Raw genomic sequence first — 72,089 nt, 5'->3', positions numbered from 1 at the left:
TCAACAGAGGATGCTTCTAGAGAGATGCTTAAAGCCCAATCACAAACGTGCAAACACGTCTGTCTCTGTCTGTCTGTCTCTCAGCCTGGTGTTGATGAAAATACACTTTATCCACACTCCCATTCTGGTTGAGGGCCTGAGTAATGCAGAAGCATTTCCAGAATTTTTAAATGTATGAAGCACTGATTGATAAGACATTAAACCCACCTCATAAAGTGCATCAGATCTGCAGAACTGGAAACACAGAGACATACAGACAATGTCAGTCTGATGTCGACCAGTACCACTCTTCAAAGTGATACAGATTGGCAGCACAACAGAAAACTCTCACTCAGCCAGTTAATGGTTAAAGGGAGAAAAATACAATTTAGGCCAACAAGTACTTCCAAATATGGACAGTCATCAATTGACTGACCAAATTATTAATTGCTTCAGAGGATGTTAGTGTTAGATGTTACATTACTGCAGTGCCCAGCAGCAACTGACAAAGACTCGTGTATACACAAAATGTAAAAAGAAAACTGAGATTAAATACAGTAAAATTCAAATTCTTGGCAAAGGTAAGTATTGAACCAACATTAATCCCTCAATCACACAGGTTTAGCGAACATTGAACTGGTTTATCCTACACCCTGACTGAAAAAAACACAACTGAACATAGAAAGAGAATGGCTTCCATATACTCGACTCTTCACTGCACACCAAGCAAAACTGGCACTATAGGTATTCAAAGGCTGATAACTGCAGAACTAATCTCAAATTGGCATTTACACTGAGACACTGGCAGCAAGTGGATGAGGTTCAGAATCCTAAACAGTTATTGGAAACTAGTATGAAGAACAGATGAAGAATAGAATGTCCCAGCACAGACACAACAGGCTGAATGGCCATACCAATTCTGTGAATGAGTCATAAATCACAAAATGCATAAGAGTTTAAGGCCCAATCACAACACCCTAAGAACTGCTATCACAGATTGAATCACAGTCGCAGAGAACTTGTTTTTTTCTAATTCAGTCATGGGATGGGGGCATCAGTGGCTAGGCCAACATTTGTTGCCCATCCCTAACTACCCATGCAGTACTTAGGTGTCAACCACATTGATGTGTGTCTGCAGTCACATGTAGGCCAGACAAGGTAAGGTTGGCAGTTTCCTTCCTTCAAGCACATTCGTGAACCAGATGAGTTTTTCTGGCAATCAACAATAGATTCATGGACATCATTAGATTCTTAGAATATTATTGGCTGTCAGAGAATTGACAATTTTGATATATATGAGTTGAAAGTGACTGGAACTCATTGAGAACTTCACTCTCACAGTCACACAGCAGAAACTGTCATATATAGATCAGTTCCTAAATTCACACATGGACACAGCAGAAACTGACATGTATACATCAAGTCCTAAACTCTCGTATGGACACAACTGAAACTGACAGTCATCGATTGATATCTGCTCTCACAATATTCACATTGCAGAAACTGAAAGGGAGAGAACAATAATCATGCACACACATATGACAGGTACAGGTTGATAACTAGACTAACAGATTTGCATAGCAAAACCTGACAGGTACAGTATAATAAATGAATTTACATATTTATAAACAAGAAGCTGGTAGACACAAATTAGTAACTGCACTCTCAGATGCACAGAGCAGAATCTGACAGGGACAGGTTGGTTAATAACTCACATATGCAGGTGGTCATAAATTTCGGAGGAAAATTGATAACTACACTCATATTCACAAAGCAGAAACTGACAGGAATAGATTGATTATGCTCCCAATTTCAAATTACCTAAATTGACGTGTATACTTTGATAACAACACTCACATATTCACAGAGAAGAAACTGACAGGCAGAGATTGATAACAAAACAAAAACTAGTGGAAACTTCACAGGTCTGGCAGCATTTCAGGTCTCGTGACCAGTCCTCAGGACTGATAGTGGCAAGGAAAATGCGCAACATGTGCTTACCTCTATGTTGGAGAAACTGAACGCGGAGTGAGTGTCCACTTTGCAGAACACCTACGTTCTATCCAGACAAAAAGACCCTGAGCTTCCAATTGCCTGTCACTTCAACACACCACCCTCTTCCCTGGACAACATTTCTGTCTCAGGCTCGCTACAGTGCTCTAGTGAAGCTCAGTGCATGCTTGAAGAACAGCATCTCATTTTCTGCTTGGGAACTCTACGGCCTTCTGGACTCAGTATTGAGTTCTTCAACTTTAGGGCTTCAGCTCTGCCATGTCATTACCCAAAACCCCACATATCCGGCCTTGTTAACATATAGTCTGTTGTTATACACCACCAATTGTGAGCCACTAACAGGCCCTATTAATAGGCTATTCACCCTCTTAGTCTGACAGTTATCCGCTCCTTTGTCTGTTTTACTGTTCTTCTCTTTCTTTGGACTCTATCTCCATCCATCTTTTACTTGTCACCCTTCCACCCACCCTATATTCTGTATAAAAACTAATATTTTCCTAGCTACCACCAGAAAATACAGAAGTTTGAATACACCACCCAATAAACTCAAGAACAGCTTCTCTGCTGTTATCAGACTTTTGAATGTACTGCTCATATTTTAAGTTGGAAGTGGGTACTGCAGATGCTGGAGATTAGAGTCACAATTAGAGTGGTGCTGGAAAAGCACAGCAGGATAGGCAGCGTCCAAGGAGCAGAAAAATTGACGTTTTGGGCATTCCTGATAAAAGGCTTTTGTCCGAAACGTCGATTTTCCTGCTCCTCGGATACTGCCTGACCTGCTGTGCTTTCCCAGCACCACTCTAATCTCATTCAAATTTTAACATTAATCTCTCTCTCTTTGCAGCTTTAGTACTGTATTACAGATTCTGTTCTATTACCCTGATGCATTTTGTATGATATTATCTGCCTGTAAAGCACACAAAACAATACTTTCCGTTTTTTTCTGTGCATGTGAGAATAATAAATCAGATCAAATGAAATGGATAACTACACTATCAGAGAGCAGAATCTGAGAAGTACAGGTTGATAACTACAGTCACACAAAGATGAATAAATACATTCAAACACTGACATTACAGAGCCTGAGAGGGAAAGATTGATAACTAAACTCTCACATTTGCAAAGCTGAAACTGATAGCGACAGGTGAAAACTCAGTTCACACGTTCACATAGTAGAAACTGGAAGGATTGACAATTACACAAACATATTCACCAAGCAGAAACTGACAGCTACAGATTGACAACTATATTTATGTATTCACACAGCAGGGTCAGAAAGATACAGATTGACAGTTACACTCACTTTGACAAAGAAGAAAATGACAGATAGAGAATGATAACTGCGTTCCCACATTCACATCGCTGAAACTGACACCTACTGTTTGATTAATACACCCACATTCACAGAGCAGAAGCTGATGGGTACTGATCAATAACTGTATTCACATCTTGACAGGGAAGAAACTGACATGGACAGATTGGTATCTACACTGTCACATTGACATAGTAGAAACAGATTGACAATGACACTCTGGAGTCAAATAGCAAAACCTGAAAGATACTGTTTGATAATTGCACTCACATATTGATATAGAATAAACTTACAGGTAGAGCTCAATATCTACATTCTCACAGAATAAACTGATGGGAACAAATTGATAACTGCATTTAATATTCGTACAGTGGAAACTGACAGGTAGAGACTAATATCAAAACTCACATTCTCATAGCTGAGACTGACAGGTTCAGGTTGATAACTACACTCTTAGATACACAGCAGAAACTGTTCGGGACAGATTGGTAAGTAACACAGGCATTTGCTGGGCAGAAACTGACAGGTATATACATTGATAACTAAACTTGCAAATCCACATCAGAGAAACACATAGGGACTGATTCTATTTATTGAAAATATATGACATATATTTATCAACCAGTCCTTGGTAATTTCCTCCATGTGGATACATGAGTTCAGTTATCAACCTGCACCTGTCAGTTTATGCTATGTGAATGTATGAGTGTAGTTATCAGTCATTCCCTATTTGTCTCTGTGATGAGAAAATGTAAATATATTTACCAGAGAGTGACAGGGACAGATTCATAACTGCATTCACTTGCATATTTGCATAGATTATATGGATTGATAATTACAGTTTGATAATTACACTCAGATATTCACAGAGCAGCATTTAACAGGTACATGTTGATAATTGTCTTCACGCACTCACTGAGCAGGAACTGACAGCTATGGATAGATAAGGAAACTTTCATATCCAGACACTTCCTAACATCAGATTATCCCATTTGTAGAGGTGTTGTTTGTATTTGTTTCTCACTAAATTGGTAAGTTTCTTTGATACAATCACTAAAGAGCAGCTCAGGCCAAGAGGAGAATCAGTCCTGTGGCCCTGTTGTAATTGCTGTCTTGAAGGAAAAACAGCCTAATGGTTATTAAATTATTACATTGTCTGTAAATCAACATTAAGTCAACGTCTCTTCTTTGTTCCTCCAGACAATTACTTGAAAGACCAAGACAGTGTTATAAGTCCTTGGCACGAAGCCAAGTGTGATCAGTTTATTCTAACAAACAGCAGGTATGTTACTTCAGTCATACTGAAGAACATCCTTTCCATAGAGTAGGTTGAATTAGACACATAATTTCCAGAGAGAAATTTTCAAATCAAGAGTCAACTACCTCGGAGGAATTACAAATTTTTTTCTCTCTCTCCATTCTTCATGTAAATCACCCCATTTGCCAATAATTGTTATAATTCACAGCCAGAGAGTTATAAAGATGTAGAGCACAGAAAGAGACCTTTCGGTCTGACTCATCCATACCAACCAGATATTGGAAACTAATCATGTACCATTTGCCAGCACTAGTGCCGTTTATCAGCACTTGGCCTATATCCCTCTAAACCATTCCTATTCTTGTAGCATCTACAAGCCTTTTAAATGTTGAAATTGTTCCACCCTCCACCACGTCCTCTGATAGCTCATTCCATACACACCTGCATGAAAATGTTTCCGCTTAGATCCTTTTTAAATCTTTCCCCTCTCACCGGACACTTATGCCCTCTACTCAGGAAAAATCAGCATTGTGGGAGAGGACGCATCGCGCATGCTCTGTTTTTGTAATGATTCCCAGAAACAGAAGAGGAGGAACATACTACAGCAGGACTTCAGAGAACTAGGAAGAAGGCTGAAAAGCAGGATATCCAGAGTGGTTATCTCCAGTTTGCTTCCAGTTCCTCGGGCTGGAGAGGCCAGGAACAGGGAAATAATGGACTTGAATGTGTGGCTGGGCAACTGGTGCAGGAAGCAAGAATTTAATTTCTTGGATCACTGGGGTATGTTTTGTGGTAAACATAAATTATACAAAAAAGATGGTTTGCACCTTAATAGTTTGGGGACCAGTATTCTGGCAGGCAGGTTTGCTACTGCAACACAGCTGCGTTTAAACTAAATAGCAGGGGGGAGGGGACAAACTGGAAGTTTAAGAAGGAAATTGAAGGGAAAATTAGAACAAGGGAAGTCAAGAAAGACAACGGTATCAATGAAGCAGAAGACTCAAAAAGGGATCATGCCGTAAGATTGAGTGAAATAGGGGTTGATAGGAAGGGTGAGGGCACTAACAAATTAAAAATACTATATATGAATGCATGAAGTATTAGAAATAAGATGGATGAGCTTGAGGCCCTTTTGGAAATTGGTAGCTACGATATTGTGGGGATAACTGAGACATGGCTTCAAGTAGACAGGGCCTGGGAAATGAATATTCAAGGCTATACGTGCTATCGTAAGGACAGACTGATGGGCAGAGGGAGTGGGGTGGCCCTGTTGGTAAAGGATGATATTCAGTCCCTTGCACGGGGTGACCTAGAATCAAGGGATGTAGAGTCAGTATGGATAGAGCTGAGAAATTCTAAGGGTAGAAAGACCCTCTTGGGAGTTATCTACAGGCCCCCAAACAGTAGTATGGATGTAGGGTGTAAGTTGAATAAGGAGCTGAAATTGGCCTGTCGCAAAGATGCTACTACAGTTGTTATGGGGGATTTCAACATGCAGGTCGACTGGGAGAATCAGGATGGTATTGGACCTAAAGAAAGAGACTTTGTGCCTCTGAGATGGATTCTTAGAACAGCTGGTGCAGGAGCCTACAAGGGAGAAGGCAATTCTGGATCTGGTGTTGTGCAACGAACCAAAATTGATCGGGGACCTCAAAATGAAGGAGCCATTAGGAGGTAGTGACCGTAATACAATAAGCTTCAATCTGCAATTTGAAAGGGAGAGGGTACAATTGGTAGTGACAATATTTCAGTTGAATAAAGGGAACTATGGAGCTTTGAGGGAGGAGCTGTCCAAAGTTCAATGGTGCAATACCTTAACAGGGATGACAGTGGAGGAACAATGGCAGATATTTCTGAGCATAATGCAGAAGATGCAGGATCAGTTCATTCCAAAAAGGAAAAAGACCCTATGAGGAGGCAGGGGTGGCCATGGATGACGAGGGAAGTTAAGAAACATATAAAGTCAAAAGAGAAAAAGTATAACATAGCAAAGATGAGTGGGAAAACGAAGGACTGGCAAGCTTTTAAAGAACAACAAAGGATTACTAAGAAGGAAATACACAGAGAAAAAATGAGGTACGAAGGTAAACTGGCCAAAAAAAAGGAGGATAGTAAAAGCTTTTTTAGGTATGTAAAAGGGGAAAAAATGGCTAAGACTAAAATTGGGTCCTTGAAGACCGAAACAGGGGAATATATTATGGGGAACAAAGAAATGACAGAAGAGTTGAATTGGGAGTTCAGATCTGTGTTCACTAGGGAAGACACAAGCAATCTCCCTGAGGTATCAGTGGCTGAAGGACCTGAACTGAAGGGATTTTATATTTGCCAGGAATTGGTGTTGGAGAGACTGTTGGGTCTGAAGGTTGATAAGTCCCTGGGGCCTGATGGTCGACATCCCAGGGTACTGAAGGAGGTGGCTCTAGAAATTGTGGATGCATTGGTGATTATTTTCCAGAGTTCGATAGATTCAGGATCAGTTCCTGTGGATTGGAGGGTGGCTAATGTTGTACCACTTTTTAAGAAAGGTAGGAGAGAGAAAGCAGGAAATTATAAACCAGTTAGTCTGAACTCAGTAGTGGGAAAGATGCTGGAGTCAATTATAAAGGATGAAATTATGACACATCTGGATAGCAGTAACAGGATAGGTCAGAGTCAGCATGGATTTATGAAGGGGAAATCATGCTTGACTAATCTTTTTGGAATTTTTTGAGGATGTAACTCTGAAGATGGACAAGGGAGATCCAGTAGATATAGTGTACCTGGACTTTCAGAAAACCTTTGATAAAGTCCCACATAGGAGATTCGTGAGCAGAATTAGGATGCATGTTATTGGGAGCAAAACACTGATTTGGATTGAAAATTGGTTGGTTGACAGGAAACAAAGAGTAGTGATAAATGGCTCCCTTTTGGAATGGCAGGCAGTGACCAGTGGGGTACCGCAGGGATCAGTGCTGGGACCACAGCATTTTACAATATATATTAATGATATAGAAGATGATATTAATAGAAACATTAGCAAATTTGCTGATGATACAAAGCTGGGTGGCAGGGTGAAATGTGAGGAGGATGTTAGGAGATTACAGGGTGACCTGGAAAGGTTAGGTGAGAGGACATATGCATGGCAGATGAAGTTTAATGTGGATAAATGTATGGTTATCCACTTTGGTGGCAAGAACAGGAAGGCAGATTACTACCTAAATGGAGTCAAGTTAGGTAAAGGGGCAGTACAAAGAGATCTGGGTGTTCTTGTACTCCAGTCAATGAAGGCAAGCATGCAGGTAAGCAGGTCGTGAAGGAAGCTAATAGCATGCTGGCCTTCATAACGGGGGGATTGAGTATAGAAGCAAAGAGGTTCTTCTGCAGCTGTACAGGGCCCTGGTGAGACCACACCTGGAATATTGTGTGCAGTTCTGGTCTCCAAATTTGAGGAAAGACATTCTGGCTATTGAGGGAGTGCAGCATAGGTTCACAAGGTCAATTCCTGGAATGGCAGGACTATCTTATGTTAAAAGATTGGAGTGACTGGGCTTGTATACCCTTGAGTTTAGAAGACTGAGAGGGGATCTGATTGAGACATATAAGATTATTAAAGGATTGGACATTCTGGAGGCAGGAAACATGTTTCCGCTGATGGGTAAGTCCCAAACCAGAGGACACAGCTTAAAAATAAGAGGTAGGCCATTTAGGACAGAGATGAGGTGAAACTTCTTCACTCAGAGAGTGGTGGGTGTGTGGACTGCTCTGCCCCAGAAGGCAGTGGAGGCCCAATCTCTAGATTTGTTTAAGAAAGAGTCAGATCGAGCTCTCAAGGATAGTGGGTTCAAGGGTTATGGAGATAAGGCAGGAATATACTGGATTGAGGATGATCAGCCATGATCATAATGAATGGTGGTGCAGACTCGAAGGGCAGACTGGACTACTCCTGCACCTATTGTCTACTGTCTATTAAACAAACATCAATTGGTCATTTCCCCAATTCCCTTTTCTCCTAGTTTGACCAAAGGAACCGGGGCTATGGGAGAAAGAGCAGGAAATGTTTCAAACTGGGACATTGCCCCTTTATGAAGATCCAATGGTGTTCATTCCCGGGTCATGTTAATAACTCCTCCCTCCGGCTCTCTCACAATCTGATCGGGAGTGGAGAAGCTGACGGCCACTCGGCCCATCCCCAGTGCTCCCCCATTCGATAACATCACGTCTGATCAAATGTTAACTGTGGTATTTAATCTTGCTGGCCCCTCATCCACAAATATTAACTCCTTGCCCAAAGTAACATACACTGAGATGGAATAAGTGGAACATTCTTACGCAGGCAGAAAATAACTGATGGAGAGAGTCTTGCATCACAGTGTCAGTGCTTATTTCTGGGTCAGGAGGCCCGTGCAAAAGTCAGACCAGGTGTGCAACAACATCTCTGGGACACGATTTAGTTTGTAGTGGATGATACATTTTAGTGTTAGGTATGCTGCAGACAGAAACCTTGTAATGTATTGTATGCCACAACGAGAGACCCCAGATGTTTTTGTTTATTCACTACTGGAACGTGGATGTCGTTGGGTGAGCCTACCATTTATTCTCCATCCCTTTGAGAAAGCGGTGTTGAGCCACCTTCTGGAACAGCCGTTGTCCATGTGCTGCCCACAATGCCATGAACACAGAGGAGTTCCAGGGTCTTGATCCAGTGATAGTGAGAGAAAGCGTTTTTATTTCCAAGTCAGCATGGTGAGTGCCTTGGACAGGAACTTGTCCAATATCAAGGCGTTGTTCCCTGACATCAGCTGCCTTTATCCTTTTAGATGGAAGTCGTCGCGATCTGGAAGGTCCTCCTTTTACAAATTACAAAACTCAAATCTCTTTGTCAGCGGCACAGACAGATGTCTCTCCGGCCGACAGCGAGAAATCAGAATAGCTTGTTGCCTCCCTGGTGATAGGATCAAGGATATCTCGGAGAGAGTGCACGATATTCACAAAGGGGAGTACACATTGGAACTAACTACGTAGGAAGAGAAAGGGTTGAGATTCCGAAGGAAGAATAAGGAAGAGAGAAATTAGTAAGGAGGTCCACTCCAGTAGTAATATTTAGATTACTCTTGCTGTTACGAGCGAGTGAGGGAAGGAATAGGATGATAGAGCAGAGGAATGCCCAACTCAGGAGCTGGTGCAGGGGAGAGGCGTTCCCATTGTTGGATCATGGAATCTCTTCTGGGGATGAAATGACCGGTATAAAAAAGAAGCATTACACCTGAATTGGAAGGGATCTAATATACTGGTAGGGACATTTCCTTGAGCTGCTGGGGAGGGATTAAACTGGTAAGGTGTGGGGGTGGGGGGAGGTCAGTGAGAACCAGGGAGATAGTGAACAAAGAGATCAATCTGAGACTGGTAATCGGTAAGTCAAACACCCAGGGCAGACAGGAAAATAGCAGACTCTGAGATAGGATTGATCACTTAAACTGCATTTATTTCAATGCAAGAGGCCTAACAGGGAAGGAGGATGAGCTCAGGGCATAGTAAGGTAAATGGGATTGGAATTGGAATATCATAGCAATTTCAGAGACATGGTTTGGGGATGACACAACTGGCAGCTTAATGTTCCAGGAATCAAATGTTACAGGAAGGATGGGAGGGAAGGGTCAGCAAGAGAAAATGGGGAGTGACACAGAGACATAGACATAGAAAAGTACAGCACAGAACAGGCCCTTAGGCCCACAATGGTGTGCCGAGACTTAATCCCAATGTAAAATATAGCAACTTAACCTGCACACCCCTCAACTCACTGCTATCCATGCGCATGTCCAGCAGTCGCTTAAATGTCCCCAATGACTTTGCTTCCACCATTTCAGCTGGCAACACTGTCCATGCATTCACAAATCTCTGCATACATGTTTGGTAAGAGACATGATCACACCTTTACTTAGGGAGGATTTCCCTGGGCTTATATCCATGGAAATTATTTGGGTGGAACTAAGAAATAAGAAAGGGATTGGACTGCAGACACCCAACAGTCAACAGGAAATTGAGAAACAAATTTGTCAGGAGATCTTAGATCTGCAGGAATAATGGTGTAGTTATGGTGAGGAATTTTGACATTCCAAACATGGATTAAGGCTGCCATATTTTTAATGGTTTAGACAGAGAGGAATTTCTTAAGTGTGTACAAGAAAATTTTCTGATTCATTATGTGAATGTACCTTCTAGACAAGGTGCAAAACTTGATCTACTCTTGTGATATAATGATGTGTCAGTGGAGGAGCACTTTGGGGTCAGGGACCATAATTTTATTAGTTTTAAAACTGATGGAAAAGGTTGGACCAGATCTAAAAGTAAAATTTCTAATTTGGAGGAAGGCCAATTTTGAAAGTATTGTGCAAGAACTTTCAAGTGTTGAATGAGGGCACAGATGTTTACAGGCAAAGGGATGGCTGGAAAATGGGAAGCCTTCAAAAATGAGAAAACAAAGGCTCAGAAACAGTACGTTCCTGTTAAAGTGAAAGGCATGACTGGTAGGTGAAGGAAATGTTGCATGAGAAAAGAAGTTGAGGTTTTGGTCCAAATAAGAAGGAAGCATATGTTAGTTAAATACAGCAGAGGTTGAGTGAATCCTTCGAAGAGTATTAAGGCAGTAGGGATATACTTAAGAAGAAAATCAGGAGGGCAAAAAAGGGACATAAGATAGCTTTGGCAAATAGTATTAATGAGAAGACAAATACATTGTATAAATACATGAAGGTCAAAAGGGTAACCAGGAAAAGAATAGGGCTCAGCAAAGATTAGCAAGGCAGCCTATGTGTGAAACAACAGGAAATGGAAGATACTAAGCGAGTGCTTACTGAGGAGAAGGAAATGGAAGATATATAACATGGGGAAACATGGTGACATCTTGAAAATGTCTATAATACAGAGGAGGTGCTGCTGGATGTTTTTAAACAGGAATGGTGGATAAAGCACCAGCACCCAATCAGGTGTACCCTGGAACATGGTGATAAGCTAGGGAAGTGATTGTTGGGCACCCTGCTGAGTTATTTGTATCATCCATAGTCACAGGTGAAGTGCAAAAAGACTGAAGGTTGGCCAACGAGGAGGTAAGAAAGGTGGTAAGGCAAAGCCAGTGAACTATTGAACAGTGAGCGTAACATCGACAGTAGGCAAACAGTTGAAGGGATTCTGAAAGACAGGATTTACATCTTTTTGAAAGGCCAGGATTGATTAGGGGTAGTCATCATAGCTTTCTGTGTGGGAAGTCATGTATCATTAACTCGACTGAGGTTTTTTGAATTGGTAAGGAAGGGGACTGATGAGGGCAAAGTGGTGGATGTGATCTATATGGCCTTCAGTAAGGCGTTTGACAAGGTTTCCCATGGGAAATTGGTTAGCAAGATTGGATCACATGGAATAGACAGAGAACTAGCCATTTGGATTCAGAACTTGTTCAAAGGTAGAAGACAGAGGATGGTGGTGGAGGGATGCTTTTCAGACTGGAGGCCTGTGACAAGTGATGTGCTACAAGGATGACTGCAGGGTCCATTGCTTTTCATCATTTATATAAATGATTTTAATTAAAAAATGACAGAACACCAGGTTATATTCCAACAGTTTTATTTGGAAGTATAAACTTTCGGAGTGCTGCTCCTCCATTAGTTGTCCATATTTAGAAAACTTGTACTTCCAAGTAAACCTGTTGGACTATAACCTGGTGGAGTGTCATTTTTAACTTTGCACACCCCAGTCCAGCACCGGCACCTCCACATTATTATGAATGATTTGGATGTGAGGTTGCAGGTATTGTTAGTAAGTTTGCAGATTACAGAAAACTTGGAGGTGTACTAAACAGCAAAGAAGGCTACCTCAGAATACAGCAGGATCTCGATCAGGTGGGCCACTGGACCCAGGAGTGGCACATTGAGTTCAATTTAAATCAATATGAGGTGCTGCAATTTGGAAAGACAATTCAGGGCAGGACCTTCACACTGCATATTAAGGTCCTGTGGAGTGTTGCTGAACAATGAGACCTTGGAATGCAGGTTCATTATTCCTTGGAAGTGGAGTTATAGTTAGATAAGATAGCAAAGAAACATTTGATATGTTTTCCTTTACTGGTCTGACCTTTGACTATGTGACTTAGGAGAACATGTTTTGGGTGTACAGAACATTGTTTATGCCACATTTGGAGTATTAGGTGCAATTTTGATCTCTCTCCTATAGAAAGGATGTTGTGAAACTTGAAACGGCTATTCAAGATTTTTTTTGGTCCAAAGAAGAGGCCTACAATTTAGGAAGAAATATAGCCACAGATGTAAAGGCTGCAATCAGATCCAAATTCAGCAAATGGACAGGGAAAAGAGATTTGACTAACAAAGAGCAAATGAAAAAACAGTAATATTGCAGAAGCCATTAAAAACAAAAGCAACTATTAAAGCACCAGTAAATATACAAAGAGAGAAATGAACATAAATCGGTTGGTAAAGAGGACATAAAACAGGGGAGGAAGTGAGGACTGCAGATGCTGGAGATCAGAGCTTAAAAATGTGTTGCTGGGAAAGCGCAGCAGGTCAGGCAACATCAAAGGAGAAGGAAAAACGACGTTTCGGTCATAATGCCCAAAACGTCGATTCTCCTTCTCCTTTGATGCTGCCTGACCTGCTGCGCTTTTCCAGGAAAACATTTTTAAGCATAAAACAGAGGAGTTCAACATGGGGAACGAAAAATGTCTCAAAAATCACTAACATACCGTTGTTCTCTGTTCAGAAATGTTCACACAACTAACCGAGTAGTTAATGTTGGGGTGTCCAGTGAGAGGGAAAAACTGAACCAAATCAGTATTATTTGGGAAATGATGTTGGGACAGTGGATAGGATTGAGCGTTCTGAAACAGCAGGTCTTGATCATCTATGTCCCAGAGTATTTAATGTAGTGGGCTGAGTAATTGTGGATGCAGTGGCGGTCATGTTCCAAGATTCTATAGGCTCTGCAATAATTTACATAGACGGGGCTAGCTAGACTAATCAATCCAACAGAAAATGGAGGTAGGTATAAAATTGGGAACTATAGACCAGTCAGCCTGTCGGGAAAAATCAAAATGAAAGCTTCAATTGTGAAGGATTTGACAAAACAATATTCAGGATCTGCTAGACTCAGCATGGACGTGAAGGGCCTGTTCCAGTGCATACTGTTCTGTCTTCTAAGCTTGATAAACGGACTGGCCATCTTTAAGGATGTAAACAGTAGAGCTGATGAGAGTGTAACAGTTACTGAGGAGAAAAACTACAACTAACTCCCTGGACACCGCAGCAAAGGCTGAAAGGAGGAGACATTCTATCCTTCCACATTTACATTTGGTGATATTTCTGGCGTGTGACTGTGTGAATGTGAATACTGTGTCAGAGAGACTGTCGGAAAAGGGCGGTCGGTTAATCTAACGTCACTGTGTTTTTGTGTTCTCCAATATTATATTTCCAAGTCTTATGTAAGTCAAAAAGATTTTCAATTCAAGTTATCCCCCTGCTCCCCTTCTAAACCCCAAAGCTAGATTTGAAGGCAATATATTTGTTAGTTTCAAGATTTCGGTCTAAAAGTAGCGACAATGTCACCGTTCAGCTCAGTCAGCGCCATCAGCGCAGCAGCAAAATGCATTTAACTCGACAACGGAGCCGTCTATTCGAGTGAAAACTTCAGCCGTAAACCTTACCGTGTCAGGGTGAGGAGCGATCGGAATTTCGGAGGAATCGGAGAGTTTATGCTGTTAGAGAAACACAGAGAGGTAGCAGGAACAGGGAGCTGACAGCAGGTTGTCCCTGCTGTCAGCGGGATCGATGTGGGAAAGCGAAATGCACAGATCAAGATGAGTATCAGGAGGTGCCTGGCGAACGGCTCCCTTGTTCTGGTCAAGGGCCAGGGCGTCTCCGGCTCCTTCAAACTCCCAAAGAATCCAGTCAAGGCAAAAGCGGGAAAGAAGGCGGGAACATCAGCGGCCGCCAAGAAACCAGCCGTGAAGAAATCACCAGCCAAGAAGCTGACAGCAAAGAAATCTCAGGTCAAGAAAGCGACAGTCAAGAAATCCCCAGGTCAAGAAAGCGACTGTCAAGAAATCCCCAGCCAAGAAAGCGAGCGGCAAGAAGACGGCACCGCCAAAGAAAGCGGTGAGCAAAGCAGCACCAAAGAAAGGGACTCCCGTGAAGAAGGTGAAAAAGGCCAAGGGCCCTAAAGCCCCGAAACCCCTCAGCAAACCGGCTAAAGGCAAGGCCAAGCCCAAAGCGAAAGTGACCAAGACAGCAGCAAAGAAATGAACCAGTCAGTGTAATATATAACCATCTGAACCCAAAGGCTCTTATCAGAGCCACCCACATCTCTCAGGGAAGAGCTGAGACCGAATCCAATGTTCCCCGTCCCGGCGCCTGAGATATTAATTGATCTGAATCACTCAAATACACACTCATGCCATGGTTTACGAGAGCGGAGACCTGTGAATCGGGAAGGTATATAGAGAGTTATTGATCTCCATCTGGTTATTTCACTTTGCGACTTATAACCCTACCGAGTCACGAATGTGACACATTTTAGTATTTGTATTTCATTGACCAATTCAGGATTGTTACTTTGTTTAGTTTTGATTCTGAGACCCTGCGGATGTTTTCATGGCGCGTTCCTTCCATCTGCCTGTTACAGACAGTCCACGTAGCAGTTCCACATTGTCTTCGGGCTAATTACAATCTGAGGGTAATAAAAAATAACAGATAAAGTGAGATTCTGTCCTTTTATCGTTGTACACGGCATTAGTTTTTAAGATGTTTAAATTGGCGGGGTTGTTTAGATTGATTCACGGCCGGTACAAGTTCGGTTGTTCAGTTTGTCTGGGTTGTTTTAAACCCCGCCTTTCCTCCCGCCTGTTACAGACAAATCAGACAATGATCCTGTCTCCTGTCCCCGCCGACAGCTAACTAGGTTTTAAAGAATTACTATAAAATATTAAATTTTACCTTAGTTCCAGACGGATGATGTTTTGCGTTTTAATGGTTAATTTAATTTCAGTGTTTGTGAGGGTGAATTCGGCGGGAATTTTCAAACTGACCAACTGTCATTTCACGTTATCCAATCAGCCTCCAAGAATTTTTTTCCTGCCTTTTCAGTACCTTCCGGAGCTGTTTCTCTGTGGGTTGAGGGACAGGGCTGTATCCAATCCCAGCTCTAGGGCGGGCTCTCCGTTCCCTTAAACAGGCAGCACCGCAGCAGCGTCAGCATTGACAGCAGCAGCCTGTGTGTGTGTTATAGAGAGTTGTAGAGAATGGCCCGAACCAAGCAGACAGCGCGCAAATCCACCGGAGGGAAAGCTCCCCGCAAGCAGCTGGCGACCAAAGCGGCCCGCAAGAGCGCTCCGGCCACGGGCGGAGTGAAGAAGCCTCATCGCTACAGGCCCGGCACGGTGGCTCTGCGGGAGATCCGCCGCTACCAGAAATCCACCGAGCTGCTGATCCGCAAACTGCCCTTCCAGCGGCTGGTGCGAGAGATCGCTCAGGACTTCAAGACCGACCTGCGCTTCCAGAGCTCGGCGGTGATGGCCCTGCAGGAGGCCAGCGAGGCTTACCTGGTGGGACTGTTTGAGGACACCAACCTGTGCGCCATCCACGCCAAGCGGGTCACCATCATGCCCAAAGACATCCAGCTGGCCCGCCGGATCCGCGGGGAGCGCGCCTAAACAGAGCCTGGCCGTCCCTGCACATTCATCCCGATAGACAGAGAGAGAGAAACACAACGGCTCTTTTCAGAGCCACTAAACCATCCAGAGAGAGTAGAAAACGGTAGGGTACCCTATAGCACGACATTAACCTGTTCTTTTCCGCACGAAGTCAATTCTGTTATTAAATATACTTTGAATCTAGCCTTGCCGGGGGGAGTTAGTTGGAAGACACACGGCTTTCAGCGGCAATTATTCGAACGTTGCGATGAACGTTATGCAATTTTTATACAATATATTAGGTAGGGGAGAAGTAATTCCGGATGAAACCTCTTCTCATTGTCTCCCTTGTTGTTCCCACCAGCTGTAACTATATGATCATTGCTGAGAAAGCCGACGGGAAGAAATGACACCAAATCATCAACCGTTTTCTTTTAAATTTGAAAATCCCATCGCGATATCGCTCAGAGAAGGTCGTTTTCCAGAAAACACTGCATTCGACCTTACTCGTTAGTTTGCTTTTCGTTTAAAGTAATACAATTCACACGATCTTTCTTTCGGTTTATGAGTCCAGAAGCTGTTTAAAGGATTCGAGATTCTCTTCGGAGGGAAGGTTCAGACTCGATGAGCCGAATGCCCTCATTCCGTCTTGTCAGGATTTCATGACCGTTCTTGGCCGTGAGCGCATTAATAACGAACACCGCCTTTAGGTATTATTTTAATATCGTGCTCCCTTATTGCAAAAGCTCCACATGAACTATTCCAGTCCGGCAACTGTTCTGGCTTGATCTCGGTTCATTTCGAAGGCTTCTAGCCGACAGCAGAAAGCCTCATTTACATCATTCAATCATCATTACCACCCAACAGAGCCCTCGTGGAGTTTTGGAAACCGAAAAGAAAAATCAGTGTGTAATGTATCAACCGGTGGGTCTGTAAGAAAAGGGGCACTTCTTTTGTTTCCCACTGGTGAAACTCAGGGCTCACATCCCAACCGGAGCTTGTAGGTCCTGGAATAATCAAATATTAGAGAGTAACTTGAGCAAATAGCAGCAAAGAGAAAAAAAATGCACTGGTGTTTAATATGCTCCTTGGAGGCAGGGACAAGAGAGGGCACGTTCTCTTGAAGCAAGCGCCAAATCGTCAACAACTTTCCCATTTGAAAAGCCCGCCAATTTGCAAGCAACAGAGTATGTTTTGCATGGAAAAAGAGGACGTTATTCAGAGGAGGATCCATCAATACTTGTTAATTGAGCATCGGAAGCTGAGGGGTGATTTTTACAGCTGCTTATAAAATCCTGAGGGGCGTTGATAGGATGAAAAGCCAAGGTCTTTTTCCTTGGGTGCGAGGGGCATAGATGGCATAGGTTTAAGGTGAGGGGGGCAAAGATTTTTAAAATAACCAGAGGAGCAACTTTTCATGCAGAGGGTGATGTGCATATGGAATAAGTTTCCAGAGGAAGTGATGAAGGTGGGAACAATTACAACATTTAAAAGGAGCCTGGAACAGTACATGAACAGGAAGGATTGAAAGGGATACATGCCAAATTTAGAATCCAGAGAAGGTACATTCCTGTTAGGGTGAAAGGAAAGGCTGGTAGGTGTAAGGAATGCTCGATGACTAAAGATATTAAAGGTTTGGTTAAGAAAAAGAAGGAAGCATATGTAAGGTATAGACAGGTTAGATCGAGTGAATCCTTAGGAAAGTATAAAGGCAGTAGGGATATACTGAAGAGGGAAATCAGGAGGGCATAAAGGGGACATGAGATAGCTTTGGCAAACAGAATTAAGGACAATCCAAAGGGTTTTTACAAATACATCAAAGAAAAAAGAGTAACTCGGGAGAGATAGGGTCCCTCAGAGATCAGCAAGGCGACCTTTGTGTGGAGCTGCCAAAAATGGGGGAGACATTAATCGAGTATTTTCATTAATATTTACTGTGGAAAAAGACACAGAAGGTATAGAATATAGGGAAATAGATGGTGACATCTTGAAAATTACCCATATTACAGAGTAGGAAGTGCTGGATGACATGAAATGCATAAAGGTGGATAAATCCCCATGACCTGATCAGGTGTACCCTAGAACTCTGTGGGAAGCTAGAGAAGTGATTGCTGGGCCTCTTGCTGAGATATTAGTGTCATTGATAGTCACAGGTGAGGTGCCGGAAGACTGGAGGTTGGCTAATGTGGTGCTATTGTTTAAGAAGGATGGTAAGGACAAGCCGGGGAACTATAGACCAGTGAGCCTGACGTCGGTGGTGGGCAAGTTGCTGGAGGGAATCCTGAGGGGCTGGATTCACATGTATTTGGAAAGGAAGGACTGATTAGGGATAGTCAACATGGCTTTGTGTGTGGGAAATAATGTCTCACAAACTTGATTGAGTTTTTTGAAGAAGTAACAAAGAGGTTTAATGAAGGCAGAATTGTAGATATGGTCTATGTGGACTTCAGTAAGGCATTTGACAAGATTCCCCATGGAAGACTGGTGACCAAGGTTAGATCTCTTGGAATACAAGGAGAACTAGCCATTTGGGTACAGAACTGGCTCAAAGGTAGAAGACAGAGGGTGATGGTGGAGGGTTGCTTTTCAGAGTGGAGGCCTGTGACCAGTGGAGTGCCACAAGGATTGGGTTTCTGGGGTTCCTAGGCGGAAGATAAGGCGCTCTTCCTCCAGCTGTTGTGTTGCTATGGTCTGACGATGCAGTCCCTGTACACCTCCATCCCCCATCACGAAGGACTCAAAGCCCTCCGCTTCTTCCTTTCACACTGTACCAACCAGTACCCTTCCACTGACACCCTCCTTCGACTGACTAAACTGGTCCTCACTCTGAACAACTTCTCTTTCCAATCCTTCCACTTCCTCCAAACCAAAGGAGTAGCCATGGGCACCCACATGGGACCCAGCTATGCCTGCCTGCCGTAGGATATGTGGAACAGTCCATCTTCCACAGCTACATTGACACCACCCCCCACCTTTTCCTCTGCTACATTGATGCTCCCATGATGAAGTTGAACAGTTCATCCACTTTACCAAAACCTTCCACCCTGGCCACAAATTTAGCTGGACTGTCTCAGACTCCTCCCTCCCGTTCCTAGACCTTTCCATTTCTATCTCAGGTGACCGAATCAACACAGACATTTACTATAAACTGAACGACTCCCACAGCTACCTAGACTACACCTCCTCCCACCCTTCCCCCTGTAAAAACGCCATCCCATATTCCCAATTCCTTTGTCTCTGCCACATCTGCTCCCAGGAGGACCAGTTCCAAAACTGCGCAACCCAGATGGTCTCCTTCTTCAAAGATCGCAATTTCCTCCCCAGACATGATCGACGATGCCCTCCACTGCATCTCCTCCACTTCCCGCTCCTCCGCCCTTGAGCCCGGCCCCCCCCCAATCGCCACCAGGACAGAACCCCACTGGTCCTCACCTACCACCCCACCAACCTCCACATACATTGTATCATCCGTTGTCATTTCTGCCACCTCCAAACAGAACCTGGGATATATTTCCCTCCCCTCCCCTATCCGAAAAGACCACTCCCTCCGTGACTACCTCATCAGGTGCACACCCCTACCAACCCAACCTCCACTCCTGGCACCTTCCCCTGCAACTGTAAGAAATGCAAAACATGCGCCCACACCTCCCCCCTTACTTCCCTCCAAGGCCCCAAGGGATCCTTCCATATCTGCTACAAATTCACTTGCACCTCCACACACATCATTTACTGCATCCACTGCACCCAATGTGGCCTCCTCTATATTGGGGAGACAGGCTGCCTACTTGCGGAATGTTTCAGAGAACACCTCTGGGACGCCCGGACTAACCAATCCCACCACCCAGTGGCTCAACACTTCAACTCCCCCTCCCATTCCACCGAGGACATGCAGGTCCTTGGACTCCTCCATCGCCAGACCATAGCAACACGATGGCTGGAGGAAGAGCGCCTCATCTTCCGCCTAGGAATGCTCCAACCACAAGGGATGAACTCCGATTTCTCCAGTTTCCTCGTTTCCCCTCCTCCCACCTTGTCTCAGTCCCAACCCTCGATCTCAGCACTGCCTTCTGAACCTGCAATCTTCTTTCTGACCTCTCCGCCCCCACCCACACTCCGGCCTATCACCCTCACCTTGACCTCCTTCCACCTATCGCATTTCCAACTCCCCTCCCCCGTCCTTCCACCGTACCTTTTATCTTAGCCTGCTGGACACACTTTCCTCGTTCCTGAAGAAGGGCTCATGCCTGAAACGTCGATTCTCCTGCTCCTTGAATGCTGCCTGACCCGCTGCGCTTTTTCAGCAACACATTTTCAGCTCTCATCTCCAGCATCTGTAGTCCTCACTTTCTCCTCGTACAGATTGATGACTAAACTCACATGTTGAAATAACAGGAACTGAAAGGTACAGACTGATAGCAACATGCTTATTCTCATAACTCATACTGCCAGATATTGGTTGAGATGTACACTCTCATTCACATAGCAAAAACTGGCAGGTATAGTTTAATTACTTCCTTGGATATATGGAGGATAGACTGACAGGGACAGATTACACGAGTCACATAACAGAAAATCACGGTTACAATTTGTTAACAACACTTCCACTTTCACTTAACATAAACTCTCAGGTACAGTTTGATAAGTACACTTTATTTCACACAGAATCTGATAGGTAGAGATTGAAAACTCTATCTCAATATGACTCACATATTGGCTTGGCAGAAACAGATAGGCTTAGATTCAAACCTATGCTCACATATTCACATTGATGAAACTGACTGCTAAACTTCCATATATACAGAGAGAATTTTCTGACAAGTATAATTTGATAAAGACGCGCAAATATTCATAGGGCATAATGTATTGATCCCAACACTGTCTCACCAAGCTGAAACTGACAGTGAAATATGATAAATACACTCACATATTCACATTGTTTTGGAGATGCCGGTGTTGGACTCGGGTGTACAAAGTTAAAAATCACACAACACCAGGTTATAGTCCAACAGGTTTAATTGGAAGCACACTAGCTTTCGGAGCGATGCTCCTTCATCAAGTGATTGTCTGATGAAGGAGCGTCGCTCCGAAAGCTAGTGTGCTTCTAATTAAACCTATTGGACTATAACCTGGTGTTGTGTGATTTTTAACTATATTCACATTACAGAGACTAACAGGAAGACCTGCTTCTGAATTTCTCATATTCACATAGCAGAATTGGTCAGGGATAGACTGACAATTTCACACACCTATTCAGCCAGAAAAACCTACAGGTATGGATTGGTATCTACGTTTACAGATGCACATACAGTCTGACAGGGACAGATCAAAACTAAACTTTCAGAAAAACTCAAAACAGAATATGACAGATACAGAATGATTAATGCATTTACACATTCACAAATCCAAAAGTGACAGTTACAGATTAATAACTAAACACTCTGATTCAGAGAACAGAAACTAATGAGGAAAGGTTGATCAATTCGCTTTCACATTGCAAAGACAGACAACAATAGATTGACACATAAGCCACAGATACAGAGCAGAAACTGTTCAGTACAGATTGATAAATACACACGTGCACGGACATAGCAGAAAGTGACATGGCCACATTGATAACTACAGTCACACATTCTCATTGCAACAACTGACAGCAACACATTGATTGACAATCACTTGCTCATTTCACAAAGCTGACAGGTAGAGACTGAAAATGACAGTCATATTCACACAGCAGAATCTGACAGGCACAAATTGATAACACACATTGATGGAAACTGACAGGTATATGTCAATAAATGCATTCACCTACTAAATAAACCACAACCTCACAGGGACAGGTTATTACTGAGATTCTCAGATTAACAGAGCAAAAACTGACAGGAATAGGCTGGTCAATAAACTCACACGTTCACATTGTGGATACTGACAAATACATATTAATAGCTGTCCTTTGATATTTACAAGTAGAGACAAATAACTCCATTCAAATATTCATACAGAAGAAACCGACCAGTACAAATTGATGGATACGTAAATCTATTTATGAAACAGACTGACACGAACAAATTGAGAAATACATTCAGGTTGCACAAATGGACAGTGCTCTCAGCTGCAGGGTTATGGCCTGGGTGCAGGAAGGTGGAATTAGAATGGCCGTCTGGTGTCTTTGGGTTGGAATGGACATGATAGGACAAATGGACCTCTTATGTGCAATGGCATTTCAATGGATCTATAGTTCTATGTTAATCTGTCCCTGTGAGTCACTGCTATGTGAATATATAAGTAATTTCAGAAAGGCTTAGAAGGGCAAAATGTGAAAGTGTGGTTGTCATTGACAAAGTAAGAATTGACATGAATAGTTCAAAAATGAAACTGATTCCCAGCCCTTCTTGCATTGGATAGCCCCATTCATGGAGCTGTACAGTTATTGGTTAGTTTCTGGACCTCACTCAATTGGTATTGAATTAACAAAAAGAAAAATCACCAGACATGGAGCAGGGATAGAATCAGACATGTAGTTCTGTTTGGATTCCTGTCTTTAAAAACAATATCCTAATGATTATTAACAGTTAAAGATGGTCAAACTTGACTGATGGTGAGTTAGAGGAGATTTCTGTTCTGTCTTCCTCCAGGCAAATACTGGAAGGGCAAAGACAATGTAATATTCCCTCGGTACGAAGCCAAGTGTAACCAGCTGCTTCTAACATACAGCAGGTATGTTACCGTTGTCAGAGCAACGAACATCCTTTCCACAGTCAGAGCAGATTGGATTGAGCTCACTTTGAGAGAGAGATGTTCAAACAACAGAGAAAATATGTGTTTTTTTTTGCTCACACAAATGCACACGTGTCCAGTTTGAACAAATGTCACCATTCACAGCTCATTGATATTTGCACAATTTTCAAAGTGGAAAGTCTGAATTCTTGCCCGAAAATATACACTCAAGAACTGAAACAAATCTGTCTCAAATTCTTAAAGTACAGATTTGAGATGGGCCAGGGAATCCCTTGTGGACTCAGACGTATAAAGCCTCTCTCTTTTGGTTCGTCCTGGAGATAGTACTCTTTGGAAGTCTGGAATAAAAACCTCTTACAGACAGATTAGTTTAATTTTAGTTGTCCTCTTTATTCACTAATAGCATCACTGTTATAACATAACACTGATACCTATAAGCTAAACTAACTAGGTTCTAATAACCTAGGAGAATACGGTACCAGCTCTTCAAATGCCCCAGCAGGCTTCTCTGATGTACTGATACAAAGTGGCCTCCGTTATACAAAAATTTATGAAAACATTGCATGTCCTTAATTAGACAGATAACAGTGAAAGACAATAATTTGTAAGGAAGAAAAGTTAATTGAAAGGTCTGTGCACGCTTGACAACTCACTCTTATAGGCCCTAAGCCATTCATCAGGTGGGAAAAACATACCCAGCCTGCTAGCGAGATAAGCTCCGATCATAAAAATATACCAGTCTGAGTAATTGGAGAGTCCATAAGGTAACCTTGCGCAGCTCACATGTCTAATACAATTGTATTACGAAATGGCTTCTTAACAAGGAGGGCAAACCATTGATCATAAAATGGCTTCCTGACAGATTGTGTCAGAGTCTCTTCAATGTTACACCATTTAGGACAGAGATGAGGAGAAACTTCTTCACCCAGAGAGTGGTGGCTGTGTAGATTGCTCTGTCCCACAGGGCAGTGGAGGCCCAGTCTCTGGATTAATTCAAGAAAGATTTGGATAGAGCTCTCAAGGATAGTGGAATCAAGGGTTATGGAGATAAGGCAGGAACAAGATACTGATTAAGGATGATTAGCCATGATCATATTGAATGGTGGTGCAGGCTCGAAGGGCAGAATGGCCTACTCCTGCACCTATTGTCTATTGTTAGGTTTAGAATAATTTTAAGCAGGGAACAGATTCCTGTTTTTTATCTTGAACACAAAATCATTCTGTACCTGGGGCTGAAATGTTACTGCAAGGTTGTATCTAAAATGATTAATTAGTCTCAAGTTAAACATCCCTTCTTTTCAAGATTGTGATTCAAATTCAAATAAGACATAAGATCTGATTAGTTAGAATTGACAGAGAGGTCTGCAAGATCAGCAAGTAAGTTAGGGCTTCATCAATATTATCTTTTACAGAGTTTGTATTTAGTAACTGGTATTGGCTACTCAATACCATGTTAAAGTCCCAAAGTGCAATTAAAATCAATCCATAGCAGATAAGCACTAAGAGTTAATTTTCTACTGACACCAACAGCCTCAGCACTAAAATCATCTCTCTTTGTAGTGTCCTTTTGAACTCTCAAGTCAGCAAAGTTTTTATTTCTCTGTGTGCCCCACTTGCAAGAGGTAAGAAGAATCCATTAAAGTTGGCAGCATCTATTCGTTAATTACAAAGTTTTTGATCGTACCGAGTTTCGTTTCAGGGTCAGAATCATGGGCAGCACAGTGGTTAGCACTGCTACTTCACAGCGCCAGAGACCCCGGTTCAATTTCCACCTCAGGCGACTGACTGTGGAGTTTATACATTCTTCCCGTGTCTACGTGGCTTTCCTCTGGGTGCTCTGGTTTCCTCCCACTGTCCAAAGATGTGCAAGTCAGGTGAATTGACCATGCTAAATTACTCATAGTGTTAGGTGTAGGGAAATTGGTATGGGTTGGTGTGGACTTGTTGGGCCAAAGGGCCTGTTTCCACACTGTAAGTAATCTAAAAACAAATCAAACACGGTCATTAATTTTTCAAGGGATCGGCTGTGAATGTTATCACTTGGTGTCCTGCTCACACAGATTCACTAATGCTAAGACAAATGTTCTTAATTGTCTTATTACTTGGTGAGCTCAGGTGTCCCTATCTTTAAGGTCAGAACCTTTTTCAGAGCTTTCCTGCCTGTCTGTTTTCTAGTGCAGTAAATGTATTCTATAATTCGGCATTACATTTTAGTCTAAATGTTTAAAGTCAAGTTTGAAGGTTATTGACTTTCTCAAAATCACCCTCATAACAAGTATCTCATAACAAATCACATCCTCACAGAGAATCTTAGTAACTGCCAGAGAGTTACGTCCCTTTGACAAACAGAAACTGACAAGCAAACATTGATACGTTTGTTCACCCGTTGGCATTGCAGAGACAGGCAAAATGACATTGATGACAACACACAATTGACAGGGCAGTTACCAACACACACAAAAACACACACATCCCCTCCACCTAGCGGGCACTGTCATGGATAGATTCATGACACTCAGATATTCACGTGACACAAAGTGACACACTTTTCACTGCACATACCAATAGGAATGGTTTGCCAACTACACTTCCATATTCAGATATCAGAAAGTATCAGACACTGATGGATAATTGTGTTCAAATTTTCATCAGTTAGAAACTGATATTTCAGATCAATACTCAGTCTCAACTACTGTCAGGTACAGACTGAAGGTGACACTTACATTTGCAGAGATAAAAGAAAATCTGACAGGTACATAACGATAACTAAAATTACATTCAGATGTCAGAAATTGACACGGACAGATTAGTAAACTGACAGGTACACTTTGATAATTATTCACAGAACAAAATCTGTCAGCCATATATTGACACTCACACTGTCCTAGAAAGATTAACAAGTGAACTCTCATGTTCACAATGCAGAACCTGACAGGAGCAAATTAGAGTCATAGAGATGTACAGCATGGAAACAGACCCTTCGGTCAAAACCCGTCCATGCAGACCAGATATCCCAACCCACCTGCCAGTACTGGCCAATATCCCTCCAAACCCTTCCTATTTATATACCCATCCAAATGCCTTTTAAATGTTGCAATTGTATCAGCCTCCACCATTTCCTCTGGCTGCTCATTCCATACACATACCACCCTCTGTGTGAAAAAGTCGCCCCTTAGGTCTTTATATCTTTCCCCTCTCACCCTAAACCTATGCCCTCTAGTTCTGGACTCCCGGCCCCAGGGAAAAGACTTTGTCTACATGTCTTATCTATGCCCCTCATGATTTTGTAAACCTCTATAAGGTCACCCCTTAACCTCTGATGCTCCAGGGAAAACAGCCGCAGCCTGTTCAGCCTATCCCTATAGCTCAAATTCTCCAACCCTGGCAACATCCTTATAAATCTTTTCTGGGCCCTTTCAAGATTCATAGCATCATTCCGATAGAAAGGAGACCACAATTGCACACAATATTCTAGCAATGGCCTAACCAATGTCCTGTGCAGCTGCAACATGACCTCCCAACTCCTGTACTCAATACTGTGACCAATAGAAGAGAGCATACCAAACCCCTTCTTCACTATCCTATCTACCTGCGACTCCACTTTCAAGGAGTTATGAACCTGCACTCCAAGGTCTCTTGGTTCAGCAACACTCCATTGGACCTTACCATTAAATGTATAAGATTTGCTTTTCCAAAATGCAGTACCTCCCCTTTATCTGAATTAAATGCCACCTGCCACTTCTCAGCCCATTGGCCCATCTGTTCAAGATCCTGTTGTAATCTGAGGTAACATTCTTCACTGTCCACTACACCTCCAATGTTGGTGTCATCTGCAAACTTACTAACGGTATCTCTTATGCTGACATCCAAATCATTTATGTAAATGAAAAAAAGTAGCACCGATCCTTTTGGCACTCCACTGGTCACAGGCCTCCAGTCTGAAAAACAACTCTCCAACAATACCCTCTGTCTTCTACCTTTGAGCCAGTTTTGCATCCACACGACTCGTTCTCCCTGTATTCCTTGTGATCTAACCTTGCTAACCAATCTCCCATTGGGAACCTTGTCGAACGCCTTACTGAAGTCCATATAGATCACATCTACCGCTCTGTCCTCATCAATCCTCTTTGTTACTTATTCAAAAAACTCAATCAAGTTTGTTACACATGATTTCCCACACACAAAAAACCATGTTGACTATCCCTAATCAGGATTCCCTTCAACAACTTGCACACCACCAACGTCAGGCTCACTGGTCTATAGTTCCCTGGCTTGTCCTTACCACCCTTCTTAAACAGTGGCACCACGTTAGCCAACCTCCAGTCTTCCGGCACCTCACCTGTGACTATTGATGATACAAATATCTCAGCAAGAGGCCCAGCACTCACTTCTCTTGCTTTCCACAGAGTTCTAGGGTACACCTGATCAGGTCCTGGGTATTTATCCACCTTTATGCGTTTCAAGATATCCAGCACTTTTTTCAATGTAATCTGGACATGTTTCAAGATGTCACCATCTATTTCCCTACATTCTATATCTTCCATGTCCTTTTCCACATTAAATACTGATGCGAATACTCATTTATTATCCTCCCCCATTTTCTGCGGCTCTACACAAAAGCTGACTTGCAGATCTTTGAGGGGCCCTATTCTCTCCCTAGTTACCCTTTTGTCCTTAATATATTTGTAAAAACCCTTTGGATTCTCCTTACTCCTATTTCCCAAAGCTATCTCATGTCCCCTTTTTGCCCTCCTGATTTCCCTCATAAGTATACTCCTACTGCCTTTATACTCTTCAAAGGATTTACTTGATCTATCCTGTGTTACCTTACATATGCTTCCTTCTTTTTCTTAACCAAACCCTCAATTTCTTTAGTCATCCAGCATTCCCTATACCTACCAGCCTTTCTTTCACCCAAACAGGAATATACTTTCTCTGGACTCTCGTTATCTCATTTCTGAAGGCTTCTCATTTTCCAGCTCTCCCTTGACCTGCAAACATCTGCCTCCAATCATCTTTTGAAAGTTTTTGCCTGATACAATCAAAATTGGCCTTTCTCCTATTTAGACTTCAACTTTTAGATCTGGTCTATCCTTTTCCATCACTATTTTAAACCTAATGGAATTATGGTCGCTGGCCCCAAAGTGCTCTCTCAGTGACACCTCAGTCACCTGCTCTGCCTTATTTCCCAAGAGTGGGTCAGGCTTTGCACCTTCTCTAGTAGGTACATCCACGTACTGAATCAGAAAATTTTCTTGTACACACTTCACACATTCCTCTCCATCTAAACCCTTAACACTATGGCATTCCCAGTCTATGTTTGGAAAGTTAAAATCCCCTACCATAATCACCCTATTATTCTTACAAATAGCTGAGATCTCCTTACAAGTTTGTTTCTTAATTTTCCTCTGACTATTCGGGGGTCTATAATACAATCCCAAAAAAGTGATCATTCCTTTCTTATTTCTCAGTTCCACCCAAATACCTTCCCTGGATGTATTTCCAGAAATATCCTCCCTCAGCACTGCTGTAATGCTATCCCTTTTCAAAAATGCCACTCCCCCTCCTCTCTTGCCTCCCTTTCTGTCCTTCCTTTGATAACGCTTCCATTTCACAGAACATGAACTGACAGGTACACTTTGATAATTATTCACAGAACAAAATCTGTCAGCCGTATATTGACACTCATACTTTTACACCTTGCAGAAACTGACAGATACAGGTTGATAACTAAACTCACATTCACACAGCAGAAACTGAGGGGGTAGATTTTTAATGACAGTCACACGCTTGAATTGCAATAACTGACAAGGACAATTAATGACAACATTTACATGTTCATTTGGCAAGAATGGACAGGTACAGGTCGTTAAATGAATTTTCATATTCACAATGCAGGAAGTGAGAGATGGACACTGTGTGATGATATTGTGGCTTGAAGAGGTTTATTTTGTCCTTTTGTTCCTGAAGAGCAATTTAAAGGCAGAGACACCGAACCACTTGAGCAAACAGTTTGAGGCCTATTTAGTATCTTTATAGAAACCTGAAGACTCATCAACAGAAGTATTTCATGTTTGAGAAGGAGCCCTTGCGTTTCTTGTTTTTGGAGAAATTTAAGAACAAAAATTACAGACTGTTTAGATGAAGCTTATTATTGCAGCCATTCAATTTGCAAATTACATACATGGCAGGATGACAGAACCTCATTGCCAAGGTGCCATCACGACTTTGATGAAAAAAGATGGAAGCATTTCTTAGCAGGAAAAAGTGGACTGTCGCAGTGAGTGTTTGCATGCTTCAAGTCAATGAAATGTGTATGTATTGTTAACTAATAGTGAATTTTTTTTAAAAATTAGGACATCTCTGTATATTGATGGATTCTTTTTAAGAGGGGTGGAAGGTTTGATGATATTGTGGCTTTAAGATGTTTATTATGTCCTTTCTTTCTTGTTGAAGAGAGGTTTTATGGCAGAAGTGTTGAGAAGTCTACCAGAGCCGCGAGAGTAAACAGTTTGAGGCTTTTTTATAGTTGGAACAACAGAGGCAGCCTGAGTTAGTGTGGTCAAGCTCTCACAGAACAACATTTTTAGTTTTGGCTCACAGCAAAACTGTTGGCGTCCTGAAGACGGGAAAGCTAGTTTTCCCCTCTCAGTTACAGTCAGAAGCTGCAAATTCTCCTTCTGCTACAGAAGTCGGATGTGAGACTATCTATTTTATTGAATTTGTCTTTTGCCAAGAATGTTTATGGAATATTACTGCATTGGAACAGTTAATTTGGAAGAGTTACTGTATCCATTATTCTATTAAGTAATCCAACAGAGTTAAGATTTTTCAATTCCTTCTTTATTGTGTTGTATGTTAACTACTGTGGACAGGACAATGTACACCTTTTCAAAGCCACACAATCATTCTAACTGATAACTGCCCTCATATTCACATAATAGAAACAGATTGGTACAGGTAGATAACTACACTGCCATATCCACGCCAGAGAAACATTCAGGAACAGATTAAGCCAAATTCAGGAATTCACAAAGCAGAAGCTGACTGATACAGATGGATAACCAAACTCTTATATTCACAAACCAGAAAACATCAGGTGAAGATTAATGACCATATTTACAATGCAGAAACTGACAAGTTGAAACTGATAAAAGCATTCACACAGACACATAGCAGAAACTGATAGGGGGAGACTGATAATGACACAGACATATTCATTGAGCAGAAACTGACTCATAGGAAAAACTGATAGACACTGCAATGGTAATGACTTGCACATTCTCACAACAGTGACCTTTTGGGATTGAGTGATAATTGTACGAACGTAATCACTGACAGTTACAGGCTGATTACTACACTCACACGTTGAGATAGCAGAAACTGACGGGGACAGATCGTGAGAGAGTAATAATCATTCACCTCCCGAAAGCTCACATGGGCAGATCAAAAACCGCACTCCAATTTTACACAGCCACTAACGAGAGGTAAACTAATCCTTAAACAACCTGCAATTCTGAAGAACACAATATCATTCACAGTGTACTCAGAGAATCACAGTGATGAAACAAATAACATGAGATTGTAACAATTAAAATTCACATAATACCATGTTCAAAATAATCCTTAAATATGTGACCAGTTCAGAATGAGTACAAACGACTTGTAACCAAATAAAATTCAGAGAAAATCCACATAGCAAAGTTTGTAAAGAAAAGATAATCCTGCTAGAAACTGAAATGTGCCGAATAATATCTATTCTAATGTAGTGCAAAGTAAGATTTCAGGAACTGAAATATTAGCAGGACACTGCTCACACTGATTGAGGAGCTGAACAGAGAGTAAAATTCATGTTGTCAGCAGAAAGCAAAAGGCACAGGTCACAGTACGTCAGTTCCATTTAGTCTTTGAGGTAATCAGATTAGAATTGACAATGATACACACGCTGGCAGATATTCTGAGTAATGTATGAATATTTTGGCTAATACTCATTGGAGATTTGAAGAAGAATCGGCGAATAGATAATTGAAGGGAGTTTACATAGTAGATGATGGTAGGATGTCCTTCATTTTCAGAGACTGTAGAGCAAGAAACACAAGCAAAAGAGAACGTTCCTTAACTCCCATTTTCTTCCAACACAATGCAATTGTCGAGTAGATTAGATTAGATTAGATTACTTACATAGCCATACATTTACCCCTTACCTAACACTACGGGCAATTTAGCATAGCCAATTCACCTGACCTGCACATCTTTGGATTGTGGGAGGAAACCGGAGCACCCGGAGGAAACCCACGCAGACACGGGGAGAATGTGCAAACTCCACACAGACAGTCACCCAAGGCTGGAATTGAACCTGGGGCCCTGGCGCTGTGAGGCAGCAGTGCTAACCACTGAGCCACCATGCCGCCCAAAACAGTACATTTCCCATACCGGGAGTCGAACCCGGGCCGCCTGGGTGAAAACCAGCAATCCTAACCACTAGACAGGAGGAAAATCCACTCCCTGTCAGATTGCAGTGCACATTCTCATTTGACAACAAATGTGATGCCATTTTAAAATGGAAAAGAAAACAATTCGCTAAAGATGCAGAATACCTTACAATTAGAATCTCACATTTTAGAGCTCGGAATTTGATCCCTTCACAACATTTCGCTTTGTGTTTCCGATATTATTGTAGATCTTCACAGATAAACATTGAATCCCAAACTAACCAATCAGAGAGAAGCTACCATGCCTACAAAGTAGCCAATCAGCAGTCAGACCTTCCTCAATCCCTCATTAGTATTAATGACGCCGTCCGTCGATTAAGAGCGAGCTCCGTGTCCGCTTTCCCTGATTCTTGACAGTGAGGGTTGCTATGGCTTAGGAAAAGAAGGGTCAAGTTGCCAAGAAGGGCGCGAAGAAAGCGGTGAAGAGGGCGCCAGCGAAGGGCGGCAAGAGGAGGAAGCGGCCCAGGAAAGAAAGTTACTCCATCTACATCTACAAAGTGATGAAGCAGGTTCACCCCGACACCGGCATCTCCTCCAAGGCCATGAGCATCATGAACTCGTTCGTCAACGATATTTTCGAGCGTATCGCGGGGGAGGCTTCCCGCCTGGCCCATTACAACAAGCGCAGCACCATCAGCTCCCGGGAGATCCAGACCGCCGTGCGGCTGCTGCTGCCCGGGGAGCTGGCCAAGCACGCCGTGTCGGAGGGTACAAAGGCGGTGACCAAGTACACCAGCTCCAAGTGAAGGACCGCACTACACTGAAACACACATCCACAACTGAGGCTCTTTTAAGAGCCACTCACGACTTCCCTGAAACATCTGAATCGTTATGTTTGTGTTTTTCAATTCATATATCTACGAGATTTGTTTTTTATAAACGTTCGGTCAAGTATTGAGTGATCGCTGTCCCCGTCCGCGCCTTATTCTCGGATACGTTAATGTGTGTCTCTGCTTGGGCAGAGAGATCATGTTAAACGCCACTGTGTAATTTTTCAGCTGATTGTATGTGTCCTTGTTATTCGATCAGTTATGGAGCTACAAACCCCGGTGGGGCATGAACCCTGAGTTTCATCCCCATCAAACCAAGTGTCCCCCAGCAAACAAAAAAAGGTTTCCCTTTGAGTCCGATTTTACTTTATTTATTTTAATTTCCAAATCTCCGCACGCGTATTGTCCGGAAACATAGCCTTGCCAAATGCACCGAAATAGCACTAGAACAGCTGCAAAAGTGGCAGAGCAAATATGGAGTTTTTATCGATCTACGATGGTGTGCAATAGGGAGGATAACTTTAAAATATTCTCAAACGATCGTGTTCACTATTAATGCACTGACTCGGAAAACGTATTCTCATGTTGTATCAGTATATCGGGGTGCTGTTGAAATGTGAAGTAAATGATTAGTTGCAGAGTGCAGGGTTTGGCGCCTTTTTTGGGGTCCCCTTATGTTTAACGTTTGGAAAATCCCAATTCAAGATCAGAAATGGGCAGGTTCCAGTAGGCTAGGGAATGAGGTAAGAGTTAATGTAAAGGGCACACTTTTCATGTAGAAGTAAAATATTCTCCAGTATTCGTGCATCCTTCTGTGTTTAAAATGCCTGTTTTTCGGTATATATTGGCGGGCTTTTCAAATTGTAAAATAGCGGTTGATGATTTGGCGCCGGTACTTTCCGCCCTCCTCCCCGTGCCCTCTCCGGATTGGGGAATGAGGCAGATACCTGATTGGGAATTGAAACAACATTAGGTGGGGCTGAACAATGGGACCAATCAGAGACGGCCGCCCCACCATCCCTCCCGAAGGTATAAGAGGCCGCAATGTGGGCGGGGTGCAGCATTCTCTGTGACAGTGTTTGTGAGATTGTGGTCATGTCTGGAAGAGGAAAGGGCGGTGGGAAAGGTCGCGCCAAGGCGAAGTCTCGGTCTTCCCGGGCTGGCCTGCAGTTCCCGGTGGGCCGTGTTCACAGGCTCCTGAGAAAAGGTAACTATGCTGAGCGTGTGGGTGCCGGAGCGCCGGTCTATCTGGCTGCGGTGCTGGAGTATCTGACGGCTGAAATCCTGGAGCTGGCCGGCAACGCGGCCCGGGACAACAAGAAGACCCGCATCATCCCCAGGCACCTACAGCTGGCCGTGCGCAACGACGAGGAGCTCAACAAGCTGCTGGGAGGGGTGACCATCGCTCAGGGCGGGGTGCTGCCTAATATCCAGGCCGTGTTGCTGCCCAAGAAAACTTCCGCTGGGGGCGCCGCTAAAAAGTGAAGACACCATCCTTGAATCTAACAACCCAAAGGCTCTTTTAAGAGCCACTCACAGCTTCTGTGAAAGTGGCTAACTCGTCTGTCGGATTGAATTACTTTTTCCTTTTAATGTGCAGGGCCCTGGCCGTTATACTTAACATCGCTACATTTCTGTCTCCTTTTTATTGCATACTGTTACTGCCTGTGGCAACAGAGGAAGATTATATCATAGAATACGATTGTAAGGGTGTCTGCAAATACATTATTTCTCATTGCACGGTCACTGCCTGAGTGACCTTTATGTTTGATCAATGTTCTATGAGGCTAGAATAGTGTCACGGGTGTTCCCGATCGGGTTTGGCTTCACATTTCCTTTAACTGTATCAGTAAGAATTGAATCCTCCCACTGTCTCTGCAGCATACCCCTCTGCAATTTATTTTCTGCTCGGTTTATATCCACTTCTTTTTCGCCCCCCAGCCTCTGCCGAGAGCGTGTTCCACAGCAGTCAGTCAGTTTTCAGCTGTAAAAGGAGGGAATGTGGTAAAGTGAGAGTGTGTGAAGTTTAATTTCGTAATCGAAAAACCAATCAACGTGTACTTAGTCGTGCATCCTCCTGCTCTTTTATACGTAATGGCGGGCATTTTCAAATTTGAAAATAAGCCGTTGGTCTGTTGGCGCCATTTATCCCCTTTTCTCTCCTGTCCCCGCCTCACCAAGCCATGTTATCGCAAAGGGGGTCAATGAGGAGATGGGGTTTTCCTGAAATATCTAACCCAATACCAAAATTTGATGTGAACATCACTCACCTAATTACTATATTTCCGCAATCTCTGAATGAAGATCTAATTAGTTGCAAATTCACTGCCGCTGCCTTTTGTTTTTACCTGAATTCCAAGAGAAATACTGTCCTAATGTCCCCTATCGCTTCCTGCGCTCCCTGAATGAGCAACCGACTTTGTATCCGAAGTGAATCAATCGAAAAACCGCCGATGTAAACATCTAAAAAGCTAAAACAGTGTACACCGGTAAAATGACAGAACCACACTTTATCAGTAATTTTTATTTCATCCAAATTATTACTTGCCCGAAGACAATTTGCAATCGCTGCCTGAGCGGGCAGGTGGAAAGAAGGCGTCACATAACACATCTGCAGGCTCCCAGTAACAAAACTGAGCTGAGTGTTATAAGTACTGTAATATCTAACATTAACGTCTGGGTTCCACAATAAATAAAAACAAATTATCATTCGTGGCATGGACAGCCAAGAACCACAGATATCATTAGTGAGATGAACAGGTATTCACGAAAAAGAGGATCGAAGGTGACGGGAAATTTGAGAAATATCAGCCGTGATCGAATGGTAGAACAAGCTGGAGGGGCGGAATGGCCTAATGCTGCTGCGACATCTTACAATTACAAGTTACGATGCGATTCTTTACATGGAATAAAGCCGGTTGCACAACAGTAGAGTCTCGATTGGCCGAATAGCCTCTTATCTACACTGTAGGAATACTTGCAATTTTAAAATCATTCGCCACGGTAAACAGCAACAAAGTGAACCGTCCACTCCGAATACTCTCTACTGGACCGCAGAACATTTTCGGAACTGAAGTAATCGTAAAAGTCGGGATAAACGCGAAATAACCGGCTACAGTAACATTCCCCTCAGTATGCGCTGCCTGCCCCGTCCTCAGGTCTCCGCTCTCTCTCGGAGGATTTGGGTGGCTCTGAAAAGAGCCTTTGGGTTCGCTGGAAAAGGGCCACTTTATGCTCAGCCGCCGAATCCATAGAGAGTGCGGCCCTGACGTTTCAGAGCGTACACCACATCCATGGCGGTGACCGTCTTGCGCTTGGCGTGCTCAGTGTAGGTGACCGCATCCCTGATCACATTCTCCAGGAAAACCTTCAACACCCCGCGGGTCTCCTCATAGATCAAACCCGAGATGCGCTTGACCCCGCCACGGCGAGCCAGGCGCCGGATGGCTGGTTTGGTGATGCCCTGGATGTTATCACGGAGCACTTTGCGGTGCCGCTTCGCTCCGCCTTTTCCCAGGCCTTTGCCTCCTTTACCTCTTCCAGACATCACGCTTCTTTACTCCAACTGCACCGAATGAGAGCCGAGCTGCCTCCCCTTCCTTTTTTATAGAGCCCGGCCCGACCTAACTGAGAAAGAGCTGACAGAGAGTGAGAGGCGGGTCCAGAGAGCAAACTGAGTGACTGACAGAGCAGGGAAATAGCTTTGATCATCCAGCTCCGCCTCCAGCTCACTCCCGCCCCAACTGTATCTGGGACTGAACCTTTTCTCCCCAACATTGTCAGACAAGGCGACAAAACAACACGACGTACATGCACGCCAAGAGCAAAAAACTGGATTCTCACCAGTAATAGCAAAGCCCACTCTGGAACCACAGCAGACAACATAATCACTGCGGGGAAGTCTATTATCAACTAATCGGACCACACCCTTAGACCCGAAGAGATTGAAGTCCTGAGTCGGGGTCTCAACTTCTGCCCCACCGTCAAAATGGACCCGTTGGTTCTGGCACCAGACCCGGAGGAGTTCATCAGACGAATGAGACTCCGGGAATTCCTTCAAGGTGCCAGCAGTGATCCCAATGAGCCCACTGATGAACTCGAACTGTCATCACAGGGATCTGTAAAGGAGCGACCAAAGAAAGTGTGAACTTGGACCCCACCAGAGGGCCGCTTGTCCTGGGCTTGACATGTATGCTCAAACCGTCAGGAAATACATAAATGCCAGATTCATCCGCTGTACCCACAAGGTAGAGCAAAACATTACCGCTTCACAACGCGATGCCATCCAGACTCTCAAAACCAATCACAACATTGTCATCAAACCAGTGGATAAAGGAGGAGCCATTGTCATTCAGAATAGAACAGATTACTGCAAGGAAGTGTACAGACAACCGAACAACCAGGAACACGACAGGCAACTACCAGCTGATCTGACCAAAGCACACACCCGTGAATTAAACACACTGATCAGAACTTTGGATCAAGTCCTTCAGAGTTCCCCACGTGCCCTTATCCCACGTACTTCTTGTGTAGGCAACTTCTACTGCCTTCCAAAGGTACACAAAGTCAACACACCAGAACGTCCCATTGTGTCGGGCAATGGGACCCTACGTGAGAATGTCTCTGGTTGTGTGGAAGGCATCTTGAAACCTATTGTATAGGGGATCTCCAGCTTCTGTCACGACACTACAGATTTCTTACAGAAACTCAGCACCCACAGACCGGTCAAACAATGGACTTTTAAGCACTCTACACCAGCATCCCCCGCAATGATGGCATCACAGCAATAGCCTTAGTACTCAGCACCAACAACTGCCAATCTCCAAACGCCATCCTACAACTCATCCGCTTTATGCTCGATCAAAACATCTTCACCTTTGACTCCCAATTCTTCACCCAGACACATGGAACAGCCATTGGGACCACATTTGCACCCCAATATGACAACATTTTTATGCACAGGTTCGAACAAGACGTCTTCTCTATGCAGGATCTCCAACCAAAATTGTACACCAGGTACATTGACAACATTTTCTTCCTCTGGAGTCACTGATAAAACGACACAGTGACATCAACAAGTTTCATCCCACCATCAAACTCACCATGGACTACTCTCGGCTATCAGTCTCATTCTTACACACATACATTTCCATCAAGGATGGACACCTCAGCACCACACTCTACCGCAAACCCACAGACAACCTCACAATGCTGCACTTCTCCAGCTTCCACCCAAAACATATTAAAACAGCCATCCCGTATCGACAAGCCGTATGCGTACATTGAATCTGCTCAGATGAGGAGGAACATGACAGACACCTGAAAGTACTCAGGGATGCCCTCACAAGTACGGGGTCTGATTCCCAACTCATCGACCGCCAGTTCTGACATGCCACAGCAAGGAACCATAATGACCTCCTCAGGAGACAGACACGTGCTGCAACCGACAGGGTACCCTTCGTTGTTCAGTATTTCCCAGGAACTGAAAAACTATGCCATGTTCTTCATGACCTTCGTGACATTATCAATGAGGATGAGCACCTCACCAAGACTTTCCCCACACCTCCATTACTTGCCTTTCAACAACTGCCAAACCTCAAACAGATCATTGTTTGTAGCAAGCTGCCCGGCTCTCAGGACAACTCCATACAACCCTCTCACAGTAGGTGCTGCAAGACATGTCAGAGTTTGGACATAGATACCAAAATTACGCGTCGGGACACCTCCCACCTTGTACACGGCAGGTACTCATGTGACTCAGCCAATGTTGTCTATCTTATACGTTGCAGGAAAGGATGCCCAGAGTCATGGTACATTGGGAAAACCGAGCATAGGTTATGACAATGGGTGAATGGGCACCACAGCACAACAATCAACAGACAGGAGTGTTCCCACCCAGTTGGAGAACACTTCAGTGGCCCAGGATATTCGACCTCGTACCTTCGGGTGATCATCCAACAAGGAGGACTTTGGGACAGGCAGCAGTGAAAAGTGGTCGAGCAGAGGCTGGTAGCTAAGTTCCGTACCCATAGGGAGGGCCTCAACCGGGACCTTGGGTTCATGTCACATTACAGGTGACCACATTGTACTTTACTCAAAAACTGCATGCATTCATGTAGAATTCTGAGCTCAAAAACTGCATGAATTCATGTAAAACTCCGTTATCTCACTTTTTAGATTAGAATCAATCTAAACATCCTGGCATAGACAGAGAACACGGGGCTAACACTTCCAACATATTGTCGAGCTATCACCATTGTTAACAGCTAACCTGAGAATGCAACGTTTTTTAAAAATGTTTTGTGATTTACACACGAAAGTGAAACTATCATGATATTCTAACAGATGAAAGGCATAACATACAATTAATTTATCACTGTATAATTTCAGCTCCATCACACTGTAAATTTTTGCTATGAAGTCTATGTTAGGTTTGAACCCTCCACTACCATCTGATGAAGGAGCGTCGCTTCGGAAGCTAGTGTGCTTCCAATTCAACCTGTTGGACTATAAACTGGTGTTGTGTGATTTTTAACTTTTCTTCCCAATGCCGACTGTTCCTGAGTAGAGGAGCACATGCGTGAGGCCCTCCCCCAGCACTGCCATTGAGGAGCATTTACTCAGTGAGTGCAAAAGGTTTGTTTGAAACAGACCGCAATAGAGAGATCAGCGCCCAGGGAAGCGAGGGAACAGCAGGCTCCTTCCAGCAGCACATCGGGATGGGAGCCTGGGACACAGAGGGGGCTCCGAGACCGGGATTGATTCGGGGTGAGTTCAGGGAGAACCGGGGGCTGTTTGTAAGAGGCTGAACGGAGCAGGAACTGGTCCCGGAACTTGGAGTGAGCGGACTTGGGGGGAAGAGAGAGGCCTTTCTCGGGCTGTGTGTGGGTCTGCTGAGGGAGACAGAGTGGGAAGAAGCTGCTGTGAGATATTCTTGTGGTTTACAATCCTCTCAACCCTGTTTTATTTTCAATCTGTTTCCCGCTCTTTCTTGAGGTAGTGTGGACCAACTGAAGGAATGGGATACTCTTGTAAAAGGACATACACTGGGGTCTTGGTAAAAACATGAGCAATAGCGCTGTTTCTCCTATTTCCAACGGGTAGTTGGGGAGTTGGATGTTGAACTGTGTAAGCATCCTGGTGGTTGAGTATTCCCATTCATGGTGCTGTGCATTTGTTGCTCAGTTTCTGGATCTCACTCAACTGATATCAAGGTAAAAATCACACAACACCAGGTTCTTGTCCCAACAATTTTTTTGGAAGCACTTGTCCACCCCAGTCCAACACCAACATCTCCACATCAACTGGTATCGAATCACATGAAAAGCAAACACAATCCCCAGACAGAGAGCAGCTCAGGGCAACAATGGAATCAGATCAGTGGTTCTGGTTAAGTTGTTGGCTTTAAAGAAATACAAAACACACATCCTAATGAAGATGCAATGAATGTGACAATGATCAGTTCAATATTGCCAAACCAGCCTCATGTTGATTGACAGGTGGTGTCCCTGTGTCTTCCTCCAGAAAAACACCTGAGGGACTAAGACACTGTAATACTTCCTCAGTTCAAAGCAAAAAGTGACCAGCTGCCTCTAACAAACAAAGTATGTAGCCCATTGATGTTTACACACCAATGTTGGAGATAGATAAACTGAGTCCTCAACCAAAATAGACATTCAGGAACAACATTAAAATCTGCAGTTGTTAAGGGCATTTTCAAAGTTACAATGAAGATAGACAAATAGGCCACATGGTTGCATTGTTTCAACAACCATCGTGAAGGAGGGGTTAAGTACAGAGATGGAGGGAAACTGTGCTCACTGACAGGGCAAGAGTTACCGAAGAGTCGTCGAGTCATAGAGACGTATAGCGTGGAAACAGACCCTTCGGTCTAACTTGTCCATGCCGACCAGATATCCTATCCTAATCTGGTCCCATTTGGCAGCACTTAAGCCATCTCTCTCTAAACCCTTCCTATTCATATTGTTAAAGTACAGATTTGAGACAGCCCAGTGAATCCCTTAGGGACTCAGATCTATAAGCCTCTCTTGGTTCATCCTGGAGATCATACACTTTGGTAGTCTGGAATAAAAACCTCCTACAAACAGTTTAGTTTAACTTTAGCCTTCTCCTTTATTTACCAGTAGTATCAGTGTTAAAACATAACAATGACACCTATAAATCAGACTAGCTGAGGTTCTACAACCTTAGAAAGGTAGGGTACCAGCTCTTCCTTTTAGAGCCCTCGCAGACTACTTCACTCCTCTTTCTCAAACAGGCTTCCTTTTTACAAAACTTTACAAAAGACACTGCATGTTGTTAATTAGATAGACAATGGAAAGGCAACAATTTGTAAGGAAGAGAAGTTAATTAACAGGTCTGTGCGCGCTTAACTGATCACTCCTTAGCCATCCATCAGGTGGGAAAAACAGATCCAGCCCAGTCAGTGCTTGTTGGTGAGGTAAGTCCCTGTCATAAAGAGGTATCAGTCTAAACTAAGTGGGAGAGGTCATAAGGCAACCTTGCACAGCTTGAATGTCAGATATCATTGTTTTCTAAAATGGCATCTTAGAGAGGAGGGCAAACTTTGACCATAAAATGGCTTCCTGACAGATTGTGTCAGAATCTCTTCAATGTTAGGTTTAGAATAGTTTTTAAGCTCGGAGCAGACTCCTGCTTTTTATCTTAAGCACAAAATCATTCTGTGACTGAGGCTGAAAGGTGAAATTTTAAATGATTCATTCGTCTCAAATTAAACATGCTTTCTTTTCAGGGTTGTGTTTAAAATTCAAAGATGACAGAAGATCTGATGAGTTAGAATTGACAGTGGGTCAGTCGTGGTGTGTAGGAACACCAAGTAAGTTAAAGATTAGATAATATGATTTACTGCATGGAAACAGGCCCTTTGGCGCAACAAGTGCTTCATCAATATTACATTCTAGAGTTTGTATTTCATAATCAGTGATGGCTACTCAAAATCATCATAAAGTCCCAAAACGCAAATAAATTCCAAACATTCATCTCTCTCTCATGCACAGTCACACACGCACTGTCACTCATGCACACAATAAGAATCCATTATAATTGATGGGACCTGACCGTTTATTACAAGACTTTTGGCATGCTTCTGACATGATACAAAGTTTCTGAGATCACAATAAAATACTGTCATTAAATTAATAAGTTAACAACTTTGAATGTTATCACTCGGTACCTTTTTTTTTTACATAGATTCATTGATGGTAAGGAAAATATTCTTAATTGCTTTAGAGCATCCTGTTATCACTTGGTGAAAACAGATTTTTTTTAATCTTCTGCACATCCTAGGTTCCCCCTTTTCTGGCTTGATGCCTCCCGGTCTGCCCTGTTTATTTTCTTGTGTTCTATAATTCAACATTACATTTAGTCTAAGTATTTAAGTGCAAGTTTTAAGGCTTTCTCATTATACTCACTCCGATGCCATTTAAATGTTATAATTGTACCAGGCTCCACCACTTCTCCATGTGCCTTATGATTTTATAAACTTCTATAAAGGTCACTCTCCAGGGAAAACAGTTCCAGCCTGTTCAGCCTCTGCACACAGCTCAAATTCTCCAACCGGGATGAAGCATATTTACATGGAGTTTATCTGTGACTGAAAAGGACAGAATTAATCCTTTACTGAATAGTTGTCACATACCGAGATGACAATTAAATAACATGAATTTCAAACAGACAATCTATACAAGTAGCTCGTGTGCTATACTCTCAACACGTCCTTTCTATAAACCACTAACAATACAACTTGATAAACTTCTGCCCATTTCTCATCTGCCTGAATGTGAGGTTCTCCATTTCCTCATTAAGACATCATTTTTAAGATAATAACAATCAGGGATACATTTGGATTCATTTTGTGTATGCCTTTTGATACAATTGCTTTAAATTTTCACCTTTTTGCTGTAACTCATTAATTTACCTGAGCTAAAGATGTCTGCTTTGTCATCTCTGTTCCTGGTTAGTCTCAACTATCTGATCAAACAGGGTCACTGCTAATTTCCCTTCAACTTTCTTATCTGTACTCTTTGATCTTTCCTGTTTCAACTGGTGACTTTGTGATCTCGTTACCACACAGTCAGGAAACATCCCAGGATGTGTGTCCTGCAGTAGTCCAGTTGCCTGAATTTCCATTGGCTTTTCAACCACAATCAGCACTCCCACCAGTGAATCAGCAACATCATTATCAAGAACAAATTGTATTCCCGGCGTTGAACGTTTGTCCAGTACTCATACTATGACTTCTCCCCTCTTCACGAGACACTCTCACCTCACTTCTTACAATTTCTTATTTCAACGTGAATTCCAGTTACTCATACCTTTTCTGGCAAAAGTCCTTTAGAGGTACATATATCTTTATATTTTAGCATCACAAATTGAGAGGATCCTTATATCTCTGAATATTGCTACCTCTTTACCTGCTGCTCCTGGCCTATGCAAGTAAACTTTACCTTCACGGTGTATGGTTTAAGAAGATCTGGCACTTCCTCCATAAACAACCTCCAACCAGCTTGTACATTCTGGTTCAGCTTTCTAGTCTCCACAGTGCTCTCTGTTACCACTCCAACAAAATTCACTGGCTTATCCTGTTTTCTTCCATCTGGCTTCTCAGTGCTTTCCCTAACCAGCTAATACTGATTCCATGTGGCCTACTTTAGTGAAAACACCAGAGATTTTTCACTTGTCTTTCCCCTTCAAGGGTTTCCTTTTTACCCTGTGGTAAATTATCCTGATGATCTTCACAGAGATCTAATTTTTACTTTCCATGTGAGAATTTCTCTTATCCACAATTATTACCCATCATGGATTGAAATTGATTTTGGCAGCCCAATTTTGATTGATTGATCAACTCAATCATCAGCCATTTCTGATGCCAGTCTTACTGTTTTAACTCTCTACTCTTACATGTGAATTCTCATTACATCAGGAAGTGAATTTTTGAACTCCTGTCGAAGCATCAATTACCAAAGTTCAAACTCCTTCTTTATTCCTTTCCTGTCTCTCCTTTTCTCTCTCTTCTCCCTCTCTTCTGCTTTTAATCGTAATTCAAACTGTTTCATTTCTGTTGCCCTTTCCTTGACTTTTGCCTCTAACTCGAGTTGTTTCATTATCAATTGAATGTTAGCCATCCCTAAAGATTCTGATGCCATTTCCAGCAAATTTAAATGGTGAGCTATGACTGTAATTATCCCCCTTTTCCTCATGGAAGGAGGCAGTTGACCTCCAGCTTGTCTGCTAATTCCAGCAGCTTGGTATTAATCACTTTTTGCAAAAATCTGAAACCACTTCTTCCAGCCCCAGAAAACTCTTGATGACTCAAAGAGCCATTGCTATCCCAAACTCTGTTTCCTGATGAAGGGCTGATGCCCAAAACATTGATTCTCCTACTCCTCAGATGCTGCCTGATCTGCTCGGTTTTCCAGTAACACACACTCGTCTCTGATCTCCAGCATCTGCAGTCCTCACTTTCTCCAAGCGCTGTTTAAACCAATTGAACTGAACACCTGGAACAAAAGACGCTAATACTCACCACTTGCTGCCTTCCAGTCCAACAAATCAAATCCCAAATCAGAACTACAAAAGAAATTCTGCAAACAGCCCCCAATCTGTTATGGAAATGGCCAGACACCCTCCAAACATTTCAAGAACGTAACCCAGACCCTCACTTTGCTAATTGTTTTAAGTTGGTGTAACAAAGATATTCCAGGAAGGATGCACCTGGTCAAACTAGTAGTTTTAAACAAAACAGTTTGATTTACACATTTACCAAATGATACACAAACAAAAGAGAGCAGAATACTAAATAATTTAAAAATCCAAAAACCCAACAGACGATACCAACTTAATGATGGTGTTCCCAACATTTACAACAATCCCCATAAATACCCCTTGGCACAAAAGGTAAAGTCAAATACAGGGTCTTACAGGAGAGATGTCAGAGAGGGAGTACCATCATGGACCTGCTTCTTTGGGTTCAGCAACCTTTTCAACTGCCTGACTGCTTTCAGTCAATAGCCAGACAGCCAAAAACCAAATCAAGCCAGAGAAAAGCTGAGCTGGGAAAACTGGGCCACTCCCCTTTCATTGTACAAGTGTTCTTCTTAAAAATGTGGAAACTTTTGACTGAGGCATTACCTGTTAGCTACAATCAAAATGGCCCTAAAACCCATCAACTCCGACTTTTTGGAACCTGCGTCTTTTACAAACTTTGTTAAAGGAGCAGCAGCATCACAGCAGACTGCTCCAAGAAGTAATGCCCCGAGGGATACAGGGTAATGTATTGAATTGGATCCAAAGTTGGCTCAGTCACAGGAAAGAAAGGATAATGGTCAATGGTGGCCCTTGTGAATGGAAAGCTGTTACAAGTGGTGCTATGCATGGCTCGGTGTTGGGACCTCTGCTGTTTGTTTTATCCATTAATGATTTGGAGTAGCGTATGTTGGGCAAATTTGTGAAATTTGCAGATGACACAAAAATTGGACGTGTAGTGGATAGTATGGAGGATAGCTGTAAGCTCCAAAACTAGACAGATGGTTTGGTAGAATGCTCTGATAAGTGTCAGGGAATGTATTTTGGGAAGTCAGACGGGAAATGGGAATTGACAATAAATGGGAATATACTGAGGGGGACAGGTGAAGTGAGAGATCTTAGTGTGCAAATGCTCAGGTCCCTAAAGATAGAAGGGCTGTAAAGAAAGCACATGGAATGCTCTCCTTCATTGGCAGAGGGTTGAATACAAAAGTAAGGAAATATCAATGAAACTGTTTGAGGCACTGGTGGCTACAACAGGAATATTGTGTGCAGTCAGGTCACCACATTACAGGAAGGACGTCATTGCTGTGGAGAGAGTGTAGAGGAGTTTTACTAGAATGTTGCCGGGGCTGGTGAATTGTAGCTATCAGGAGAGATTGGAGAGTTTGGGATAGTATTCCTTGGAACAGTGGTGCCATGATTAAGGAATACAGGGCGACACTCATATCCACAGGTCCAGTTATCACGGTTTCAGTTACCCGTGGTTTACAATGGTCTGAGCAAATAAAAGGAAATATTCCAGAACCAGGGACCAGGAGAATACCGGAAGGTATATTTCCCATTTTAGTTATGGTTTTGCACCTATCTGCGGTTTTGCATTTCTGCTGTAGGTCCTGGAACATATACCTCATGGGTACTGGGGTCTACAGTACTAAGTAGTGAGCTACCTGATGAAGACGCAGCAGTTCAAATCGTGCACTTCCATATAAACCTGTTGAACTATAACCTGGTGTTTTGTGATTTTTTTAACTAACTAGAGTTAAAAATCTAGTCCTAGAGTGAGGACTGCAGATGCTGGAGATCAGAGCTGAAAATGTGTTGCTGGAAAAGCGCAGCAGGTCAGGCAGCATCCAAGGAGCACGAGAATTCATGTTTCAGGCATGAGCCCTTCTTCATGTCTCCCATTTTCAGAGGGAGACATTAGACAGGAGGAACCTGTTTCCTTTAGCAGAGAGTTCAAAAACCAGGGATCACGGATTCAAGTTAAGTGGCTGTAGGATTAGAATTTATGAGGAAAAATGTTTTTTATGCAGAGAGTGGTGGGTATCTGGAATTCGTTGCCTGATTTGGTGGTGCAGGCAGAGACCTTACATATTTTTAAACAAATTCCCTGGTACTGAGCCTCAAGTGTTGTAAACTGCAAGGTTACAGTCAGTGCCAGGATGGTGGGATGAGAAAGGGCATGTAGGCATGGACAAGTTGGGCTGAATGCCCCACCCCCCACCCCAAAGCTGTATTATTTTTATAATTCTCCAGTTATCAATGAGACCAGACCAGTCAATGCTGTGTGAATATGTAAATATATTTACCATATACCGAAAGTTACAGTTTGATAACTACACCCACACATTCACCAAACAGGAACTGACAGGCATAGATCAATAACTAAACTCACATATCCACATACCCACTTGCATCAGGTGGCCCCATTCATGAAGTTGTATGGGTGTTGTTTCGTTTCTGGATCTCATTCCTTTGGGCTTAGAATTTTAAGAAAAATTGGCCTAGGAACAGCTCAGGGCAGAAGTGGAATCAGACCCGTGGTTCTGTTTAAATTGCTGATTTTAATTTTAAAAAACCTGAATGATTAGGAACTGAATGTTACATTGATGTTGCCAGTCACAACTGATTTTGATTTACTGGAGCTATCTCTTCTGTCTTCCTCCAGGTAAGTACTCAAAGGACCAAGACAATGTAATATTCCCTCGATACAGAGAGCCAAGTGTGACCAGCTGCTTTGAACAAACAGCAGGTACATTACTGCTGTCAGAGCGAAGAACATCCTTTCCACGGTTACAGAGTGGATTGACATTGAGATCCATTCCCAGAGAGATATGTTCAAAACAAGAGTCAAACACCACCGAGGAAACGGTGGAGCTGTATGGGTGTTGTTTAGTTGCTGAATCTCACTCAACTGGTATTAGAATTTTAACAAAAAATGGACAAGGAACAGCTCAGCAGGAGTGGAATCAGACCCATGGTTCTGTTTAAATTGCTGGCTTTAAACAAAAAAAAATCCTAGTGATGGTTAACTGAATGTTACATTGATGTTGCCAGTCACAATTGATGTTGATTTACAGGAGGTATCTCTTCTGTCTTCCTCCATGCAAGTCCTCAAAGGACCAAGATAATGTAATATTCCCTCGGTACAGAGCCAAGTGTGACCAACTGCTTCGAACAAACAGCAGGTATGTTACTGCTGTCAGAGTGAAGAACATCCTTTCAATAGACAATAGGTGTAGGAGTAGGCCATTCTGCCCTTTGAGCTAGCACCACAATTCATTCTGATCATGGCTGATCATCCTCAATCAGTATCCTGTTCCTGCCTTATCCCCATAACCCTTGATTCCACTATCCTTAAGAGCTCTATCCAACTCTTTCTTGAAAGTATCCAGAGACTTGGCCTCCACAGACTTCTGGGGCACAGCATTCATACACTAGGGTGAGGTAGGGGAAGTGGAAATGAGGAAATTATTGAAGTCGACATTGATGCCCTGGGGTTGAATTGTTCCGAGGCGGAAGATGAGTGTTCTTCCTCCAGGCGTCTGTTGGTGAGGGAGCAGCAGTGAAGGAGGCCCAGGACCTCCATGTCCTTGGCAGAGTGGGAGGGGGAATTGAAACGTTGGGCCACGGGGTGGTGTGGTTGATTGGTGCGGGTGTCCCAGAGATGTTCCCTAAAGCGCTCTGCTAGGAGGTGTCCAGTCTCCCCAATGTAGAGAGAAACCACATTGGGAGCCCTTCCCCCACGTCACCCTAGTTCCAAACTTCCAGCTCAGCACTGTCCCCATGACTTGTCCTACCTGCCTATCTTCTTTTCCACCTATCCACTCCACCCTCCTCCTTGACGTATCACCTTCATCCCTTCCCCCACTCACCCATTGTACTCTATGCTACTTTCTCCCCACTCCCACCCTCCTCTAGTTTATGTCTCCACCCTTCAGGCTCTCTGCCTTTATTCCTGATGAAGGGCTTTTGCCCAAAACATCGATTTTACTGCTTCTCGGATGATGTCTGAACTGCTGTGCTCTTCCAGCACCACTAATCCAGAATCTGGTTTCCACCATCTGCAGTCATTGTTTTTACAAGGTTGTTATTGTACCCACTTCTGCCACTTCCTCTGGCAGCTCATTCCAATAAACAAACCAGCCTCTGTGTGATAAAGTTATCCCTCAGGTTGCTTTAAAATCTTTCCCCTCTCACCTTAAACCAATGTCCTCTAGTTTTGGACTCCCTGCCCCGGAGAAAAGACCTTGACTATTCACCTTATCCAAGCCCCTATTTCTGCAGCAATATACATATGAAACATCAAAGACCACTTAATGTGAGTCTAGCCTTGGATTGCAAGTGCACATCTAAATCATCCTTCAATATGATGAGGATTTCTGCCTCTCACACCCTTATAGGCAGTGAGTTCCAGATCTCCATCACCCTTTGAGTGAAAATGTTTTCCCTCACATCCCCCTTGAAACCTCCTACCCCCTACCTTAAATCTATACCCCTCCCCCAGTCATTGATCCCTCCTTCAAGGGGGCGGGGGAGGTTTCTTCCTGTCTACCCTATCTACACCCCTCATTATTTTATACATCTCAATCACGTCCCCACACTCTCAATCTGCTCTAAGGAAAACAACCCCAGTCTTTCCAATCTCTCTCCATCACTGAAACTCTCCAGTCCCTCTTCATTCCTGATGAAGGGCTTTTGCCTGAAACGTCGATTTCGAAGCTACTTGGATGCTGCCTGAACTGCTGTGCTCTTCCAGCACCACTAATCCAGAATATGCTTTCCAGCATCTGCAGTCATTGTTTTTACCTCTCCAGTCCCCAAGACAATAACGTGGTAAATCTCTCTCTGCATGCTTCCCCCAGTGCTATCACACTGCTCTGATAATGTTGATTTGTATACAGTTGCTTAAAAACTCACTGGAATGGTGATAACTTTGCTATTCAGGAGAGACCCTGCCTGCTGGTTAGAAACAGCACAGTGCTAATTGCCCTCTTGACGTTTGCTGATGTTGATGATTGTGTGTACGGTTCTCCAGTGGTTGGAGTATTCCCAGTAAATCATCTTACCATCCTTGTAGAAAATATATACAACTGGGGTCGAAACGACTGGTTTGACGAGGTGCTGTCTCCCTCCACTACCTCATTTCCAGTGTGGGCACTCAGCTCGAGGACTGACACAGGGATGTCTGTGATTAAAACAAACTGTTCGGCACTTGTCTAAGGCAGGAGTTGTTGTTGTGTTCAACAACAAACAGCACTCTCACCACACAGTCGGAGAGAGTTACAGAGTCACTGAGAAAGTCAGAGAGAATCAGAGGGTCACAGCGAGGCAGGGAGAAACAGAGAGAGACATAGACACACACAGGCATATAGAATTATATAGAAACATAGTTAGAGTCAGAAAGAGGCATAAGATCATCGAGATTAATCGACATAAAGTTAAAACAAGTCATAGACAGTCCAACAGAGAGAGATAGAGACCTCGCGGTTTGTACAAGATACCTCACGGGGGGGGGGGGGGGGGGGGGGATCTCTCCTGTCCCCCTCCACCCCCCAATAACCACCATCCTGACCCTCGGGAACGGGACATGTTGACACAGTCCGCTCTCCTTCGGCGCTTTTCCTTCCCGCGTGGCCCCGGCGCCATTTTAGCTTCAGGCCCCGCGCGAGATGGCGGTTAACGGCCGCCTCGTGCCCCAAGTGACCGTTAGCAGCTGCTTCAGGGGAAAGACTCTTTAAAGGGACAACCCTTTCAGGAGAGAGAAACAACAGGGCCGGCTCCGGGACTCACCAAACTTAATAATAATGACAAATACACACACGGACAGAGGGGTGGGAGTGAACAAGAAACTGTGCGGCGGCACATCAAGACCAAAGGCCACTCTCCCGAACTCGAATCGTTGACTCCGCTTTCTCTCTGTCTGTCTCTGGACAGATGCTGCCAGACCTGAAGCACAAACAAGGTCCTCGGGGGTGAGTCCGAGTTCAGGATCCTATTAAGGTTCGGTTGGTAGATGGATGACAGTGTGGGAGGGTATACAATGGGATTAGAAGAATAGAGACAGAGACTGTTTCCTAAATGGGGAAAGGTTTCGGAAATCTGAAGCACAGAGGGACTTGGGAGTCCAAGTTCAGGATTCTCTTCAGGTTAACAGGCAGGTTCAGTTGGCAGTTAGCAAGGTAAATGTAATGTTAGCATTCATTTCGGGAGGGTTAGAATACAAGAGCAAGGATGTACTGCTGAGGCTGCATAAGGCTCTGGTCAGACAACATTTGGATCATTGTGAGCAGTATTGGATCCCCTATTTAAGGAAGGATGTGCTGAACTTGCAGGGGGTTCAGAGGGCGTTTACAAGAAAAATCCCAGGGATGAAACACTTCTCATATGAGGAGAGGTTGAGGACTCTGGTTCTTAACTTGATGGAGTTTAGAAAGATGAGAGAGAACCTGATTGAAACTTACAGAATATTCATGCATCTGTCTAGATACATCTTTATTGATGCTATCGTCTGGGGAGTGTTCCAAACAAACAGACCTATGGGGTGCAGGAAGACAGTTCCTTCAATGTGACATTGCAGCTTGACACTGTGGTGAAGTAAGTGTTTGGCATGCTTGCCTTCACTGGTCAGAGCACTGACGACAGAGGTTGGGGCAACATGTTACAGCTGTACAGGATGTTGGTGAGATCATTTTTAGAATACTGTGTACAGTCCTGGTCAACCTGCTGTAGAAAGGACGTCGTTAAGCTCAAAACGTTATAGAAAAGATTTACAAAGATGTTACCAAGGTTGCAGGGTTTGAGTTATAAGCAGAAGCTTCATAAGCTGGGAGCTTTTCTCCCCTGGAATGTTGGAGGCTGAGGGGTGACCTTATAGAGGTTATAAAATCACGAGGGGCACAGAAAGGGTGAATAGGTATGGTCTTTTCCCCAATGTAGGGGTGTCCCAAACTAGTGGGCATAGGTTTAAGGTGAGAGGGGAAAGATTAAAAAGGGACCTGCGAGGCAAATTTGTCACACAGAAGACAACGAGTATATGGAAAGAGCTGCCAGAGGAAGTGGTAGAGGCAGGAACAATTACATGGAAGAGACATTTGTCAAGGTACATTGATAAGAAAGGTTCAGAGAAGTATGTGTCAAATGCAGATAAATGGGACTAGTTGAGTTTGGACAACCTTGTCAGCATGGGCGAGTTGGGCTGAACGGCCTGTTTCTGTGCTGCATGACTCTATATGAAAATGGATGAGAATAACAAACTTTGCCTGAATGTACAGGAGGAGCTGTGACTATGTGAGGTCATTATACAGACCAATTTCTCTTGGCAAAACACATGATTGGAACAAGTCAAAAACTGATCCTGACAAATGTTATTTCTGTGTACTCTGAACAGGATGTGGCCATCTCTGCCAAGGTGGGAAGTGGATGCAATTCCGAAATGTCCTTGAACCAATCGACTTGCTCAGCCAGGAGGTTGTGAAGTGTTTGCAAAGGGTTAGGAATCATGTGCAGAGCAGAGCGGGTAAGGAGGTCAGATTTCACTCCTTTAAGGAGCATCGCAGACAGGAACAGGAGAAGGCCATTCGGCCCTTCGAACTGCTCATCCATTCAATAGCATTGTGGCTGATGCCCCATTCCTCACGCTCACTTTCCTGCACTTAACATGTAACCCTCAATTCCCTGACTGATCAAGAATCTCCTGCTCCTGTTTCCACACACAGCTCTCTGTGGCAAGGAGTTCCAACGACTCTCAACCCTCTGAAAGAAGAAACCCCTCCTCACCTCAGTCTTCAATTTTGAACCAGATGTTTGGTTGTTCCTGACAACAGTCATCATTAGAGTCTTAACTCCAGATCTGTTTTTGTTTAAAATCACATTCCAAATCCACCACCTGCCAAAGCAAGATTCAAATTCACATCTGCAGGGCATACCCTGGGGAGCTGAAAATATAGGATTTTGCTTCCCCATTATTTCAGAAACTGAAAGTGAATCTCATCAAAATTGAGACCAGAACAAGTTGTCCCACACCACTGAGCTAAACATTGATGTCGACAGAATCCATACAGTGTGCAAAGAGACCATTCAGCCCATCCACTCTGTCCCAAGCCAGTGAAGAGGATCCCACCCAGACCCCTACCCTACCCCTGTAACCCTGCATTAACCATGGCCAATCCCTCTAACCTGCACATCATAGAATCCTACAGCGTGGACGCAGGCCTTTTGGCCTGTCAGGACCATATACTGACCCTCTGAATAACATCCGACCCAGACCCACCACCTCCCCAATCCCTCTAACCCTGCATTTCCCACGACTATACATTTAAACTAAGTAGCGGGGGGGAGGGGACAAGCTGGATGTTTAAAAAGGAAATTGAAGGGGTAGTTAGAACAAGAGAAGTCAAGAAAGACAACTGTATCAAGGAGGTAGAAAACTGGAAAAGGCATCATGCTGTAAAGTTGAGTGAAATAAGGGTTGAGGGGAAGGGTGAGAGCAGTAACAAATTAAAAATTCTATATATGAATGCACGAAGCATTAGACACAAGGTGGATGAGCTTGAGGCTCTTTTGGAAATTGGCAGATACGATATTGTGGGGATAACTGAGACGTGGCTTCATGGGGACAGGGCCTGGGAAATGAATATTCAAGGCTACATGTGTTATCTTAAGGATAGACTGACGGGCAGAGGGGGTGGGGTGGCCTTGTTGGTAAGGGAGATATTCAGTCCCTTGCGCGGGCAGACCTAGAGTCAGGGGATGTAGAGTCAGTGTGGATAGAGCTTCGAAACACTAAGGGTAAAAAGACCCTCATGGGAGTCATCTACAGGCCCCCAAACAGTAGTCTGGATGTTGGAGGTAAGTTGAATCAGGAGCTGAAATTGGCTTGTCGCAAAGATGTTACTACAGTTGTTATGGGGGATTTTAACATGCAGGTAGACTGGGTGAATCAGGATGGTATCGGGCCTCAAGAAAGAGACTTTGTGGAGTGCCTCAGAGATGGATTTTTAGAGCAGCTGGTGCTGGAGCCGACCAGGGATAAGGTGATTCTGGATCTGGTATTGTGTAACGAACCAGAATTGGTCAGTGACCTCGAAGTGAAGGAGCCATTGGGAAGTAGTAACCATAATACAATAAGCTTCAATCTGCAATTTGAGAGGGAGTGGGTACAATCTGAAGTGACAATATTTCAGTTGAATAAAGGGAAATATGGAGCTATGAGGGAGCAACTGGCCAAAGTTCAATGGTTTAATACCTTAACAGGGAAGACCGTGGAGGAACAATGGCGGATATTTCTGTGTATAATGCAGAAGATGCAGGATCAGTTCATTCCTAAAAGGAAGAAAGATCCCAGGAGGAGACATGGGCGGCCGTAGCTGACAAGGGAAGTAAAGAAACATATAAGGTTAAAAGAGAAAAAGTATAACTTAGCGAAGATAAGCGGGAAAACGGAGGACTGGGAAGCTTTTAAAGAACAACAGAGGATTAGTAAGAAGGAAATACACAGAGAAAAAATGAGGTACGAAGGTAAACTGGCCAAGAATATAAAGGAGGATAGTAAAAGCTTTTTTAGGTATGTCCAAGGCAAAAAAATGGTTAGGACAAAAATTGGGCCCTTGAAGACAGAAGCAGGGGAATATATTACTGGGAACGAAGAAATGGCAGAGGAATTAAATGGGTACTTCAGATCTGTGTTCACTGGGGAAGACACAAGCAATCTCCCTGAGGTAACAGTGGCTGAAGGACCTGAACTTAAGGGAATTTCTATTTGCCAGGATTTGGTGTTGGAGAGACTGTTAGGTCTGAAGGTTGATAAGTCTCCGGGACCTGATGGCCTGCATCCCAGGGTACTGAAGGAGGTGGCTCGGGAAATCGTGGATGCGCTGGTGATTATTTTCCAGAGTTCAATAGAATCGGGGTTGGTTCCTGAGGATTGGAGGGCGGCTAATGTTGTGCCACTTTTTAAGAAGGGTGGGCGGGAGAAAGCAGGAAATTATAGACCAGTTAGTCTGACCTCAGTGGTGGGAAAGATGCTGGAGTCTATTATAAAGGATGAAATTACGGCACATCTGGATAATAGTAACAGGATAGGACAGAGTCAGCATGGATTTATGAAGGGGAAATCATGCTTGACTAATCTTCTTGAATTTTTTGAGGATGTAACTCGGAAGATGGACGAGGGAGATCCAGTGGATGTACTGTACCTGGACTTTCAGAAAGCTTTTGATAAAGTCCCACACAAGAGGTTAGTGAGTAAAATTAGGGCGCACGGTATTGGGGGCAAAGTACTAGATTGGATAGAGAATTGGTTGGCTAATAGGAAACAAAGGGTAGTGATTAACGGCTCCATTTCGAAATGGCAGGCAGTGACCAGTGGGGTACCGCAGGGATCCGTGCTGGGACCGCAGCTTTTTACAATATATGTAAATGATATAGAAGATGGTATCAGCAATAACATTAGCAAATTTGCTGATGACACAAAGCTAGGTGGTAGGGTGAAATGTGATGAGGATGTTAGGGGATTACAGGGTGACCTGGACAAGTTAGGTGAGTGGGCAGATGCATGGCAGATGCAGTTTAATGTGGATAAATGTCTGGTTATCCACTTTGGTGGCAAGAACAGGAAGGCAGATTACCACCTCAATGGTATCAAATTAGGTAAAGGGGCTGTTCAGAGAGATCTGGGTGTTCTTGTCCACCAGTCAATGAAGGCAAGCATGCAGGTACAGCAGGTCGTGAAGAAGGCTAATAGCATGCTGGCCTTCATAACAAGAGGGATTGAGTATAGAAGCAAAGAGGTGCTTCTGCAGCTGTACAGGGCCCTGGTGAGACCACACCTGGAGTACTGTGTACAGTTCTGGTCTCCACATTTGAGGAAAGACATTCTGGCTATTGAGGGAGTGCAGCGTAGGTTCACGAGGTCAATTCCTGGAATGGCAGGATTGCCTTACACGGAAAGACTGAAGCGACTGGGCTTGTATACCCTTGAGTTTAGAAGACTGAGAGGGGATCTGATTGAAACGTATAGGCTTATGAAAGGACTGGACACTCTGGCAGGAGGGATCATATTTCCGTTGATGGGGGAGTGCCGAACCAGAGGACACAACTTAAAAATACGGGGTCGACCATTTAGGACAGAGATGAGGAGAAACTACTTCACCCAGAGAGTGGTGGCTGTGTGGAATGCTCTGCCCCAGAGGGCAGTGGAGGCCCAGTCTCTGGATTCTTTTAAGAAAGAATTGGATAGAGCTCTTAAAGATAGTGGAGTCAAGGGGTATGGAGATAAGGCTGGAACAGGATACTGATTAGGAATGATCAGCCATGATCATATTGAATGGCGGTGCAGGCTCGAAGGGCAGAATGGCCTACTCCTGCATCTATTGTCTATTGTCTATTGACTATACCTCTTAGTGTGCATAACTCTCACACTATGGGCAACTTAGCAAGGCCAATCCATCTAAACTGTACATCTTTGGACTGTGGGAGGAAACCGGAGCATCTGGAGAAAACCCATCCAGAGAAGGGGAGAGTGTGCAAACTCCCAATAAACAGTCACCCAGGGCTGGAATTGTTCCTGGGACCCTGGCGCTGTGAGGCAGCAATGGTAACCACTGAGCCACTGTGCCACCCAATGTTTTTGCCACTGGCCATGCAGGGGTTGGTTAGCTCAGTTGATTCTATTATTGACTTACAATGTACAGTCACATTGACAGCATACGTTCAATTGCTGGTCTGGTCGAGATTGCTGTGAGTGATCATTCCCTGTGCTTTAGATGTGGTGTACCGCAGTTTAAACTATAAAACAGTTGTTTGCCTTTTCTCCCCCACACCTCTTTCTCCCTCTCTCTAATGAGGCAATGGTGACCTCACATTAATCACCTGCTTAAAACATAACTTCTCTGATTAAAAATTAACTGCCCTCTTTGTCACTACAAAATAACTTGTATTTTTCCTCCCTGACGCACTATCGGAGTGAGCTGTAAATAAGAGAGAAGACACTTTACCAACGGTACGTATCTAAATGAAGTGGGAGAGGGTGCACAGGGAGAATTACCAGCATATTGCCTTGGGGGCTGCAGAGTTTCAATGATCGAGAGAGGTTGGACAGACTGGGATTGTTGTCCTTACAACAGAGTAGCTTGAAAGAGAGGGATGTATAAAATGATGAGGGATGAAGATAGGGGAGGCAGGAAGAAACTTTCCCCACTTAACGGAGGTGGGGAAGGGGTATGGAGTAAAGGTAAGGACCAGGAGGTTTCAAGGGGTTGTGAGGAAAATCTTGTTCACCCAGAGGGTGGTGTGCAATCTGCTGCACCCAATATACCGGCCATTGCAGCGGACAGCTGGAATTGACAAACAGAAACGGCAGAGACAAACCACAATAAATGCCAGAGGAAACATCACAGAAGCGCTTCACAGGAGGCTCCCAATCACTGAGGATGTCACCTAGACAGGGGACGAAACGTTTGCAACACAAATTCCCAGCTCAGCGAACAGAACCACAACAGATTTTGTTGTGTCCACATGAGAATTCACGAATTGAGCTAACCTTGTCAGTTTGTGCTGTGTGGCCAAACGTCAAGTGCTCAATCAGTACCAGTCAGTTTCAACTCTCATGTATCAAAAGTTGCTTAATTCGTTGACAGCCAATAATATTCTATGAGTCCAGTGATGACAAGGAATCTATTCTTCCTTGCCATCTGGTTCACTAATGTCCTTTAAGGAAAGGAGCTGCCATCCTTACTTGGTCTGGCGTACACGTGTCTCCAGACCCACAGCAATGTGGCTGACACATAACTACCCCTGGGAGTTAGGAATGGGCAATAAATGCTGGCCTCACCAGTGATTCTCTCATCCCGTCAATGAATTTAGGAAAAATAATTCTCTGTGACTGTGATTGATTCTGTGATAGTAGATCTTAGGGTGTTGTGATTGGGACTTAAACTCTTCTGCATTATGTCATTTATGGTAGAGTCACAGAATTGGTACAGCCATTCAGCCCATTGTGTCCATACTGGGACATTCTGTTCTTCACCTGTTCTCCATACTAGTTTCCATTAACTGTTGGGATTCTGAACTTTATCCACTCACTGACTCACTCTATCTAAATGCTAATTTGGGATTATTTCTGCCGTTACCTGTCTTTGATAACTATAGTGCCAGTTTTGTTCTGTGGGCAATAGTATCAGGTAGAGTATGTGGATCTCATTCTCTATCCACATTCAGTTGTGTTTTTTTGGTCTGAGTGTAGGATAAACTTGATCAATATTCACTAACCTATTGTGATTGCGGGATTAATGTTATCTTTGCCACGAATCTGAATTTTATTGCATTCAGACTTTTTAAAAAACATTTTATGTATGCAGTAATCTTTCTCAGTTGCAGCTGGACACTAAGATATAACATCTGACACTAACTGAAATGATTAATGGTTTGGTGAATCAGTTTATAACTGTCCATATTTGGAAATACCTGGGCCGAAATTTCATTTTTTTTCCCCCTTTCAGCATTAACTGGCTGTGTGAGTGAGTTTTCTGTTCTGCTGCCAATCTGTATCACTTGAAAGGAGTGGCACTGGTCTATATCACACTGACACTTTTTTTAACGTTGCCTTGTGTTTCCCATTCTGCATGTCATGATCTGATACACTTTATGAGGTGGGTTTAATGCCTTATAAATCAGTGTTTCATATATTAAAAATGTATGGAAATGCTTCTGCATTACTCAGGCCCTCAACCAAAATGTGAATGTGGAGAAAGTGTGTTCATCAGCACCAGACTCAGTGTGAGAATGAGATTCATTCACTCTCTGATACTAGATATCAATGTGCTCCTTATTCTTGGTTATTGTGTTTCACAGTGCTTCAGTGTCATCCAAATTGAAACATATCACTTTTAGTAACTGCTACTGTACTTCAGTGTTCAAACTTCTGCTACTTGACATGAATGAGGTATTATCCATTGCCACTGGAGTCAGCTCCTATCACTGAAAGTGGATGTGTTTGTATATCTGTTAATCTCTGGCACTGCACATGTAGTTCGATAATGGCCACAGCCAATGTTCTTTCGCTTTAGTGCCTGTAGGATCCATGGACAACTGAACATGCAACACATTGCAGCAGAAAAGCATCTGTGCTCAGAGGTTTATTTGGAATTTACACTGTTTAGTTGTTGTGCCTTTCACATAGGACTTCTATTTATGAAAAGATTAATTTTGTCCTTTTCAGTTGCTGATAATGCCAAAGTTTCCTTCTATATCTTCCGAAATCCTTGCTGTAACAATGTAACAGAATGATCTGTTTGTTGACCATGACTGTAACTTTAAAATTGCCTTCATTACATGTGGAGTTAATACAGTTCCTAATGTATATTTCATAAGAAGATACAAGCTATCCCTCTTCTGATGTTGCAAATGATAATTGACTAAGTATCGTGGTATTTATTGGAACTGAGCTGTTGTGCATTGAGTATAGGGGAAATCAAAAAATATATTGCATCAGTTGTGTTTGACTCTTGTATTGAATGTGTTCTTCTGGAAATTGAGCTCAATGTGCATGTGACTTAATCCACTCTGACTGTGGAAAGGATGTTCTCGAATCTGACAACAGTAACATACCTGCTGGTTGGTAGAAGCAGATGGGCACACTCAGCTTTGTACGGAGGGAATATTACATTGTCTTGGTCCATCAATCATTTGCCTGGAGGAAGACAAGAGGGATCTTTTCTGTAAATCACCAATCAGCTAAATAGAAAGACATCAACTGAACAATGAAATATTCAGGTCAGGTCATGATCATGATAATTCTTTGTTTTTAAACAGGGCAAGATGAACAGAGCAAGGACTGGTTACGGTCCAGCTCTAAGCCCCTTCCAGTCTTTGTTTTTCTGTTTAGTAAATTGTTTTGGAATTTCGCAAAGTACAAAAACTAACCAACATCTGCAAGTTCAATATTCAGCTCCCAATACATTAACTGTTGAAGGAAGAACAACAGGCACTACTATCACATTTAGATGTACTGTCCTTTAATTACCTACAATTCAATGTTTATTCGCAACAGCATGAAATAGAAGCCAAACAATGAATTTCCATCAGAGTTTAGGTAATTAGAACCACAAGAATGTCCCACAGCAGATTCCACCCGCTCTGCCTCCCTCAGCAGGCCCACACACAGCCCGAGAAAGGCCGCTCTCTTCCCCCCAGCCCGCTCACTCCAAGTTCCGGGACCAGTTCCTGCTCCGCTCGGCCTCTTACAAACAGCCCCCGGTTCTCCCTGAACTCACCCCGAATCAATCCCGGTCTCGGAGCCCCCTCTATGTCCGAGGCTCCCATCCCGATGTGCTGTTCCCTCGCTTCCCTGGGCGCTGATCTCTCAATTGCGGTCTGTTTCAAACAAATGTCTTGCACTCACTGAGTAATTGCTCCTCAATTGCAGTGCTGGGCGAGGGCCTCACGCATGCGCTCCTCTACTCACGAACATTTCTGTTTTGGAGGAAGGGCAGCATCGCGCATGCGCCTAAAGATGCAGGAATAAATTATTCACATTAAACTGACTGACAGCAGCGGTGATAAATCCAGCGCAATATTAGGGATTGGGATTAAAGCACAAATATTACTTCCAAAAAAAAAGGAATGTTTTCTCTAGAGCAGAGATGACTGTGGTGGGAACACATGATTGAAGTATAAACGATTTATGAGGCGTGTGGGACAAGATTATTAGAGAGAAGCTGTTTCCCTTGTTTGAGTGAGCAATCACAAGTGGTGCTTAGGTAATGATATGGTGAGGGTAAGGATTGTCGCTATAGTGAAGGGTTAGTTGTAAAGACATTGAGGGAATTTCAGAAAAATCTTTTCACTCAGCAAGTGGTGGAAATCTGGAAGACACGACATGCGAAGGCCAGAAACCTTAACCTTTAAAAAGTATTTGGATGAGCACTTCAAATGTCAGTTCTGGAGCCACCATTCACGGTGGGATATGAACGGTGAATATCTCCCCAGGTAAACCAAAAAGAAACGTGTCTTTGAGTGCTAGGAACAGATACATCTAACGATTGGCGGTCCATGCCGTGATGTCAAACAATTCTTCCGTCGCCTCCGCCTCCGAGCTTACTTTCACAATCAGGACTCCTGCCCACCTTCCGAGGACCCCTTCGCCCACCTCCAACACACTGCATCCACCTGAACACCCGCGCTGGCCTATTACCTGCCCTTGACCTCTTCATTTCCAATTGCCGCCGGGACATTAACCGCCTCAACCTGTCTACCTCCCTCCCCACTCCAACCTCTCACCCTCACAACACACAGCCCTCCAATCCCTCTGCTCCAATCCCAACCTCAGCATCAAGTCAGCGGATAAATGGGGCCCAGTGGTAGTCTGGCGCACTAACCTCCACATCGCTGAAGCCAAACATCAACTCGAGGACACCTCTTCCTACTGCCCCCTCAACCATGACCCCACCACCCATCACCAAACCATCATCTCCCAGACTATACAGAACCTAATCACCTCAGGAGATCTCCCACCCACAGCTTCCAACCTCATAGTCCGGGAACCCCGCACTGCCCGGTTCTACCTCCTTCCCAACATCCACAAGCCTGACCACCCTGGCCGACCCATTGTCTCAGCATGCTCCTGCCCCACTGAACTCATCTCTACCTACCTCGACACTCTCCTATCCCCCCTAGTCCAGGAACTCCCCACATACGTTCGAGACACCACCCACGCCCTCCACCTCCTCCAAAACTTCCATTTCCCTGGCCCCCAACGCCTCATCTTCACCATGGATATCCAATCCCTCTACACCTCCATCCACCATGACCAGGGCCTGCAAGCCCTCCGCTTTTTCCTCTCCAGACGTCCCTAACAGTACCCTTCCACCAACACTCTCATTCGTTTGGCCGAACTGGTCCTCACCCTTAACAATTTCTCCTTTGAATCCTCCCACTTCCTCCAGACCAAAGGGGTAGCCATGGGCACACATATGGGGCCCAGCTATGCCTGTCTCTTTGTTGGCTACGTAGAGCAGTTGATCTTCTGTAATTACATCGGCACCACTCCCCACCTCTTCCTCTGCTACATTGATGACTGCATTGGCGCCATCTCGTGCTCCCGCGAGGAGGTTGAGCAATTCATCAACTTCACTAACACATTCCACCCTGACCTTAAATTTACCTGGACCATCTCTGACACCTCCCTCCCCTTCCTGGACCTCTCCATCTCCATTAATGATGACCAACTTGACACTGACATTTTTTGCAAACCCACCGACTCCCACAGCTACCTGGATTACACCTCTTCCCACCCTACCTCTTGCAAAAATGCCATCCCGTATTCCCAATCCCTCCGCCTCCACCGGATCTGCTCCCAGGAGGACCAGTTCCAACACAGAACACACCACATGGCTTCCTTCTTTAGAGACCGCAATTTCCCTTCCCACATGGTTAAATATGCCCTCCAACGCAGCTCGTCTACATCCCGCACCTCTGCCCTCAGACCCCACCCCTCCAACCATAACAAGGACAGAACGCCCCTTGTGCTCACCTTCCACCCTACAAACCTTCGCATAAACCAAATCATCCACCGACATTTCCACCACCTCCAAACAGACCCCACTACCAGGGATATATTTCCCTCCCCACCCCTTTCCGCCTTCTGCAAAGACCGTTCCCTCCGCGACTACCTGGTCAGATCCACGCCCCCAAACAACCCACCCTCTAATCCTGGCACTTTCCCCTGCCACCGCAGGAAGTGTAAAACCTGCGCCCACACCTCCTCCCACACCTCTATCCAAGACCCTAAAGGAGCCTTCCACATCCATCAAAGTTTTACTTGCACATCCACTAATATCGTTTATTGTATCCGTTGCTCCCGATGCGGTCTCCTCTACATTGGGGAGACTGGGCGCCCCCTAGCAGAGCGCTTTAGGGAACATCTCCGGGACACCCGCACCAATCAACCAAACCGCCCCGTGGCCCAACATTTCCATTCCCCCTCCCACTCTGCCGAGGACATGGAGATCCTGGGCCTCCGTCACCACTGCTCCCTCACCACCAGACGCCTGGAGGAAGAACGCCTCATCTTCCGCCTCGGAACACTTCAACCCCAGGGCATCAATGTGGACTTCAACAGTTTCCTCATTTCCCCTTCCCCCATCTCATCCTAGTTCTAAACTTCCAGCTCAGTTACTGTCCCCATGACTTGTCCAGACTTGTCCTACCTGCCGATCTCGTCTTCCACCTATCCACTCCACCCTCTACTCCTTGACCTATCACCTTCATCCCCTCCCCCACGCACCCATTGTACTCTATGATACTTTCTACCCACCCCCACCCTCCTCTAGCTTATCTCTCCACACTTCAGGCTCACTGCCTTTATTCCTGATGAAGGGCTTTTGCCCGAAACGTCGATTTCGAAGCTACTTGGATGCTGCCTGAACTGCTGTGCTCTTCCAGCACCATTAATCCAGAATCTGATTTCCAGCATCTGCAGTCATTGTTTTTACCTTGCATGCGAAGTGGAGCCAGGCTCAATATAAATGCTGAAGATCGATCTTCCTGTTTGCCCTGGTATACTGATTGCTCTACATCAATCAACAACATTTTCTTTCCTTTGTATGTTTTCCTTTGCATATTGGACTTCAGTTCATTGTTCTGAGGGGATGCAAGCATTTTCAATTTGGCAGACCTTACTCAGGTCAGCTTTGCAGGCTCATGCAAAGACCAAAACATTTCAGAAACAGAAGGAAATTAACCAACAAAACCGAGAAAGAGCCAAGGGCTTAGGCACAGAAGGATGTCAGAATGCAATGCAGAAACAGGCATTGTCCAGTGTAATATAAACAGATCGACACAATTTCGTTAACTTATGAGCTTTCAGTATTTTCACTGCCATGGCCTATTAATGGTTAACTTTTACAGTAATCAACATGACATATGGCCTGAACGTTAGAATCAGAATCCTGCTGTTGACCGGGCAGAATCGCATCCTCGCATCAGCAATGTCAGTTGCAATTGCGTGACGTGCAATCCGTTTAAAATAAGAATAGAGGGGTCATCACGAAATAGGAAGGGGGTAGGGGGTTTGGGAAAGTTAACTGCTAGCCTTGTTTTAAGACCATCAAGTCAGCTCCTCGTTTCAATGATTTCATGTCTGATTTCATAATCCTAAAATGCATTTTCTTGCTTTTCAACATAACACTGGATTCCTTTACTGATTAGAGATCTGCGGATGTCAACCTTGATTACACTTAATGACTCTTCTGTCGCAGTCTTCTGCTTTCAAAAAGTCCACCAATTCAGAACCATCTGAGGGAATAAGTGCTTCTTCATCTCTGTCTTAAATGTGCCATCCCCATTCTGATTGGAGGCTTTCAGATCCCAGGTTCTCCTGGAAGAGAACCAGCCTTTCTGCGTTCAACTAATTGAATATTTAAAAGAAAAACACTGCATTTTTGTAGTACTGCATCTGAGCAGGCCAAGGCAACTGATTTCAGCGCTTCTTCCCATTTGGTTTTACCTCCAATGTGAAACTCTCACCGAATCTGACAGAGTTGTTCTCTTTGCTGTTTCTAATGTCAGGAATTCACTTTCAATTTAAGGAACGACAATTTTTAAAATCTATAACTGGTAATTAAACCCAGCAAATGGCAGTGAGAAAACTAAATTTATACTACTAAAGCACCAAGTGGGGCACATGCAATGATTGGAACTTTGCTTGGGACATTGTTTTTGACTTTTTTGTTCAATTGAAAATGATAGAGTCACTGTGTTTTTAACAGTACGGCGATCGGGCCTTTGGACCATTGTATCAGTGTCAGTCAGTATCAGTCTCACGTCTCACCCACGTTTGCAGCACTTAACTCACCACCTGGTGTGCTCTACCGTTTGAATTGATCATCTAAACAGTAATGCAATGTCTTAAGGGCTTACGTGAAATAAAAGCAGCTTTCTTGAAACAGTAATTCTGAAAGACAACTGTTTCTTGTAGTCATTTGGCAGATTTCTTCATGATGCTAAAAGTGTGGGTTTAAATCCCACTGTCTGAAAATAACGCGATGGACTCTACTTTTTTTAAACTCTCTGTTAATCTGAAGAGTCATGTCCCTGAGATTAAACCATCACAATTGTCTCTCCCTCGAAGAAGGAAGCAGCCCAGTTGATCCAGAAGGATTATGGCCTGATTAATCCTTTTATACGTGTTTCATAGTCATCAATACTGTCAAGGTGTGGAATGCGATGCATCAGGGTGAGGCCAATATTGCCAAAACTTCCTTTTTGGCATCAACCTGGGATGATGGACTCTGGGTTGAAACGATGGACAGCTAGGGGCTTGTCTTGCCTGGGTGATTTATTCAAAGAGGACATATCGATGTTCTTTAACCAGTTCACTCGGAAATATGATTTGCCCAGGAGGGACCTTTTCCTTTCTTGCAAATTAGAAGCTTCATACAAAAAGACACCACACTTCTAACTGATCCATATTGGTCTGACATGCAGAAGAGTGTGCTGAGGGTACATCATCTGTTAGCAACACTTAAAATCTATTTAGAGAGGGTCCATCTGGCTCCAGACCGCCTTGTTAAATTAAAAGCAATAGCATCTCCAGTGTGTCCTAAATGTGAAATAGTTATGGGCACACTTTCTCATTGTCTTTGGTCCTGCCACAGACTGCGGACATACTGGAGCGGTGTGGCAGGCAAAATAGAGAAGGCCTGGTGGACGGAGGTGGAGATGGACTGGGTATCTCTTCTTCTTGGCTTTGTTAGTTGACTTTCATGAGATGCACACAAAAAGGCATTTCAGGATACTCATTTTTTCTGCCAAAAAGAACATTCTATTAGCGTGCATTTCAGAAAATAGCCCGGGACTGGCAGGCTGGCGGAAGCTAGTCATGGAGCGCATCCCGATGGATTTTCTTACAACTATGGTGCACCATAAAACTGAAAATTTCTATAAGACGTTGCATCACTTTTTGGACTACCTTGGTACAGATTAGTCCACCATATCATCAAGAACATTTACATAGCAATGGCATTTCTATGTAATGAATCTGCCATCCAGAGGGGAATAACTACGAACAATGAATATGCATAAACTTATGTGCTCGATGACCGAGGGTTATTGCTTTGTTTCGCTGAGCCATGTTATTGTTTTTAGCCTTAGTTATTAGTTATTTATATAATTGCAGGTTTGTTTTTTAAATATTGCTGTGAATCGTTTGGTTTTGTATTTATTATAATATTCAAAAGAAAAAAAATAATTTTCTGAATACAGGTATATTTAAAAAAATAAACATGACCACATGTTAAATGGGTGAACCACTGAAAACGGAATGGTTTCAGCAGAGATCAAGTCAGATCTCACAGGAGTCTTACAGGAGGCATCTGCAGAACAGAAAAGTTAGTCTTATGAGACAGAAATTTGAAGGGACGTGTAAAACGTGGTCTGTGACAAGAGATTTGTGGTAAAATCACATTAGAAACCAGACGAGGCCTATTTTGATAAGTGGAGCAAATCACCCTATCTTTTATGCATCTTCAGACAGCACGTCAAAATTCCTCGCAATTGAATGGTGAGTTTGTCATTAGGAGGGACTACTACTTGCTATGCCTTATTAATGGCATAAATTCCTTCTTTAAAATCAGTTTAATCTCTTACCACACACGCTAAACAATTGAGATATCGAGAATGCTTGACATGGAAGTAACAGCAGTTTCCTTGCAACTTTAGCTCATCACTTGCTCTGAAAGACTGGCATGTTGAATACCAAGCATCACATCTCAGGGCATGGGCTACATGCACTCCACATCAGTGGACATTCGCATCTGACATCCCAGCCTTTAAGAACCCTCTGATCACATATGTGATCCATTTACAGCTTGGCTATTCACTTCAGAGCTGCACTAGCAACTACCACTGCAATGCTGCAGCAAGGACACTGTGCAAGAAGGGGTAGGCACACATGTCATTGTCTGATCTCAGCCGCATCTTGAACTTGTTCACTTCCAGTTACCATGGTCACTGATTCGGAGCTGACCTGCCCTGCATTGCATTGCCGTTTTGAGCTGTGCATTATTCAGCTAGAAATGACAGGCTCTCAGTACTGATGTTTGATGCACTATTTAGAGCAGATACAACACCATGAAATTTTTCATGATTTTCAGCAGGGGGTCCTGGTATCAGGTCCGTGCCAGACATCACTCCAGGGGCTTGAACATGGTCAGTCAGCTGTTTGGGACAGTCGGACATAGCATGCTCTCCACATAAGAGTTGAGAAGCCTAATGTTTGACAGGCACCACATGCTGTTTCTCTAATGCCCTATCGTGGTCTGTCTTCGTCCTGGAATGAATGAAAAAGCAGGAATTAAGGCGCACAGCGATTTTTCATGCAGTTGATGCAATGGCCCTGAGTAGGTAACACAGAGGACATGCAGGGTTTATGGTGTCAGGAATGAACACAAATTCAGCAATGATATGTGCAATTTATTCTAAATCCATATCACTATTATTTTAACATTTTCCAGTCAGAGCAACACCTGTACTCTGTTCTCAACTTGTCAATATTTTTACTAACACATTCTAATAAATGTTGATTATAGCTTTCTATAACTACCTCCCAGTGAACAGTTCCCAAAGGTCCAAATATTAATTTACTGACCACGGCGAGATGTTATTTGTCCTCATATAAGGTGCTTGAATTTGTGAATTGTTAGGTAGTCTTGTCGTGTACTTCAGTACATTTGGAAGTCAGTTCTATTTAATTTTGTTCACTGGCATATACTTCAAGTCCAATAGTATCACTTAAATGATTGGGTTTACTTAGATTAGGGAAAGATATCCAAAAAAAACCCTGACGATGCAATGAAACAGACTTCCTGGAAAATAATTGAAAAATCTACCATGATCTTCATCTTGTTACAGCATTAGATTTATATGGGCACAGTTTACATTGAATATTTCAACAGATGCGCATAAATGACCTTTAAAGTCTATGATTTATTTTGTCATATTATTTTTCCCATTTCTTTGTTTATTCTTCCCTTCTTTTCACTGATACATGAGCAGCAAAACGTTAGTTTGAAGTATGTCTACTTCAACACCAGGAGCATTGGAAATAAGGTGGGTGAACTTGCAGCATGTGTTCATACCTGCAACTTCGATGTTGTAGCCATTTCGGAGACATGGATACAACAGAACATGGAATGGTTGCTGCAGTCATGACAGAGCAAGGACAGGAATGATTGTTGCTGGTTTCAGTGTTCAGATGTTTCTGTAAGAAAAGGGAAGATGATAAAGGAGGAGGCGTGACATTGTTCATCAACGACAGTATTAAGGTGACACGAGGGACGTTTGATAACGACTCGTCTACTCCGGTAGTATGGGCTGAGGTTAGAAACATGAAAAAAGAAGTCAGGCTGTTGGAAGTTTTCGATAGACCTTTGAAAAATTCAAGACAGAGGAAAGGGTTTCAAAGATGATTCTGGGTAGGAACAGAACTAACAGGGTTATGCAAACTTTAACTTTCCAAATATCGATTCGAAACACTATACTTCGATTACTTTAAATGGTTCCGTTTTTGTCCAATCTGTGCAGTAAGGCATACAGTGTGTTAGCTTTTATTCAGAGAGCGATTGAGTTTCGAAGCCACGAGATGACACTGCAGCTGTACAAAATTCTGGTGTTGCTGCACTTGGAGTATTGTGTACAATTCCGGTCGCCCCATTATTGGAAGGGTGTGGAAGAATTCGAAAGGGTGCAGAGGAGATTTAACAGGACGCTGCCTGGTATGGAGGGGACATTTTATAACGAAAGGCTGAGACGCTTGAGGCTGCTTTCATTAGAGAGAAGAAGGTTGAGAGGTGACTTAATTAAGACATAGCAGATAATCAGAGGGTGAGGTAGGGTGGACAGTGGATGCCTTTTTCCACGTTTGGAGATGGCTGGCACGAGGGGACAAAGCTTTAAATTGAGGGGTGATAGATATTGGATAGGTGTCCGAGTTTGGTTCTTCACTCAGAGTAGTAAGGGTGTGTAACGCCTTGCCTGAAACAGTGTCAGACTCGCCAAGTTTATGGGTTTTTAAGTGGTCGTTGGAAAACATGTGGAGCAAAATGTAATAGTGTGTGTTAGATGGGCTTCCGATTGGTTGCATAGGTCTGTTCAACATCGAAGGCCAAAGTGCCTGTATTGCGCTGTAATGTTCTATGTATATAAGATAGTTTTGGATTTCCAGAAGGTTAATTCAATTCAGAAACATCCACAGCTACTTCAAAGCTCCAAGCTTTTAGAGGTGAAGTCTTGCCCAGCTAGCTTATTCAGCCAGTCTGCCAGCATCTGCACAGAAAGTAAAACAGAGTTAGAACATAGATCCTAGAACAATAGGTAAAGTACAGGCCCTTCAGCCTTCGATGTTGTACCGACCAGTGGAACAAATCTGAAGCCCATCTTACCGACACTATTCCATTGTCTTCCATCTGCCAATCCGGTGACCATTTAAATGCCTGCAAATTTAGCAAGTCTTCACCTGTTGCAGGCAGCGTGTTCCACGCCCCGCCTACTCTCTGAGTAAAGAACCTACCTCTAACACCTTTGCTATTTTTTATCACCCCAAAGTTTGAAGCTATGCCCGCTCATGCTACCCATAACCATCCCCGGAAAAAGGCTTTCATTGTCCATTTGGTCTAACCATCTGATTAACTGGTATGTCTCAAATCAGTCAGCTCTCAACTTTCTTCTCTCTCAGGAAACAGCCTCATGTCCCTCAACCTTTCTTCGTAAGAGCTTCTCTCCGTACCAGGCAACATCCTAGTAACGGGCAAAAGTGAGTACTGCAGATGTTAGAGATGAGATTCAAGAGTGTGGTGGTGGAAAAACACAGCAGATCAGACGGCATCCGAGGAGCAGAAAAATCAACTTTTCGACTTTACTCGAAATGTCAATCTTCCTCCTCTCGGTGCCTGACCTGCTGTCTTTTTCCAGCAAGACACCCTTGATACTATCATCTCAGTCAATCTCCTCTGAACCCTTTCCAAATCTTTTCCATCCTTTCTGTAATGCAGTGACCAGAAATGTACGGCCACAACAGAGTTTTGTACAGCTGGGGCATAAGCTCATGGTTCCAACATTCAATCCCGCTACCAATAAAAGCTAACACACCATTTGCCTTCAAACTATCCAACCAACCTGGGTGGCATCTTTGACGTTCTATATACATGGACACCAGGATCTCTCTGCTCATCGATACTACCAAGAACCATATCATTCACAGAGTATTCTGCATTCCTGTTACTACTTTCAAAGTGAATCACCTCACACTTTTCTGATCTAAACTCCAGTTTTCATATCTGAGCCCAGCTCTGAACCTTATCTATGATCGTCTGTAAACTGCAACATCCTTCAACACTATCCACAACTGTACTGATCTTCGCACTGTCTGCAAATTTACTAACCATTCCTTCTAAGCCCTCATCCTAGATCCTTTACAAAAATGACAGTATTAATGAGTGTCAGACCTTCCTCTGTCTCATTTGCTAACGGTCGTACACTACATGCGAGGCCATTAATCTTGTTTTTTGCCACTGTTGGTCCTGCTTCCAAGAGAATAGACCACCCAATGTTTGCTCCTGGTTTAGTTCAGCGGTCTGCAAGTATGTACCCATTCCAATGCCGTGTGATTTTCCTGCGGGGTCGCCCGTTACTGACCTTTGGGACAAGCACTGTCGTGCCCGTAGACAGTACCGTGGAGTAGAAACACCCCTTCCATCCCAGGGAAAGGTGGTGGTACCCTCTCTCTCTCTCCACAGGCCCATATTATACCCGCCGTCATGGTCTTATTATTGATTAAGGAACAAGTAATATTGATCGTACCATTTGCGTAGGTTGCCGTGTCCTTGTGCTACTATTTCCAGTAGGACCTTCTGCCCTGGGTCTCGGGGAGTGGGGAGCGACTCTACCACTATATTCACCTGTCGAAAGATGTCGGAGGAAGGTCAATGTATTCCATACCACCAGGGTCCCTCGTTACTCTTCTGCGTCTTGGTTGTTATTACCCGTGCCCTGGTACTTCCTTCCTTGATAATAAAATTATCTATTTCCCGTGATAGGTGTCCGTTTAGCCGTGGTGGCTACTCCCAGTGCCAGTCACTGGGACCACAAGGATCCCTGCATAAATATTTATCATCTCATTTGTGGTCGTCCGGGTTACTAAACGGCCATGGTTCACAGGTAAAGGTCCCCTTCACACCCTCGGTTCATATTACTATCTGTGGCTGTATCCCAGACGCCAATGCCTTCACGAATACTTCTGCCAGGGTGCTTGCTAACAGTGTGAGCTGTGGCAGCCGCATATTTGTATGATGCTTCTCATCACTGTTTGCACTTATTTGTTTCCAGTGTTGTCCGATGTCTCCTCTGGTCCAGCTACATCTTTGTAATGTCTGGCGTGTATCCACGTGGCTCTTTCGGCAATCTTAACAGCTGCCTGTGTTGCAAGGAGCCCTTGAAATGGTTCCAGACACCTTTACGCCACCCTTCCATCTTTTCCTCCTGACGTTTTTCATCACTATCCAGTCTCCAGGTTCTAGATCGTGCTGCTTCACTTCTGCTGGTTGGGGTACTGCCTCTTTCACTTGATTCTGTATTTGAGACAAAAGTGTAGATAGTAATGTACAGTAACATAACGTCTCATCCTCACAATAGCCTGTTATCTGGCTTTACTAAGGTCTCGGGCCAGTTCCTGTATTAGGCGGCCTATAAAACAAAATCTCAAATGGGCTAAGATTAGCTCTTCCTCTCCTTCTCGATCTCATATACATTAACACAAACGGAAGTGCCTTTTTCCATGTCACTCCTACTTCCTCACAACAATTTCCCAATTTATTTTTAGGGTAACATTCCATTCTCTCGTTCCACTGCCCCACCGTTCGCTAGGTGGTCAGCACAGCATTGTCTCAGGTTTATCCCCAGGTAATCACTGATCTGCTGTAGGACATTATTGACAAATGGTGCCCCATTATCGCTACTAAGCCTTTCGTGGATGCCCCATCTCGGAACTATTTCAGTTTGCAAAGCCTTGGCTACTGCACTGGCATCCTGTTTAGACATGGGGAACGCTTCCACCCATTTGGAACAGATACCAACTATTACCAGACAACATTGTTTCCCTTTGCTGAGTGTCAGTTCAATAAAATCCATCTGTAAATGTTCAACGGGTTTTTGGGTTTGGGGGTGTGCTGCCTGACACATCTGGTTTCCCCTCCCCACATTATTAGTGGCACAGATAAGACATCGTTCACAATATTTCTGTGAGTAGTGAGTAAATCCCTTAGTGCACCAGTGTGCCGAAATCCTATCGTACATCCCCGCTATTGATACATGGCCCTCACCGTATGTCAGTTTGGCATAGAACGGGAATAATGATCGCAGAAGACAGGGTTTACCATTGGAGCCACACCACACTCCTTCCCCCCCGCGCTGCACCTTGCCCTTATTCACTCACGATTCTCCTCCGGCGTGGCCTGCGACTGTGACTCCCGTACGTCTACTGTTCGGGTACAATTTTTTGTCATACACATGCCAAACTGATCACTTGGCGGTTGCTGGGCTGCCGTCCATGCACCTGAGTCTGCCTTCGCATTGCCTTGAGAAATGGAATCGTGATTGTTGTGTGGGCTTCACATTTACACACAGCGATTGATTTAGGCAATCGGACCACCTCCAAGAGGTCAGAAATCAGGCCACGGTGTGTGATGGGCTTTCCGGTGGAGTTCAAGAATCCCCTGTGTTTCTACAGGGTTCCAAAATCATGTACAGCCCCGAATGCATATCTGCTGTCCGTCTACATATACACTGTCCTGCCCTCAGCCAATTTACATGCCTCAGTGAAGGCAATCAGCTCCGCTGCTTGTACTGACAAATGAGACGGGTGTGATTCCGCTTTGACTACCTCGTGGGTCGTTACTACAGCATACCCAACACAATACTGACCTGTCTACTTGCTCGTGAATGCTGACCCATCCAAAAAAAATCACCGCATCCGGATTCTGAATTGGTGAATCCTGCAAGTCTGGCGTAGGGCTGCAAATTTAATTCGTAACAGTGACACAATCTTGTGGGACTACGTCTCCTGCTGTGGGGTACAGGCTAGCAGACTTTATGACATTACATCGCTTTATCATTATGTTAGGCTTCTTCAATGAAACAGTATTGTATCTGAGCAAACGTGCTACCGACATGTGTGTTGTCTGTCTTGGAAAGCAGGAAGGACACTGCATGTGGGGCTAGTAGGGTTAAGTCACCATAGCTTACT

The 72,089-nt window shown here is 43.7% G+C and overlaps 3 protein-coding genes, 1 long non-coding RNA gene and 1 pseudogene across 5 annotated transcripts; 3 read left to right on the top strand and 2 right to left on the bottom strand.

The window, feature by feature from the left end:
• Positions 1–15,840: 15,840 nt before the first annotated feature.
• On the top strand, positions 15,841–16,276 carry LOC140470893 (histone H3). Its single transcript, XM_072566838.1, has one exon. It carries the CDS (start codon positions 15,841–15,843, stop codon positions 16,249–16,251), a length of 411 nt encoding a protein of 136 aa, XP_072422939.1. The 3' UTR covers positions 16,252–16,276.
• A 15,498-nt stretch (positions 16,277–31,774) lies between these two features.
• Positions 31,775–32,359, top strand: LOC140470959 (histone H2B 7). Its single transcript, XM_072566883.1, has one exon. It carries the CDS (start codon positions 31,958–31,960, stop codon positions 32,201–32,203), a length of 246 nt encoding a protein of 81 aa, XP_072422984.1. The 5' UTR covers positions 31,775–31,957; the 3' UTR covers positions 32,204–32,359.
• Positions 32,360–33,161: 802 nt separating this feature from the next.
• On the top strand, positions 33,162–33,935 carry LOC140470665 (histone H2A-like; annotated as a pseudogene).
• Positions 33,936–34,749: 814 nt separating this feature from the next.
• LOC140470752 (histone H4) lies at positions 34,750–35,801 on the bottom strand. The gene has a single exon (XM_072566784.1). The coding sequence runs from the start codon at positions 35,772–35,774 to the stop codon at positions 35,463–35,465; it is 312 nt and encodes a 103-aa protein (XP_072422885.1). The 5' UTR covers positions 35,775–35,801; the 3' UTR covers positions 34,750–35,462.
• Positions 35,802–40,405: 4,604 nt separating this feature from the next.
• LOC140470632 (uncharacterized) lies at positions 40,406–59,232 on the bottom strand. Of its 2 annotated transcripts, none has more exons than XR_011956560.1 (3): positions 59,068–59,232; positions 58,403–58,484; positions 40,406–41,861 (listed from the first exon to the last, which is right to left on the bottom strand). It is a non-coding gene; the product is annotated as an uncharacterized lncRNA (long non-coding RNA). The 2 variants fall into 2 exon arrangements; XR_011956559.1 differs by lacking the exon at positions 40,406–41,861 and adding an exon at positions 51,595–51,683.
• Positions 59,233–72,089: the final 12,857 nt, after the last annotated feature.

Source organism: Chiloscyllium punctatum, chromosome 52 (genome assembly GCF_047496795.1).
Source record: "Chiloscyllium punctatum isolate Juve2018m chromosome 52, sChiPun1.3, whole genome shotgun sequence".
Classification (NCBI taxonomy): Eukaryota; Metazoa; Chordata; class Chondrichthyes; order Orectolobiformes; family Hemiscylliidae; genus Chiloscyllium; species Chiloscyllium punctatum.
The sequence above is the reverse complement of the archived record's forward strand: the minus strand, read 5'-3'. Positions and strand labels throughout refer to the sequence as shown.

What these genes read in the sequence shown, in the direction of transcription:
- LOC140470752 (XM_072566784.1), bottom strand. Translation starts at nt 35,774, where the DNA reads ATGTCTGGAAGAGGTAAAGGAGGCAAAGGCCTGGGAAAAGGCGGAGCG.
- LOC140470959 (XM_072566883.1), top strand. Translation starts at nt 31,958, where the DNA reads ATGAAGCAGGTTCACCCCGACACCGGCATCTCCTCCAAGGCCATGAGC.
- LOC140470893 (XM_072566838.1), top strand. Translation starts at nt 15,841, where the DNA reads ATGGCCCGAACCAAGCAGACAGCGCGCAAATCCACCGGAGGGAAAGCT.